The sequence below is a fragment of the Populus trichocarpa genome, chromosome 2, assembly GCF_000002775.5.
Source record: "Populus trichocarpa isolate Nisqually-1 chromosome 2, P.trichocarpa_v4.1, whole genome shotgun sequence".
In the NCBI taxonomy this organism is placed as follows: Eukaryota; Viridiplantae; Streptophyta; class Magnoliopsida; order Malpighiales; family Salicaceae; genus Populus; species Populus trichocarpa.
In genome coordinates this window covers 6,889,243-6,950,823 of record NC_037286.2, presented here as the reverse complement: position 1 = coordinate 6,950,823, position 61,581 = coordinate 6,889,243, and the positions used below count along the sequence as shown (strand labels likewise).

The 61,581-nt window shown below is 32.6% G+C and overlaps 4 protein-coding genes across 7 annotated transcripts; 1 reads left to right on the top strand and 3 right to left on the bottom strand.

The window, feature by feature from the left end:
- The first annotated feature begins 21,637 nt into the window (after positions 1 to 21,637).
- Positions 21,638 to 24,751, top strand: LOC7463211 (inactive TPR repeat-containing thioredoxin TTL3). The gene is made up of 5 exons (XM_024594332.2): positions 21,638 to 22,851; positions 22,962 to 23,157; positions 23,288 to 23,460; positions 24,046 to 24,379; positions 24,481 to 24,751. The coding sequence occupies exons 1-5, from the start codon at positions 21,911 to 21,913 to the stop codon at positions 24,637 to 24,639; spliced, it is 1,803 nt and encodes a 600-aa protein (XP_024450100.2). The 5' UTR covers positions 21,638 to 21,910; the 3' UTR covers positions 24,640 to 24,751.
- A 753-nt stretch (positions 24,752 to 25,504) lies between these two features.
- Positions 25,505 to 27,422, bottom strand: LOC18096230 (uncharacterized). The gene is made up of 2 exons (XM_024594333.2): positions 26,011 to 27,422; positions 25,505 to 25,880 (listed from the first exon to the last, which is right to left on the bottom strand). The coding sequence occupies exon 1, from the start codon at positions 27,091 to 27,093 to the stop codon at positions 26,062 to 26,064; it is 1,032 nt and encodes a 343-aa protein (XP_024450101.1). The 5' UTR covers positions 27,094 to 27,422; the 3' UTR covers positions 25,505 to 25,880; positions 26,011 to 26,061.
- A 6,341-nt stretch (positions 27,423 to 33,763) lies between these two features.
- Positions 33,764 to 35,047, bottom strand: LOC18096229 (F-box protein AUF2). Its single transcript, XM_006386340.3, has one exon. It carries the CDS (start codon positions 34,901 to 34,903, stop codon positions 33,932 to 33,934), a length of 972 nt encoding a protein of 323 aa, XP_006386402.2. The 5' UTR covers positions 34,904 to 35,047; the 3' UTR covers positions 33,764 to 33,931.
- Positions 35,048 to 47,813: 12,766 nt separating this feature from the next.
- On the bottom strand, positions 47,814 to 50,604 carry LOC7463210 (probable trehalose-phosphate phosphatase J). 4 transcript variants are annotated; one of them, XM_024595013.2, is made up of 13 exons: positions 50,412 to 50,602; positions 49,999 to 50,296; positions 49,730 to 49,870; positions 49,554 to 49,625; positions 49,331 to 49,426; positions 49,183 to 49,233; positions 48,985 to 49,086; positions 48,808 to 48,885; positions 48,619 to 48,688; positions 48,456 to 48,526; positions 48,245 to 48,337; positions 48,080 to 48,133; positions 47,814 to 48,018 (listed from the first exon to the last, which is right to left on the bottom strand). In XM_024595013.2, the coding sequence occupies exons 2-13, from the start codon at positions 50,272 to 50,274 to the stop codon at positions 48,013 to 48,015; spliced, it is 1,110 nt and encodes a 369-aa protein (XP_024450781.1). In that variant the 5' UTR covers positions 50,275 to 50,296; positions 50,412 to 50,602; the 3' UTR covers positions 47,814 to 48,012. The 4 variants fall into 4 exon arrangements, with proteins under 4 accessions (XP_024450781.1, XP_024450783.1, XP_024450782.1 ...); XM_024595015.2 differs by lacking the exon at positions 48,245 to 48,337 and having other exon boundaries at positions 50,412 to 50,604; XM_024595012.2 differs by having other exon boundaries at positions 47,931 to 48,133; positions 50,412 to 50,600.
- Positions 50,605 to 61,581: the final 10,977 nt, after the last annotated feature.

The following is a 61,581-nucleotide window of genomic DNA, read 5'->3' as shown; positions in this document are numbered from 1 at the left end:
GAGGCGAAATAGGGCTCCATAAAAGAAAGTGTTTTATGGGCAACTTACTGGGCTGATTATTACGAAGATTTACACAGATGAGATTAACCTTCTCCTCTTCAAAGTTATGTCAGTGATGGATCCTTCACCACTGAGGACAAAAACCTCAAAACGAATGCCACGTAAATAGATGGAAGTAGTAGCTAGCTTATATAAATAAGGAGATATATATATATATATATATATATATATATATATATATATATATATATATATATATATATATATAAGCGTGTATTGATTACCGGAGAACATACTTGTATCCAGAAAAAGAAATTGAGTAGCCACGTATTAAAAACTTGAGAATCTAAATCTAAGATATAATGATAAATTGAGATAATTTCCCCGTAAATAAAGAATGGGCCTAAGGCTAAAGGAGAAGGGGGAAGGGACCTACGCTTAATAGATGTCACGATCAAATCATATGATCTCCTTGGGGACTAGAGATGAAAAAAGAGAATATCATTTGCCTTCGTACAGCTTTTATGCAAACCACTTGGCCCGGTGGAGCCCGCATCACAATTAGCAGATCGAAATCAAATGGCCCACAACGGATTCCTATCAAATCCTACACGTGTGTCGTTATCCTAGATTCTCGCCTCTTGCGGGTCTCGGGAGCCCGTGTGACGCGTCTCTCTTCGGTTCTTCGTAGGCATGAGCTGGCGCTGACGTTGTCTTCTGCGTCAGTTCACTGTCAGAAAATGTCCCGTCACTTTATCCTTCAAAAATCTAGATTGGTGATTTGCCGGAGTTTTTTTTTCTTCCTGAAAATAGAACTGCACAGTTTTTCTTTTTTTTTACAAACTAGCACGTCTAATACACACACAAAGGTATAAAAGTTGCGGTGTTTTTTTTAAAAAAATATGTAAGTTGTGCTCTTAAAAACAGCACAACTTTCATATTGATTCATTTGTTCAAATGAATGTCCAAATCTTAACATTCATATTGTCAAGGTTGTGTTATATTCAACAACGCAATTTTTTCTTTTATATATATAAAAAATAAAAATAAAAATACATTTTGTGACCGATGATTTGATTTAAATTGAATTTAAAATTAAATCAACTCAATAATTAATCAAATTATATTTTATTAATGTTTGATAGACCTGATTAATTTAATTTAACTCAACCAAAACCTGATTGGTCAATTATAAGATATATAAATAAATATATAAGATAAATCAAAACAATTTTTTTTTTTTAAATGAAGTTTGCATTGATGGGACGACGCAACCATCATACGATGAATGTCCAAGTTCTCCACAATGCTATACCTTCATGTTTTTTTGCGTTCAGGAACAATGCCATTTAAAAAAATCGATATATATATATATATAGGGCATCCACTTTTTAAAAAACTAAAGAAGTACGAGTCCTCCTCTGCCTTCGAGTGCAGAAGAATGGGCGCCATTTAAATTTCTCCTTTCATGACAAGCACAATAATTATAAATGTTATGATTATTGGTAAAAGCAATTTGCAGGGATATAAAATTGCTTGAGTAGTTGACTGATTGCGCAATTAGAACTTTAGATGTTAATAGGTTATTGTTTTTACTTTTTTTAATATTGAAACGAATTTTACCTTCGGTCAAGTTAATTTGTAGAGCATCCACTTTCAGAATGAATACAATAATTATGTCCTCTGGTAAGTTTTTTTTTATTATTAACGTGGATATTCGAATCAGCTTACGCGCATCTCGACTAATCTTACGAGTTCTGAAGTTAACAACTATATAAGCCTCTAGTGGCCCTGAAGTTTATGGAACTTGAACTGGTGACCTCTAGAGAGCAAACTCAGAGTCTAACCAGTTAAGTTACACCTTTCAGGTTGTCCTCTGGTTAAGTTGTATTCATGAATAGGTGGAATGAATGTTGTCCATTCATTAAATATATAAAGCTAAATTCATTAAATATATAAAGCTAAATGATGTGGTGTTTTTACTCTACATGAATTTTCTGTTCATTCTTTCATATTTTATTATGGATTACAATAGTATAATTTTTAAAAAATTTCAATTTGATTATCGAATTTTTTTTAGCACAATTTAGTTATTTTGAGTCCAAATTAGAGTTTAATTATATTTTTTTTAAGGGTTTGATTAAACGACAAAGGATTAGAGTGCAAAATATAGATAACATGGTAGACGTGTGTAAATTTATTTGTAAAGTATATTTTTATAGTGCGGGACATGTGGGGTTGATGAAAATCACATAAGACCTGCCTAGGCAGACAATACAATGTCTCCATGTCTGCACGAACCACATGAATTTCTGTGCAATTTTAAGCACAGGGAGAGAGAGGGAGAGCAAGATCATCCTGGAAAAAATAGGAAAAGAAGCCCTCCTACCAAAATCTCCATGAAACAATGTTACGAGCGGAAAAACCCTTTAAAAATTTGTATTTCTATATATATATATATATATATATATATATATATATATATATATTTAAAGTGGTGTATAGTACAGTACCAATATATGAAAAAACGTACAGTATTAAAAAATATAATGGAGTATAATAGATATCTGATAAAGTTTTATTTTAGTTCTTGTGATTTTTTTTAAGACATTTTAGTTTCTATATTTTTATTTGCAAATTCATCTTCATTTAAAAATTCTTCGATCCTCATATTTATAAGAATTACATTTCAGCTCTTATAATTGTTTTTACAATTAGATCCTTATATGATTGCTTGTAATCATGTAATAGTTAATTACACAACTTTTTTTAATGTAATGTTTGCAATATGATGAGTCAATATAATTGTAATCATCTATCATATATTACAATTTTAAAAAATGCATAATCAAACATAAAAATATATTAAACCATTGCATTATATTCAAGGTACAGGACAATTAATTATATATTACATCACAAAACTTACCATAATAATAAATTATTTATTTAGAGTTAACGTCAAACAATCTACATAGTTACCACAGCCTTATTATTTTTTCTTATTTTTGTCACCTGTACAAGAAATTATGTCATATATTAAACGTTTAGATAAAACATAATAGCTAAAGTTTTTTTATTTTCATCTTCAAACAATTTTTTTTGCTATTGGAGCTTTCTATACCTAAATTAATAACCAATTTATTAAAATTTGTCAAGAAAAAGAAAAATCAACAACAAATGACAAAAATATAAAACAATTTTTTTTATGACCAATCTTAAATTTGCTAAAAAATATTTTGTTTAGTACATTTGTATTTTTTTTCCTTACTCTGAATTAATGGGGCAACGGTCTGCTCGCGTTCTGGTTCCCCATGTGGCTAACCGAGTCCAGTCTCCAAACAGAACAATTGTCAAAGGAGTCAGCAGCATTTATCATTAATTTTGAGGCCAAGGCCAAGGTCTAATATCGTAGCAGCAGAAGTCTGAGGCAAGAGTTCGGCACTAATTATTTTTATATTTTAAAAGTATTTTTAAAAAAATTTATTTTTTTTATTTAAATTAATATTTTTTTGATGTTTTTAGAATATTTTGATGCGCTATATCAAAAATAATTTTTAAAAAATAAAAAATTATTTTAATATATTTCCGTGTAAAAAACACTTTCAAAAGCAACCACAACCACACTTCCAAACAGGCTCGATGGTTCGAACCAACTATTCTTCAAAGTTACAAGATGATATTTTAATTTTATTTATTATTTTTTATCTTGATTTTTTTATAAATTTTATTTATTTTTAGTTTCATACTCGAATTTTAATTTATCAAATATTATATTCTTTAATATGATATTCATTCTTTGAATTTCTAATTTTTTTGTCTTGGCTATTTTGTAAAACTTTAATTGGTTTTTTTTATCTCATCCTTCAATTTAAATTGATAGTATTATATTTTTCAATTTGATCCTCATTGTTTTGATTTTTAATTTTTATATTGACCCTTTTGTAAAAATTATTGTTCTTTTTAATTTTAACATTTAATTACAATATTATTTTAATTCTTATGTCAATTTTGAGCCTTATTTTTTTTATTTTTTTTCTCCTTTTACTAAATTATTATTTTTTCAATATCACCTTTCAATCAATTATAAATTTATTTTGTATTTTAATTTTAATTCTCATTCTTTTAATTTCTACTTTTAAAAATTCTTTTGAGTAAGTAATTTTTGTTTTCTAATTGCATCCTTCAATATATAATTGATTGAGAATTGGATTTCATGATTTTTTCAAATTAGATGCTTCGAGTCTAATGACTTGGGTCATGAATTTGAAAAATTAACATGAGTTTTTTTATATAATTTTTTTTTTGCAATTCTTTTTATTTTTTTCATCAGATTATTTTAGTCATATAACCTGAATCACATGTTTGACAAGATATTTGAAGTTGACCTAGTCCTAATTAAAGTGATTATAAATTTATTATAATCAGTTTTTTTATATTATTTTTTACCTCATTTTAAATTTAAATATAATGTTTTACATTAAAAAAATAGCCTTGCCTCGCTAAGTAGCGCCCACACCTGAGGCCTTCGATCAAGTGATAAAGATGCCAATAATATATACCACGACTTGAAAAGGGATAATTAATTAAGAAACTGCTTATATTTGATCTTGTTGTCTTGATTCGCGAGAGTAATTAACTAGCTAGGCAGTATCATGTGATATTAAATGTATAATGAATATATTTATGTGATAGATAAATAAGATGAAAGTCTAAAAATAAAATTTAGATATATCAAATAAATTCTTTTAATACAAACTAGCATAATTTTTTATTTAATTATTGATCACCTATAATTTAATATAATTTAAATTTCAATTTTTAAAAGGATGTGAGAATATCCAGGTAAGAATCCAGAAAAAAATCATGTTTAATATATCTTATTTTATAACAAATTAGTTTATTTTAATTAGCTTAGGTGAGGAATATATTCATTCTACCTAGAATATGTTTTTTTTTTCATAATTATTTTTCTAGTTATTTTAGTATTTTTTTTCTTCAATCTATTTCGGTTTAACTTCTATTCAAACAATTTTTTGAGCCAGTTTATTTTTACATTTTAAAAGATTTTTTTAAAATAATATTTCCAAGCAAAAAACTAATAAATATGCTCCACTTGATTTATTTCAAAACATGTTTCATATTATTCGAAATTTACAAAACAGACATTTTCTCTGAGAAGTTAAGACAGAGAAACCAGCGTTACACAGAATGACAGATCTCTCTTTCCCACTACGCTTGCTTTTAACATTAATTTGGATTATTATGGGCTCCTAATTTAGTACGTTTTAATATCAAGGCTTGGCACGAGGTGAGATTTAATACACCACCAATTAATACATGCACACATAACATTCATGATCTATCGCAGATGCTCCATGAATGCATGCTCTCTCGCGGGGATGATAGAGATTAGAAAGAAAGGTTTCAAATTTCTGGGGATGGCTCGAAATTGAGAGAGTGAGAGAGTCTGCACTTGCACTAATTAACCTTTTCAGTTCAAAACGTAGAGATCAGTCTCTTTCACATGACCCTGAGGGAGACTGGGAGCTGAGGGAGGAGCGAGAGAGGTAGACGGATTAGAGAGAAACAATCATCATTGCTAAAAACCATATTATTCTCTGGCCTGGGCCACCATGATTCCGAAAGAGAAAATGTCACATGTCACCACTCCTCTCCAAAACATGTCCTCATCCTGCAAATTGCTTATTTATATCATAGCTAATCAAGTAACAGCTCTCTGCCAATTTGTTTCCCAAAAATTCTATCATAATTATGTTTCTGCACTGGTTTGATAATTTTCCATGCCTTTTGCTATTACTTTCCCTAATTCTTACGGTTAATCATCTCGTATGGCTATCAAAATGATTCACTATAGATTTTCTGTTCCTTCTTTCTTTCACCAAGATCTCTCTCTTCTCCCGCTTCTGTTTATGCCCATGTAATTAATTGTATAATCATACTTTTATTATTTCAGCTATAAACCCCCCCGTGGTCTCTTCCATGAAGACCTACAACTGATCAAGAAAATCCAGGAGATGTACCAAGAAAAAAGAGAAGGAAATCTAGGACAACCAATCAACAAAAGCAAGGACTGGAATTATCATTGACTTTAATGGCAGGAACCTCATCTTATTATTAAGTCATCGATTATACCACAAACTGCATCTATTTAATTACCACAGACTGCCATCAATTATACCACAAACTGCTTGCATAAGTAGAACCAGTGGCCGCATAAAAGTCGTAGATGTAGAGTTATATGAGATTTATACTGGAGCATCATCTAATCCTCCACGCCCCCACATGGCAATTCATATTCTTATTGTTTTTTTTTTTTAATTTCAAAAATCAATATGGAATGTATGAATCACGAGCCCACCATATTTTAATAATGACTTCGCCATATAACGTGGGTGCTGTCTGCATTTCCTATATCGTCACAAAACTTATGCAGCTACAGCTTACAAATGCTCATGCTTAATGCTTTCATGAATTCGCAGGGTTTTTTTGGGCTACGCCCTTATAGAAAAAGAAAGAACAAATTAAGAAGAGGGTTGTTTAAATCAGACTGATAATGAGATGGTCTCAAGCAGGGCGCCGAGCAAGAAAAGCCTTGTGTGCGCATGTTTCAAGCGAGTTGTTCCCAGATTTTAAAATTCAAAAAAAAAAAAAAAACTAACTTTTAACACGTCTTCAAATCCATTGAAGCTAGGTAAACTAGTTCGATCTCTTGGTTTCTTAATGGGCATCTATATCTATTAATAAGCACAAATGAATTAGAACTTTTTTTTTTAAGAATATAAATGAATTAGAACTTAAGAATCATAATATCAAGGATAAGGATGTAATGGGGATGGATTTTTTAACTTCTAGTTTATGATTGTGGCAGGTAAGGATTCCCCTAATCTTTGCCACCAATCACTCTATGTTGTATTATATTATCCCCTATAGTACCATATCCGAGAGTAAAATGAACTATTATCCTAGAAGATATATACCATGAATTATACGATGAACCATGTAAGAGATCATATCACAATATTAAATTGGAAAATCATACAAACACAAAGACAGTTAAAAAGGGCACTGCGTGTACAAAAATGGAGTTGTTGAAGAAGATAACAAGTAAAAAATGATAGGCTTGTTCGCATCCCATAATAAAAATTGTTGCTTTGTCCTGCACCTCAATGGTACTGGGACATCGCAGGATGTATGCTAACTAGTATTCAAGAAAAACAAGAATTGGACCACTCAATAGCAACAAATCTTTCTCAGCAGAGAAGATCTTCTTCATTAACGCGGCACCACCGACCTATTTATTTTCTTCCGGTGGATAATGTACGAGGAAGACAATTTTGTGTACTGTACTGTTATGGGACTACATGATGGTATCCAGTAAAGTACCAGATGAAGATTGAAAGTGTAAAGCAATCAACTAGAACTGGATTACTTCGAACTAGCTAGCTCGAAGAAGAAAAATAACAGTTGGAAAACCGAATCATGCATAGTAATATATATAATGACAAATATAAAGAAGGAACATATGAACATATCTACACATAATTTAAAGCGTAATATCTCGTAATTTGATACTCCTAAAATTATAATTATTTCTTGAAAAAGGAGAGGAAAAAAAAAGATATGATGCTGCAATCTAGCCAAAGTGTCGGGAACCGAGGTCAATAACAGAATTATATCGTCACAACCAAAATCACAGTCAACAGTACCACCACCATCTACACATGACAATCAGCTGCCTGCAGCAAACCTTCTTCATAATCTACTTTGTACTCCCTTAATTATGGAGCGAATCTTGATTAATGATCTCCTACTCTGAACTCTGAAGGACAGATCCATGAATCAACTGTACCCTCTGTACCTCTTGAAGAAACATTCTCTAAACCCTTTTCATGGTGAAAATCTGATGAAGCTGACGAGTAATTCAACTTACAGCTATTAACACGTTGCATATTACCATAATTCCCATTCAATGACCTCAAGTTATGATGACTCCCATCATTCGATAATCTCATCTCTTCTGTTGTTACATGACTTGTTAGCCCACTAAGGTTTGCATTAACATATCCATGGCCCATACCCAATTCCTCAAGGGAAGGTAGAGGCAAACTTGCTCTAGAATTTGCACCCAAACCAGGCACATTAGGTAATTGTTGAGGAGGAGGAGGAGGAGGGGGGTGTAGAAGGGGGTGAATTGAAAGCATTTGATTTTGCATGTTTAGCAGATTTCGAGTTTGTTTGTGTAGGCCTATATCATCAGGCAGTTGGTAGTTTAGTGAACTGGGATTGAAAGTACTAGTTGCGGCTGTGGAAATAGTATTGTTATTGTTAGCGGTAGTACTAGTACTAGCAATATTAGTGGTATGAACAATATTATTGTTGAGAAGTGAAGGAAAAGAAGAAGATAAAAATGGGGTTTGCTGATGATGAACCTTTTGAGCTGTGGGACGTAGAGGGTAGAGTGGTTCCAGATGACCAGACCTCAAACCCGAGCCAGGGCCAAAAAGATCGAGCCTTCGAGTAAACGGTGAGCCTGAAAATGGTGGTGCTGGGATCCCTGTGAACTCTTGCACCATTTGTCTGAAATTGGACGTGTCTGTCGTGAGAACTGTAGTGGGTGCCCTTCTTGATGCCCTTGTTCTCTTCTTGGGGTTTCTTGCTATCCCATGTGTCTGGTCATGAGACGGTGAAGAAGAGCGTCCTCCATCGTCATGAACCGATCGCAATTGCTTAGAGGAAGGTAGAGCTTGACTTGATCCTTGAACACCCAAAACCGCTGATTGACTTGATGATAATGAGTCTGGTAGGTTGATACCAAGATCAGTGCAATTCGGGTCAGATCTCAGGCCTCGTGACTGAACCATAATTGGGTTTGGTTGAGATTGAGAGAAAACGTGGAAAAGACTCGGTGTAGGATCAAACAAAGTGACCGGTTGTTGGTGAGAAAGCAGAGAAGGACCAAAGTTGTGGGTAGAAGGATTCAAGAAAGCTGGGAGTGACTCTGGCCTTGAGTCATACTCTTCATCACCACCACTAGACGATTGCATACTACCGCTATTACCAGAATCCATAACATACAAAAGTTGAAACAGCAGAAAGGAAAGAAGATAGTGATAGTTGCAAGATAGCAGAGGAGAAAAGGTAATCTAAAAAAGAAGTTATGAGGATTCTGCAAAAGAACCCATCAGGTAAATGAATATATATAAAATTCAGCCTTTGAGAAAGTTTCCGTATCTTTTAAAGCCTGATCTGAAATGGAGGCAATCTCTTCCTTGTCTTGAGCTAACAGCGAAAGTTTCCGTGAAAAGAAGAGAAAAATGCACACAGATCTTCTTAAATATGATGGCTAGAGAGGAAAGGAACAGAAAGAGAAACAGGAACGAAAGGGTCATGAAGAGTAAAGGCTAAAAGGCGGGACACATAATTGCTTCTTCTACTTCAGGGTATGTGTCGGGATTAGGGTTTTTGGAGAAGGAAAGGAGAAATGAAAGAAAGAAGAAGGTTATTTAAACTTTTTTACTCAAACAAAGAAAAAAAGACTTGCAAGACATTAATGTTTCCACTAAGAAGATCCTTTAGAGAGTGCAGGGTGGGGTCTCCATTGGAGTAGAGAAAGAGTTGCCGGTGGCTGGCGACGGGTCAAAATCAAAGTGAATGATAAAGAAAGAGGGAGGGACTAGGGAGGGTGGGTTAACAGGCAATGAATGTGAAAGCAAGAAAGTGATGTGAACACTGAATTAATAAAAGTTTGGAAATACAGTAGAAGATAAAAAGAAGAAAAGTAAGAGTATGAAAAGGGAACAAATACTTGGTTCTTTGCCTAGCTAAAATACATGAATAATTAAAGTGAGCAAAAATTCATTCCACCGCCCCGATTACTCACTATTTTTATGTTCACACTCTACATTAGCATATACTTGTGATATGAATTTGTTCTTTCCTGTCCAATACGAATTAACAGCACTACTTTTATTATAAGAAAAAAAAGGATATATATATATATATATATATATATATATATATATATATATAAAGGGTTTTAATATATTTCTTTCAGGGAAGAGATTCCCCCCTCCTTATTGTTGCTCGACCTATCACTAGCTAACATCTTTGGTCAGTAGAGAAAACTTCAGTTCGGGAAATAACATTCAATTTCAACCTCTGTAATTTGTGAAATTAATTCGTAAGCATGGTTTGATGATGATACACCAAGGACTTAAAACCAAATCTAGGTCAGCCTTTGACCAAGTCAGAGCTCAGGAACAAAATCCAAGTTATAATTGAGCAAGATCAGAGAATCTTTTGCCACCTTCGTCATCTGAAATTAGGATTCAAAGGATAATATTTTCCTTCACCTTGTAACTTTCAATTCTATTTTACTATTAATTTAAAACTTTTAAAAATAAAAACTTTGTTTCATGTAATATTCTTTCCCTTTCTTTAGTTGTGGAATTATGAATGATTGCTGATAAATACAAGTCTCGTTGCAATCTTCACTCAATCTTTGATACCCTTGTACACTATTTTTTTTGGAGGGTTGATGCTTAGTTTTATTCTTTCGAGACTTGGAATAATAAAAAGAAAGAAGAAACTTTTAGAGAGTATATGATTTAGCTTGGATACGTCGGTTCACCCACATCCAAGTTCGCTGCAACCATCAGAGCTAAAAGGTGATCAATTTCCACTTCCTTTTATACTACTATATACTTTAAACAAATGCCTTCATAATGCACTTTAATTTATGTATAAAACTGTGCTTAATACAAGGGGAAACGATTATAAAAGATCAGAAATACAATTATTTGAGGCAAATGTCTTTGTCAAATGCACGTGTACTATATCTTATTCTCTGTGGTGCTTATTGGCCTATATATGAGCTACATATAAGCCAAATTGATTTCTCTTCATGTCTTTCATGCCTTCACGGAACATAAATTTGATTGCGCTGCCTTTCACATCCACCCTTCCGCTGCTTTGCTTCGTGCTTCTGTCCAAAAAATGGCTTCCTAGGAGACAAGGGTTTCAAGCTGCTAGGTGAATATTAAGCTTATAGGTCAACTATCCATCGATGGAGTGTGTGTGTGTGTGTGTGTGTATGGGACGGAATATTACTTGAGAAAAATTCTGAACACCTCGAACAAGAAAAATTAAACTGCTTACTTATCAATGTTTTTTTCTCTTATCGAAATGTTGGGTTTTGAAAATTAATGTTTGGTAATTCTGTATAAGACGATATCCTCATTTATAAATGAATAAATAAATAAGACGCCATCTCTAGTTGGTTGCTGTAAGTTGTAACCATACCATATACAAATATCCCATCACATTAATACCCATATATATATATAACCTAACTGAGGATCTCGTACGTGCAGGCTAGGCAAACCTTTTTCAACAAAAAAATTAATTTTTGCTTTTTAGCTTTTCTAGCCTTTTATGATTCGAACCAAAATATGGTGCAACGCCCGTGCTTTCAAGTATATGGTGGTTCAACTAAATTCTTGAATTTTGTTATATGCAGGAATTGCTGCCCTACCTATGAATATGGGGAATTGAAGTCTGTTGATGAGAATATGGTGAATAGCTCACCTACAAATTCTAAGCCATCAATCGAATGAGATTTATAGGTGGGGGCTCATTAAGCCGACTATGTCTTATTGCATTTTACTAAGTAGAAACTTCTACGGATGTTAATACGACACAGAAACGTGAGAAATCTTCTTTGTTTATTCTGACCAAACATGTTACGATCTCCGAAGGAGGGAGAGACTACAGAAGGTTTCCCTTTTCCTTCTATTTTCGTTATGTTTGTTTATCATAAAGGATAATTTCTCATCTTTTCATTTAATTTAAGAATGAGAAGGGATTCGGAAAAGTTAAAGGAATTTTGAAAATTTTTGGTGTGGGTCATTAATTTTATTTTTCCATCAAAATTATGTCTCAAAAGGATGATCAAATTATGAAGGAACACACATTGATGAATGTAAGACCAAAAACCATCTCAAACCATATTTGGTGGTTTACTGTTGATATTTGAAATAAACACTTTCCAATGCTCTTTTATTGCCACCATAAAAATTGAGATGTGCCATTTCAAGTATACAATCTTAAGAGTCATGTTGTTACAAGGTTAAATTCTTCAGGGGAATGCTAACGAAAATACAGCTGGAAAAACACAATGGATAGTGATAGCCCTTGAGATAGTGTTAAAATCAACAACGTCAACAAAATAGTAGCGTTGACAAAATTAGCAACATTGATTAACAATGAGTTTGGACCTGGATGATGGACGGTCCAAGACATGTAGAGGCACATCAAAATTGATAGTGTGAGGATGAAAGTTAGACATTGAGTTTATGATAAAAAGTGATAGCAAAGTTATGAGAAATTTTGGTGGTTTTCAGACATTACTAGTTGAGTGAAAGATTGTTCAAATCATAAATAATGAGCTTTCAAACAAGAGGTATAATTGTGAATGCTTTATAAAGTCATCAAGTTCATAGAAACATGGGGGAGACTACCCAATACTTGTTGGAATAAAACCACTAAAGTTCATGATAAACATGAGGGAGAAACTGCTCCACTTTGTTATGAAAAATAAGGATCTAAGATTTGCTCTGTAATTTCCACAAAATTATCTATAAATAGGTTTGAAAGTTTTTGTTGTGTAGTATGCAAGCTTGATACAAGTTTTATGCATAACATATACAAATTTGTGTAATTCCTTTATTAAGAGAGTTAATAAGAGGTTATGAAAGAATTCCTATAAATCTTGTCGTGTACTTTACTTTTCTTACATTACTTTGCTTGTGTTAATTCCACTTATGCAATTGAAAGTGTGGGATCTTTTTTGAGTTAGTGAAATACATATAGTCGTAGGCAAACACGAGTGAAAAGACGAGGAAAAACTAAGTGTAATGGGACTAAACTGCCCTATAAAGGCTGAATTTTATGAGCGAAAATTTATCCTTGTGACATATTTTCTCTGAAATTTAAAGTTTAAAAGTCATGACATCACTAAAAATAGTTAATCTAGATAGGTGATTCATGCTACGCCACGGACCAACTTAATTTTTTTTCAATGTAAAAAAAACACTAGCATGAGGATAAATTTATCAAAATCAATTTGATAGATGATGTGTAAAAGACTATATGATTCCATATAAGAAGTTAGTTGATTTTTTTGGAAGGACAAAACAATTATTATATTATTCCAATCCGTAACAAAACAAGTCTAGGGCCACACCGATTTTCTAATTCTTTTTAGTTTTTTTATTGAATTAGTTCCTCAATTATAAAAAAGATTGTTTTTTTCTTAGAAAAAATATTGTTAAGAAAAAGAGAGAGAGCAAAACAACACATCATACCAAATTTAGAGCAATTATTCTCATATTCAAATTTATTTCGCTTTTTTTACATGTAAAAGCGGAATCTATTGGTAAATATTTATGATGGGATCCACCTCGAGAGAGAGAGAGAATCTAGTAATTTGGCCCAACTGAAATTGAGAATGAGTCCTCGCTTTCTCTTTAGGTCCAATGTTAGATGATCATTATAGGCTTAGTTTAGGAAAAACAAACCTCTTAGGCCCAGTAAGTGCAACTGAATTTCAGCACAGCTCCTTATCGGATGGAGTTTAGCTCTTTAGTTTCTTTCTTCAAACCGAGGCTCACCAGGAGGGGAAAAAAGAAAACTTGAGACGCGGATTCATGTTGGATTGCAGTGATCAAATGTTTTTTTTTTATAGAAATAGGAGTACTGTTTCTATTTTGCTATGAATATTTTTTTTTATGAGGAGAGATTCTGTTACTTAAGAAGTACGATTCGCGTTGCCCAAGGCATGTGCAAGAAACGAGAGATTGTTGCTTATATCGTGGTGTTCTTGAATAAGGTTTCAGGATAAATAATGGGTCCTTTGATTTTCTTTTCTTTCTTTCTTTTTTGAAACCTTCCTGGTGTTTTATTTTTGATGCGTAGGATGGAGAAACAAGCTCTATGCTTACAAGTAGTACTTGAATTTTTAGTTCTTAAGTTCCAAGGGTTCGTTGTTGTTTCTGAAAGAATTAGAATGAGTTAGGAAGAGTAGGTTGGTGAATTGATCGTATCTTTTCTAGTGAGTGGCAACGGGAAAGATTCTTTGGCATGAATTTTTATGTGAGGAAGACCAATGGCTTGAATGAGTATGATTTTTCAAAAAGAGATATGTTGCTTTGATGTCTTTTCAAATACTTTCTGACATGTAGATGCATAACACTACGGGTCTGTATTATTTATTTGTCGGTAAAATATTTGAATGTTGTAAGTATATTTTTTTAAAAAAACTAAAAATTTAATAATTTGGGTTATATTCCTGATTAACTAAATAAACTGATCTTATTTTAATCATATGGATAAATAAAAGCAACGATAGCAAACAAAAAAAGATAAAATTATTTAATTTTTAGCCAATGCGAGAGCACGATATACATGTAATCTATACATTAAAAAATAAGTTAGTCTCAATTAACTTGACAAACTCACGTTTTAGATTATAAGATTAAGATAATTTATTAAAAAAATACAATATCAAACAATAATATCATAAAAGAAAATAAGAAATTGATGTTTCTTTATTGTGATTTTATTTCAATTCAAAAGTGATTCACACTCAAATTCTAAAGCTTTCAAAGGGATATATCATTAATGCGGAACTTCCTTCAAATACAAAATTTCTTCCTAATCTCCATCTTTTTTCATCATTTTTATTTTTAATTGTACCTCTGTCTTGTTCGTGGAGGTCGATCCACTTTCATGTTATCTTTCACTTTCATGTCCCTTAAAAAGTGATGTCTGGCTATTGGACCTGCTCGAACGCAACAACAACACATGAGGCTGGATGGACTCAACGAAGGGTTCTGAAAACCTTTGTTTGGCATAGAAAAAGTGCTGTCTGGCTATTGGACCTGCTCGAACGCAAGAGTTTGATAGCCTGGGCCCACTACGAAGAAGAGTTCAATAAACAATGGCCCAGAAAACAGAGTGAGGTAGTTGAAAGAGGAGCAAGAGAGATGTGGCTTCATATGCACTCCATTTGGCTGCTCCTTCAAACTTTCTTACATAGATTATAACTATATTAAGAGGCAATTACCAAAGCACAGTTCACAGATATTTACTAAAATCATGAAACTCAAGGTATGTTAACCTAATTTTGAATGATAAAATTAAAAAAAATAATTTATAAAAAAACATAAAAAACCAAAGTTAACTTGATTAATATGTTATATATTCTCAATAAAATTTGTATATCATAACGTTACAAGTTTTGGATAATGTTAGTTATTTAATGGTGATTCTCAGTATCAATTAAATGCTGATTAATATGGTTTTTTTATGTTGATGAGGGAAGTTTACAGAGACTGGAGAAAATGACCCATAATGTCTAGCTGGGGTTGATCCCGAGGTGAAGCAAATCCGATGAGCCCAATCTGCTTTCTCCTGAAGCTTGGGTAAAGGGTAGTAGAGTGTGTTCTGTGTACGTTTCAAGAGCTTCAGATCATGTGACCGCTTGCTTTTCTTTACGCAAAATGCACTTGCAGCCCTTTCCACACTGTCCACGCATCTCTCCTGCTCTCTTTTAATCATTGAATCCCAAACCTTAGCCAATGCAATCACATGTGCCGACCTCCAACATTTTCCACAACCCCATCTAAGCATCAATTTTTAACTCTTCCATTCAAAGCTTAACACAAGGGCTATACCCTTACTTTTATTAAGATTCCACCGTGCATGAGAAGTTCCTTGGAAAATTACTGTAGATCAAAGGTTTATATATATATATATATATATATATATATACATATAACATCCGCACTTGGTTTGAGAGTTGTTAGAGTCTCGTGGGAGCAAGAATCCCTGCTGCAGGGAGATTGGTTACCCTTCTTTGTATTGAAGTCTCGTTAACCATGAAGAATGTTTTGGTGAAAGGTGTTCCATGAGAATGAACTGACTTTTTGTTTACTTTCCACAAACAACATTATTGATGAAATCATAAAAAAATAACTTTATATAAAAATTGGATTTTTTATGGTCTGCTGTGAAACTGGGACAAGATGTGTGAATTTGACTGAACTTGTGTATGAGAGTTCTTGAAAAAGTAAGTGTCTTGTTGGCGTGGATCGAGGAACTCTCCAATATTTAAGTTTGTAATTGTACATGGGAAAGATGATAATGTATAGAAAAAAAATGAGAGTATATAGTGTGTATCTAGCTCGGTGTGGCTCTAGAGAGTTCATGTGGTGAAAAGTTTATTTCCAAAGTCTGTCTTCACATGCTTGTGAGACTCGGTGTATTATTTACACATAGCTTAGACATTTCCTCATGGATGAAGAATTGTGTTATTGGCCAACCAAGATGGTTCATCAGTTAGCATGATGTTGTATCATGGATTCTATGTAATATATCCACATGATTAGAGAAGCTAATGTGCCATGTCTCTTGTGATTAAATACATTTATTTTTATTGGTGTTCATTTGTGTTGGTATTGGTGTTCATGTGGGTTGGTAAGCATAGAAAAAATATAGTTATTGACTATAGAAAAGGTGTATTTCTATAAAATGTTTATGCGTGCGAGACAAAAAAAAACAATTATGTGTATTACACATTAAAATTAAAAGAAAATTGAATTGGTTGTTGGCTAGGCACAACCGACTAATCAATCTGGTCGCCTTAAAGGGCAACCACACCTAATCGTGCTCTTTAGGCCACTACGAATTTTTATTTTTATTTCTATAAATTATACCTTATTACACACGACTAAAATAGAGAAAACCTGTATCATTATCAAGAAGAAATAAAATTTTGGACTTGTCAAGCTTATGCCATTCTATACTGATATATGAATCTTTAATGCTGAATTATCCTTAACGGCATTCAATCTCATCTTAGCCACTTTTAAATCATTAAGGGTGTGTTTGATTTTTTTTAAAATAATTTTTTTTTATGTTTTCAAATTATTTTGATGTGATGATGTCCAAAATAATTTTTAAAAATAAAAAAAACTTTATTTTCATGCATTTCTAAGCGAAAAACGCTTTGAACCGTCACCGCTACCACTATCCCAAACATGCTCTAAATCTCTAATTTTCCTCAACTAGATAAAAACACTTTGAACTATTACCGCTACCACTATCTCAAACAGGCTCTAAATCTCTAATTTTCCTCAACTAGATAAAAACACTTTGAACCATTACCGCTACCACTATCTCAAACAGACTCTAAATCTCCAATTTTGCTCAACTAGATAAAAGTTATGGTTTTTTGAGGAAAAAAAAAATTCTGTATCCTTTTTCTTAGCTCTATCACTTATACACTTAAGTTGATTATAACCCAACTAAAATAAACTAAACTTATAATAAAAAAAATCTTAATCTTCACTATTTCAACTACTAGTTGACTATAAAATTATGTATATTTAGAAAACCAAATCTAAAGCACAAAAAGAAGAAAAAATGAATCATGAACAAAATAAAAATTAAATATTAGGAAGATTTTAGAGAGTTAGGTATAACAAGTGTTAGAAATAGGAAGTGTCGCTGCGAGCTTCGCTTTGTCAGGTGTTTTTCTTCTTTTATGCCAACAACTTTCAGACAAGATTTGGGTCAACATAAAAAAAATAATTAAGAACAAATCAAATCAAATCAATAGATAATGGTGAAATAAGAAATTTACCGGGAATTCAAGATTGTTGTATCATTAGAACATGATATGATGATCTATTTTTCACCACTCCAACTCTTGAAGAAAACATAACAAAAACCCAAAACAAGAGCAGTCTGTAACTCTGGACAGACAATAGAAATAAACCCTTGTTTTTTTTTAAAAAAAAAAAAAACGTGTAGAAAATGACATAATTTTAGGTTTTTTAATTTGGACCGACATGATCTCAAAATCATAAGATAAGATTTTGCGATCTGAAAACCTTTTTGTGATAATCATGTAATTAACAAGCAATGACAAGCGTGGATATTTTGGCCATCGCCAATGAACATATAATCGGCACCACCAATTTTTGTTATCTTTTCCTCGAAGCTTTTAGCAAGAACAAGAGATTCGATTCTGTGGGGATTTTGTGCATCTGCCGCCCTCACCGGCTCCAGTCTCCTTCTATCTTTGCAGAGAAGGCAGAACGGAAGATTCAGAGAAATTTCTCTTTTCGTCTCCAAAAAAAAGTACAGTCTTTAACACCTCACAGGGGAATGATTTTGCTATTTCATCTAACACTTTTAATAGTTAGCTAAACGTCAAAATTGATACTTGCAATTATAATTCTTTGATCCCACTAAAAGGAATGAAGGTCCTTGTTTTGTTTGAACTAATTTGATGGATTGTGGTTGTTTTTAAAAGTGTTTTTTTATTTAGAAATATATTAAAATAATATTTTTTTTATTTTTTAAAAATTATTTTTGATATTAGTGTTTCAAAATGATTTGAAAACACCAAAAAATATTAATTTAAAAAAAAAATTAAAAAAAATTAAAATTTTTTAAAACCACTTTTAAAATGTAAAAATAAACAAAATCAAAGAATTAGCTAGAAGCCAGCACCAACTGGTTATGAGCAGAATCCATGTTGGTGGAGTAATGAACATATCAAACGGATTTGAAAATTTTGATTGTAAAATGTTTTTTATTTAAAAATATATTAAAATAATATTTTTTTAATTTTTTAAATATTATTTTTAAAATAATTTGAAAATAAAAAAAATATTAATTTAAAATAAAAAAATAAAATTTTAAAATACTTCTAAAATGCAAAATCAAAACAGCCATCGTCACTTCTCTTTAAACCTCGTTTGCGTGAAATTTAAACACCCCAGTTACTATGAGCACAAAACGACACCAAAAACCGCTGACAAAGAAAGTAGATACGATCAAAAGAAGAGAGAGGGGGTCAGCGCAAAGAAGAATTAAAGGCAAATAGACAGCTGGTCGTCATTAGTGCCTTGCTGGCCGTCTCTAGGAAGAATGCACGTGGCAGGCGTTTAAAGCGCAAGATACATGCATTAAACACCGTTTGCACTTTGCAATCACCGAATACCCTTTTTTTGGTTCCCGTAATTCCAAGATAACTATTAAAGCGGTTTTTTTAAATGTTTGTTTTTTAAAAAAAATATATTAAAAAAAATATTTTTTTATTTTTAAAATTTATTTTTAACATTAACATATCAAAACAATTTAAAAATATAAAAATAATAATTTATTTTAAACATTGCTCATAAAGGGCACCTAAATTTCGTTCAATTACGCCGGATATTGATATATTTTTCGTAATCAAGACCAAATCAGTGGATTTCTGTTCATGTATGAAGAAAGGACAGCTATTGCAGGCTAAGCAAAATCATGAAAAAACAAACGTGTGCTTTCGCTGTAATTAGAACAACTCCAGACAACCTCAGGGTATTTTCGGTCCAAAAAGTCCTGACCAATTGCCACTGAACTTGATTTGGGTTTTCTTCAAGAACAAAAAGAAGAAGAAAAGCACATATTTTCGAACCGAAAATCCCATGTGCTGAAGCTTGTACATCAGCCATGATAATTTCCTGATAAATGGACCGACCTTTGTGTTTCATTTAACATTCATGGGGCCACCGGGTTGCGTATTGGGAGGTCTTTATACATTTGCATTTTTAGCACTTTAATTTGAGTTGCAATTCTTTAACAAGAACCTTTCCTTTTTGTTTGTTTTGTGTCATTAAATGGGACTCTCTGTCTACCATCTTAAAAGAGTTTTCGGCAGAACATTTTTATGAAGAGAATAAAAATATATATAAAAAAAAAGGGGAAGAGAAGTTACTGTACCTCAAGTAATTAAACAATTGGTGGCAAGGTGGTCTTTTTATTATTCACAATCATCTTTTATAAATTATATAAGGTTAAATTGGGAATTTTGTTTTTTTTACCGCACAACAAAATTATTAATTTAACTCTATAATAAAAAAATAATGCCTATTACAAAGGGATGTTTTGGTGTTTTTATTTTTTTTTAAAATAGTGTAATTGCTCTTATGTCTTTAAAAATAAAATTAACATAACTCTTTCACAATGATTTTTTTATTATTTTATATTGGTTTTATTATAGATTTGAAAGTTGTTTGAAAGCTGCTAAGAATTTTTTTGTAATTGATATATATTAAATATTATTAAAAAAAAATAAGTTAGCGTGTCCCACGTGTGAACAACCCTCACATTGTTCGAGCGGTACGTGTGGAGCCATCTAGCCATAAAGCCCCGCTTTCCGCGGTGACGTTTAAAAGGTCTTGACATCTCCAACATGATAGAGTGACACGTGGACCAAACATGTCTCTAGTTTGGCGTTGACAACCGTTTTTTTCTCTCTCTTCCTCTCTCTTCACCTTGAATTTAGTGTCAGCCCCTTTAGATATTCAGGCTTGCCCTGCAATTTATCATTCCTTTGCATTTCGTCTCTGTCTTTTTAATTACTAGTTTCTAAATTTTCAGTAATCTATAAAATTAGGATATTTTATAGATTTCAACCACTATTATTTTTTAATCTATAAATAATCTATCAAATTACAAATATTTTTTAATTTCACCCCTTATGATTTTTAACTTTTCAAATTTTATCCATATTATTTTGATTGCTATTTGTTTTATTTGAAATCATTTTTGAAATTGTTTTTTTTAACAAGTTAATCCTCGATTTTTTTTTTATTAAATCTTACCCTCATTCTTTTTGTTGCTATTTTTTTTTGCTTTTGAAAGTTTTTTTTATTAATATTTTTTTTCACGATTTTATTCTTCAAAATTAAATTGGTTGGACTTGGGAATTAAGTTTCTTAATTGAACCCGGGTATAGAATTTCACGGGTTGCGAGTTTTAGAGATTAGACCAGGTTTAGGAGGTTCGCCCAAGTTTGTTTTTTTTTCTTTTTTTTTAATATGATGTTTTCTAATTTTTTATCCTTTTTTTTAGTTTTGCTTTGTTATTTTTTATGATTTGCCTTCAATGGAGTTAACCCTGGTCATAATCACCGGTATCAAAGGTTAACACGGGTTGACTTTTTTTATCCTTTTTTAAATTGATTTATTTTAATTTCATCTTTCAAATATTTTTCCTTACTTTTTTCTCTGTGAGATTATTCCTATCTTATATCCAAGATCGCGGAGTTCGTGAGTTCATCCGGTTTAACATGGCTTTTTATTGTTTTTCTTTTAATTTTTTTAACATTTTTATTCTTTAATATTGAGTTGTTTGATAATTCAGATGAGTTGAGATCTATTTTTTTTTATAATCTTTTTATGTTGTTATTTTTTTATAAAATTTTATTTTTTTATTGATATTATTTAAATTACTAATTAAACCAATAATTCAGTTCTAGAATTTTTTTACCCTGCAATTCTTTTTTTACATCTTGAAAAAAAAAAAGATCCTGCCTGTGGTGGATAGCAAGCACCGAATATACATGTACTTAATAAAACAAATGTTCCCCAACCTATACACAATTGTTTTTTTTTTTTTTTTTTCATTTTTAAGTCGAGGCCCCAGTTTCGATTCTGTATATCGATTAAGTTGATTTCTTGGAAGCCACCCTAGGAAAATAGGACTCAATAAATACATGTACTTCAAAGGAGGAGGCCTATTGCATTGAATCCTTCCTATTCAAGCCAAATATCTTCTTCTTCTTTCTCTTTTACAATTTCTTCCTCGTCAATTCTTTCATTTGATTCTGCCGAAAGAGTTTTAAACCTTCCTTTCCTACAAAATTTCCAACCCCGGAGAAATCATGCTTACGCTAGCATTTTTAACGGCCTTTTCTTTTGGTTGAGAAACACTTTGATTCCTTCGTCTATAACGTATTATCTCAAGAGGCAATATAAACCTGGGGTGAATCATGGCAGAAATCACAACATACTCGATGGAGCACGGATTAGGCTGTGGCCCAGAATGGAGAGCTTTCCTACGCCGGCATTTCTGGCCGAGAAAAACATCAGTGCATTCACTGCCTGCAGAAAGCACCAACAATATCCTCGGCCTGCCCAGTATTGCTAATAATTCAGAGAGACAGCGAAGCAAACCCCAGCCTGTCGTCCTTGATTCCTCCAATTTGCCCAAGTCTTCCCCACAAGTAGAAAAGAAACAGAAGAGTTTGCATCGTTCAAGGCCTTCGACTTTTCATCAAAACAAAGAAGGTTCAAGTTCGGGCGGGATCAAAGTGTCCCAAACCAATAAGACTAATCTAAGAAGGGACTCCAACAATGATTCCAGAGAGCTTGGCAGGATTGTCATAACTAATCATCAAAAGTCCAATGACAACAAGGTTCTTGTTCGAGCCACTTCTGGCAATGTAATGTTGCGAGGTCATCTGGGCAACCTAAGACAGTCAGGGAATGGGAATTTTATAGGGAATGATAGTCCTAATGCTACTGTTAGGACTGTGGATTACCTTCACAAGAACCTTCAAGAGGCAAATTTATCGTCTAGACCCAGAAATTGCTACAGTAAACTTGGCAGTAATAGTGTTATGGGGAACATTGTGAGGCAGCCTAGTGGTGAATTTCGGCAGGGACAAGGTCTGATAACCAGCATGGATCCTGAAGTTTTAAAGAATAAGGGAAATGAGAGGTACAGGCAGGGAAGATATGAACAGGCCTTGGTTTGGTATGATCGTGCAATTTCTCTTGATTCAAATAAGGCAACATATAGAAGTAATAGAAGTGCAGCTTTGATAGGATTAGGCCGTCTTACAGAAGCTGTTGTTGAGTGCAAAGAAGCTATCAGGCTCGATCCTTCTTATCAAAGAGCCCATTACCGTTTGGCAACATTATATTTCAGGTCCGCCTTATTTGATTGCCAAGAGAGTTCTGTGCACTAAACAGCTGACACATTGGAACTTGTGTGATCTTGCTGTTTTATTGTATAATAATGTGAATTTCATAATGCAGACTGGGAGAAACAGAGAAAGCTCTGTATCACTACAAACAGTCAGGCCCCAATACTGACTCCAAGGAAGTTGCTCAAGCTCAGGCACTTCAAATGCACCTGAACAGGTGCACTGAAGCTCGAAAACTAAAAGAATGGAATAGATTGCTGAAGGAGACTGGGCGCTCAATTTCCTCGGGTGCTGATTCAGCTCCACAGGTGAGCAATCTTGGACCTTTTTTCTTGGTATTACCATGGAAGAGGACAATGGCACTAGTAGAATTGTATCTACTGCCTGTAGTTGTGGAGCTTGTAATGCTTAAGCAGGTTACTTCTGTTTTACACTTAGGTTTATGCTATGCAAGCCGAGGCACTATTGAGGCTCCACAGGCATCAAGAAGCCTACACGGCCTACCAAAAGGGACCGAATTTTTCTGTTGACTTTTATACCAAGTTATTTGGTCTGACTGTAGCACCTTATATCTTAATGATCGGGGCACAGATTTACATGGCTGCGGGCAGGTTGGTAAAATCATTTGAGCTATTTTAGAAAAATAAATATTTTTTTAATTAATTTAATTAATTTTTTTATTATGATATTTTTTTAGAAAATAATATTTTTTTCTATTAATATTATTAGAATTTTATCTTGTAACAAACTTATGCGTGAATTAGGCTCTTGTATCCTGAATTCTTGATGTAGAATGTGTCTTGTCCAAGCAATTGTTAAACAAGAAAGAACAATTTGAAACCAGAATACTTCTAATTCTCAGGATTCCACCACTTAAAGAAGTTGATAAAGGAAAATGTTGTTCTTTTGAGCCTTTCCCTTTTCTTTTCGTAGGATTTTCAAAGAGATGCTAACAAAAGGGGATTGTTGTTCTCGTTTGCTTTTTCTTTGCAAGATGCTCTTTGGACTTTTATTTATTTAATTAAAATCACATTAACAAATTAGTTGCCAAATGACGGCATTCTGGTTTTCAAGTTAATTTTTGTAATAACAGCAAAATGATTGCATTTTTTAACTTATTCTGTAATGATTATGAATTTAATAGGTACTTGTCGTAAAATTGAGCAGTTTTAATAAACGTGTCTGTTGTTTAATAGGTTTGAAGACGCTATGGCTACAGCTCAGCAAGCAGCTCGACTCGATCTCAGGAACGGGGAGGTTAGCAATGTGGTAAAGAGTGTCAGAGCAGTAGCATCTGCTAGATTGAGTGGCAACTCGTTATTCAAGGCATCAAAATTCACCGAGGCATGTATCGCATATAGTGAAGGCCTAGAATACGACGCTTACAACTCAATTTTGCTCTGCAACCGAGCAGCCTGTAGGTCCAAGCTTGGCCAATATGAAAAGGCTGTAGAAGACTGCACTGTGGCTCTCAGTGTGCAGCCTAATTATAGCAAGGCCAGGCTAAGAAGGGCGCACTGCAATGCCGAGGTAAATTTTGAGTATCACAAATGACTTGAGGTTGTTGAAATTCGAGCCATCGTTCTAATTTCGGTTCAATTTATTTATTATTATTATTTTTTCATGATTAGCTGGGAAGATGGGAAGCTTCGATTCAAGATTTTGAGATGTTGATAAGAGAAAGTCCAGCCGATGAGGAGGTGGGCCGGGCCTTGCTTGACTCACAGGTTCAACTTAAGAAGCAACGTGGTGAAGACACCAAGGACCTCAAATATGGTTCTAAATTCTAATTTAGTGTTGGTTTCCAGTGATTAGACACTCTGTAACTTCACCTGAAATTTAAGCATTTGCTGGCGGGTGCCATGGACTTAACGAGAAATACGAGACGTTTTTATTTGACGAGGGAAATAAATTCTTATGAGTGAAATGGCAGCTTCAACTCAATACCCGCTTTACAACCCCTATCCCCTCTTTTTTTTTGGCATAGACCGAAATATGATCGCTATCCTTGAGCCAGGAGCAGGATCAGTAAATTTGACATGGCTGAGCCATGCACTCCTTCAGTTCCCCTGTCTAACTTTTGGACCTCTGGTGGAATTTTACTTAAGGTTCTTCTGTTTTCTGATGAAAATTTTGCAGAAGATTCGTATTCTCCACCAAAAATTAACTTGGACAAGCTCATTCTGTGACAAAACGAACATACAAGAGAGACAGGGAATCTGGATCAAATTGCATGTGACTCTTCGATTGTCTCTAGTCTACATGGATACATGCACGTGCAAGCACTATAGAATAACATAAACGATACGAAGCTGGTATATTCAACTATCGTCATCGTCTATGCAATTCAAAAAAGCCCTACGAAAGACACAAGATGATATTTAAAATAGTTAAATTAGTAATATGACTATTTAAATAGTATAAATATAATTTTTTATTTTTTTTATTTGTGTACTCCAATAAAAAAAATATATTTGGAAGAGTCAATTATATTTTAATATATTTAATACATAATTATTTTAATAATTTAATATGACCCGGTTGATTTAATAGGTTTAAAAACAAAATGATTCTCAATCAACTAAATATTAAAGGTTGAAATTGAATAAAAAAAAAAAAACTCAATTAAATAAAAGGAAAAAAAACTAGCCAACCTCAATAAATTTGCTAATCTCATAATAAAATTTACGTCATTAAACCACGATAATAATAATAAAAAAAGGAAACCAACATATATTTAAAAAAAATCAAAGGAAAAAAAGAAGGAATTGTTGCCTTTTGCTACTGCTGTTATTATACATTGAACAGAAAAGAAAATTTGACATCCTCTGTGCACCCGTTTCAGAAGAGGAAGAGAAATTTGTGTTGTGGCCGTCCTTTTATTTACAAAACAGGAATCGTCCCTTTTGACTTTGTGTTACTTGTTATTTCAGAAGAGGAAAACAAGCCCATGCATTGCTTTCACAAAACAGGAATTGTCCCCTTTAGCTTTAGCTTTGAATAGGAAGGAGAATTTAACTCCCCTGTGTGCCTGTTTCAGAAGAGGAAAAGAACTAGTAAACCGACCTTATTTTCATAGAACAGGATGTATTAATTCAACTTCAATAATTTTGAAAGGAATAGTAGAAAAAGTAATTATTGAACAGACGGGAAGTAATTACTTGGCAGGGCTAAGTAAAATGGAAAATGTAGCAGGATCACCAGGTTCATGATCATCTCTTCCAACTTCTACTTCTTGCTACTGTATCTTTCATTCCACCAACAACCCATGTTTCCTTAGCTATATCAGTTGAAAGTTTATAGAAATCTGTATCATAGCTCATCACTACCAAGTTCTCTTTTTTACTGTTTTTTCCCTCTTCCTCCATTAAGGCCTTCAAATTCTTTCCTTTCTTCTCTTCTTGCTTCCTGTCTTGCTCTTGCTCTTCTTCTTCTTCTTCTTCTTCTTCCTCTTCTTCCTGCCAACTCTTCGCCGGAGCAGACCTACACCTCATAAGCAGGAGAGCATTTGGTGGTGGAACAGAGGGCGCAGCTAGAGACTCATCATTGCAAGACCTCTCTTTCTGTTTAGCGTCTTCTTTGAAGAACCCAGTAGTGCTATTCTGATTCTCTTGCAGCATCATGAACCATTTAGAAAATATGGTTCTTGAATCCTCTTTGTCAATTCTTCCATCAGCTCCAACATGGTTTTCTTGATATTCCCCATACTCTTCATATTCTTCTTCATCATTACTAGTGATATCTGATTGAGCTGGAAAGGAACCAAAGCATCGAAAATCGAATCTTATGTTTCTTAAACATGTTAAGAATTGCATTATATCTTTCTTGAATCCCAGTGAGTCAAGCCAGGTTGATTTTTTGGTGCTTTTCTTGCTGATGTGAATCCTTTCAATCTCTTCCATGACTGATTGCCAGTTCTTGCACGAGCTTGCCTTGTGTCTGACTTTGATCTGCCCAGCGCATGTTACTTTTGGCGATGTTGGTTCTGATAACTCCGAGTCCATTTGCCTGGTTTTGGTCCATAAGAGAGGACTGGCTCGGCTTCCACCACCCCTAGGGCTGGATTTCTTCAAATGGTGGGGCCGTTGTTGTCGGTGGTGGTGGCGGTTCTGGTGGGGTTTGCTGGGTTCTAATGGCCTTGCAGGACTGCAAATGGGTTTGGGCATTAATGTTAGATGGGCTCTAGAAGGAAAACATACTAACAGATCTGCTGATGGAGCTCTCCTGCTTTCTCTTCCTTTCATTTTGATTTTTTTTCAGCTTAATATGAACTAATAACTCAGACCCTCTCGTTTTCTTGAGCTTGATGACCTATATGGTTTTTTGGGTTTTGATGGGTCTGTGTAGAAGGTTTTAAAAGAAAGGTGGGGAGAGAATTGGCAGCTTTCGAATTCTAGCCTCTCTTTTTTTGTTAGTGTCTCTCTTTACCATCAGTCTGTTCATTTTTTCCCAACACTCCTTTTTCTTGCCCTTTGCTTTTCTAATGCTGGCCAAACTTATTTAAAAATTTAGTAAAGAAAGATGGGTAAGAAAGTTGAAACCCACGAGCCCTGTTTCATGAACCAATCATACCCACAACTCGTGACTTTGGGAGCCATTGCCAGTTGTTACTCATGCTATCTTGGCTAGTGCCCTCGTAAACTCCAATGCCACCCCCCCTTCATATAAAACAGCTACCTTTATGCTTGTTAATTAGTATGTTACTGCCATATTATACCAAAAGCTCTCAACTTAATTAAACTGTACTAAATAAACCAAGGTAAAAGCATAGAAATTAAAAAAAATGTTATTTTAGAGGGAGGCAGGGGATGCTGGTTTTTTACCGGGAAAAAAAATATAAAAAGCGCAGCACCGAAAGTTTCATTAATGGTGAAAATTTGGATTAATTAATAAAGTGAGTAAGCCATGATGAAGGGGTGCAATGCACTTGAGAGCATGGGGGAGATGGCCCCCTCCAATCACCACACCTTGCGTTACGATTAGCCTTTCTTTGCTTTAGCTTTATTTTGATAATTTTATAAAAAGCTTCTTCTTTTTTTCAAATTGTTCACCTAGTTTTTGGCCATGTTAGTTATCTCTAGCTATCCTGTCTTTTTCTTTCTATATTTCTTGGTATAAATTTGATCACGATTTTAGGGATGACAATCAAGTAAGCAAGAGATGTAGTTTATTGAAATGATGAACTTGACAAGAAGAACGATGTTACTAGTAAATGATAGCCATGAAAAACTAGTAACCGAGTTTAAAAATTCCAACCGGATAGAATGATGCAGGAGTTAGAATTGTAGTATCTTTCATATAATTAAGGGTTTTCTTTTAATAGTTTAGTTACATAATATTTATTATAGTAGTTTGAATGGCTAATATTTATTTATTTTTAAGGGAAATGATTGATTTTACTTAGGCCGCAAATTTTTTTTAATATTGTTATAAGTTTATAAAAAGTTTGCTCTCTCTCTCTCCTTTTCTTGTCATTGATGGAATATTTAGGAGTGTAGTAACGGTTGCTTGTTAAAATATTTTTAACTTAAAAATACATCAAAATATTTTTTTTAAATTATTTTTTACATCAAAACGATATGAAAACATTAAAAAATAATTTAAAGTAAAGAAACAAATAAAAAAAATTTAATTTTTTTCAAAACACTTTTAAAAACAAAAAATCTAGAAAACCAACTTTTAATCAAGGGAGTTATCTTTAACTATCTTTTATCTTATTCTTTCAACATCAATTTATCATTGTTAATAATAACATGTAACCAAGTCATTTAATAATTAATTATTAATGAAATAAAAGATTTGTTGATTCTAATTATATTTCTTGAATTCATAGTTGTCTAACCTGATTTAGGACCCGAGCCAGATTCTAATTATATTTGGTGAGAGATCGACGGTTGAGAAGGAGGTTGTCACTGCTGGATTTTCTGGATTGCTTTTTTTTTTTTCTTTCTTGGGTTTTTGCTAGTTTATTTTTCAAAAATATCTTCCTTTCAATTTTTCTCTCTATACATGTTTTTTTTCTATTTATATTATTTGAGATCCTCGGTAAAATAAAAAAAACTAAACTGGTAAAATAATATTAGGCAATTATATTATATCCTTCTTGACCATGAATTTCTAATTAATTAATTTTTTTTTAAAGTGTAGGATCTCCTTCATTAATTTTTCAAATCTATTGATCCTCTCATTTATTTTTTTTCTTTTTTGCCTAATCTCCTATTATTATTTTCCCTTCGTTCTCCCTCTCTTTTATTTTACTCTCTAAACTCTTCTTTTATATATATATATATATATATATATATATATATATATAATCATCATAATTAAAAATTACATTAAATATTAAAAAATTAAATTGGATAAAAATATAATTTTTCAAAAAACGTAGAAAAATTAGAGTTAAAAAATAGGTAACGATAAAAACTATTTTTCTTTGCCGAGCAATTAAACCTCGTTGATTCATCTTGACCCTCCAAGCATGAAGCGATCGATGCTAAAAAATACAGGCTGTAATGAAGGTCCAATAAGCAAAGCTCCTTTTCAAGCAAAAATAGAAAAGAGGGGATCGTGCTACTTAGTTTATTGGTCTCTACTTTGTTGTAGAACCTCACGACTTTAAGAAAGGCGAAAAGAGAAAGCGGGCCAAGCAAGCTAAGCATGCTGATTTAGCAAACTAAAGTAGTATCTCATGATATGGCAGTTCCCTTTCTTTTGTCTGTTCATCATTGAGACATGTATGGTAGGGTTTGAAGGAGATGGTTAGAACTTAGAAGTGGAGAAGCTTAGTTTTAAAAACCGATATCTTCCCTAGCTATCCTACATTCCTACCTATCTTCATGAGTGGCAGCGTCTCTATCTTCTTAGCTTGTGGGTCTTTTCTTTTTCATGACCTAATTAATTTCATAGCACCAGTTTGTCAAAAAGAACTCGGTTTAGGTCATCATCAAATGCTCTTAACCAGTAGTTGGAATATAGCCTGAATTAGTTGAATTCTAACTGGTTGCTTTAAGAGGAGACAAATGATGGCATTTGAAGGATTGAACAGAAAGAATCTTGCTATGAAATGCATTCAAACACACTTGCTATCAAGTAGGATAGTTCCACACTCAATGCATTTATTATACGAGTAATTATGATCATGGGGATATATAATTAGGTGCGTGTGGATTAGACTCTGTAATATTCAATATTATTTATTAATTTACTGAAATTCATTTCATTAACCAATCGAATACTTTTGGCCCATGGGAATCCAATCCACCTGCTAATCGAGTAGCTTCAATATTAAGAGTACTGGGTCTTGTGTAAATGTAGCAGAAGGTTCTAGGAACAAAGCCACCAGAAGCTTTCAGGGAGGAGTTCATTTGAGAATCATTGGCGATCACTTTGATTAATATTTTCCGAGTTAAATAATGGTGATATATATGGAGTCCCATTTCGCAGGGTAAGGGTTCAATGGCTTTTCTTGTTCGCTAATCTTTGTTCCTGGTATTATGTGTTCTCACAGCAATGACAAGCATGGATGGTGCAAGGCCCTACGTACATATATAGTGCGATCCCATTGTTAAATCATGATCAATGAAATGAGAAGCAAAATCCAATCATCGACTCAAGAAAATCTGATGAATCATTGTTTCTCCCTCTGTTTAATGTAATGTGGAATGTTGCTGACATTTTACTTGCAACCTTCCGCGGACATGAGAATTGGTTCTGGACAGCAAATTAATGGGCTAATGGGCTGATGATCGGCATAGATCGGATGGCTTGAAGCCAGCCACGTGTTTATTCTCAAAATTCTTATTCTCAAAACACTCCTTTCACTACAGAACAAATGCCTAGTGAAGAACTGGAAAACTGATATCTTTAGTTGAGATAAAACATGAGCTGCTGAGCTTCTCTCTTAAGAATCCTAAAGTTGCACCCTTTTATATTATTTTGTTAAATTTGGATAAGATTGGTCAATTTGATCCAAAAAAACGCAGTGATTTTATTATATAATCGGTTCAGATTCATGGTAAAGAATTGAAGATTAGGTACGCAATGAATCTGAGTGATAACAGCTAGGCTTTGTGCACGTGGCTCCCGCAAGAAACAATAGGCTTTTGAAAACCAGTGCAAGCGTGAGCTGGGTCAAAAGTCATCCGGCTGTACTCGTCCACCGATAGCATTCAACTCAAAATCTAAAAAAGAGTCTACTTGAAAATAAGTAATCAATTCACCGTAGCCATTTATGAGCCTGAATGAAAATAAGCATGCAATCCATCATAGCCGTTTATATAAAGATTGATTGATTAGCTGTCCTACTGCCGAAGGCATCCTAGGATTTTTGGTTTTACGCCAAGGACATCCTCGGAATAGTTCTTTTGTCGCGACAAGGTTATATCATCCTCGGAATAGTTCTAAGCAACAGTCGCTTCTTACAGAAGGCCATGTTGCAATCAATTTACTGGTAATTGGATTAAGCTGTTTAGTTGTTTCTGTTTTTTTTTCAAAAAAAAAAAAAGTTTAAGGCAGAAAATCAACCTCATTCCTTCAACCAAATCTATTTCCACTGGAAAATGTACAGAAGTTATCACTTACAACCAGCCCAGATGATGACATGCACCCATAATAACAAAGAATTACAGTATCATTGATTAACAACCTCCAAGTTTGATAAACAGAGAATCGCTACTGATACTCCAACAAAAGGAATGAGATTAGAACTCAAAGCAAACCATTAACCACCACCAGTTTGAAGCAGCAAACAGATCAAATTCAATCTATATTAGAAAAGGAATAATTTTTCCTAATGGGCACCTGTGAAATCAATCCAATCAACCCCATCTACTTTCATCTTGAAGAACGCAAACCTAAATCGGTTCAAAATCAATTTGGCAACAGGAAACCATATGGGAATTCAAGAAACCCAAACTAGAATTTCTCTTCAAATTTATTCATAAAGGTGTTCTAGACGTCATTACAGAATGAAGAAGAACTACAATCAAGAAATCATATCCAGATTTCTCAAATCGAAGCTAATTACTCAAGTTGTTTGATGATGAGGGTTTACAAATAAATAATTTATGTGAGCAAGTAGATGCGTGTGAAAAAATAAACAGTGAAAGTTGTTTGGGTGGATATCTAAAAGAGAGAGAAATATGGGAGGAGCCACTCCAGGCATTGATGTTCTTTGCTTTCTTTTCTGCTGGTAAGAATTATGATTTACTAATGAATGAAAATAATAATAATAATAATAATTTTTTCATCAACACCATCTACCTTTTCTAGAACAACATTACTCTAAAAACAAATATGATAGATAAATCTTGGGTGCTAAAACAAAAGAGATGGTGTTTTTGTTGGTGAACGAACACTAAATTTGATGGGGTATGGGAATTCCTTGAGAAAACTAACCCTCTCAATTTTGATCATATTAGTTTTTAATGAAAACTGTTTTTTTTATTGATTTCTTGTTTTAACTCTTAACTTTTTTACTGTTTTTACTTTTTATTTCTTTTGCGTGATATTGATTGAGATATTCCATAGCCTTTAGAGTGGAACTATAATGGACGGAAATGGATAAAAGGGGAGACTCGACTCTAATAAAAATTGAGGGGGCTGATTCATACAAAACATACATCAGGAGGCAAATTAAAATTTACCTTCCTGGAAAGGGGTTGATATAAATTACATAATTGATTAATGGAGTCTTGCAGGCAGACACCATACTTGTCATCTGCTAGAATTGGTAAATTGCCGATACCCTCTCTCGCTGGAATTAATGTCTGCCAAACAAGCACATGCATTCTGGGACTAACAAACAAACTGCGTAGGGCAGTAGAATTGAGTTTTTTTTTCTCGCAATACCACAATCAACAAAAGAAATCTGGAAACGATAAGTATCTTTTACTATTCTAACACAATCACAATTTGATAAAGTTCTTGAGAAAATGACATGTTCAGAAAAGTATTGAATAAACCCAACGGTTATTTCAAAACTATGTCTCATTTGTATTAATTAATAGATATAAAAATCAACCTAAAATCTAATAAAGATATGATAACTCTATAGATAAGATTCAAGATTCAACAAAAAAAAGAAAGAGATAAACTAAAATGATAGAAGAGAGGACGAGAAACAAAAGAATAGATCACTAAAAACACACCAAGATGATTCTATCCACACCTTAAAAGATTATCAAACAAGATCTTAATTTGTTAGGGGTTAATTTAAAGTTAATCATGACCTTGTTTGATGGTCTTTCAAGATGTAGTGAGAATCGTATTGTTGAGATCTTTCAAACAATACTAAATGGGTTGAAAACAGAGCTCCGATGTGTCCCCGATTACCCATTTTTTATTTCTCATTTCTCTATCTGGTCATATCAGCTTATCTTCTCTTTTTCATGGTTATTGTATCTTGAATCTCTATCTTTTGTTCATTGAATTTTTATAAATCTTAGGTTGACTTTTATTCAAGTTAATTAATTTGTATAATATATGCATTTTAATTTTCACTAAACAACCGCAATTGAGAATAGTTATTATATACAAAATTGATATTCAGAAATATAATTGTGTTTACACTATACTATTTTCAAAATACTTTTCCAACATGTATCATTCTTCCAAAACTTTGACCAAACTCTCATTTTTCAAAACAAATTCCTATAATAGTAGGAGAAGAAAATGAGAGAAATAGCACAGTTGCGCCGCTGCACCAATGACACAACAAAAATACTAACACGACTTTTTTACTATACGTGTTGCTGGTATACTTGCTATACCTGCAACACGGTTGTGGAAGTAGAGTGGAACAACCACCTCTTTTTTTTTTTTTTTTCCGCCACCTCAAAGTAGCCGGCACAAGCAACCAATCCTAAAAGTTTTGAATTAAAAGTAAATTAAACCAAGTGAAAACAGCCATTCAAATAAAATATCAAACAAGAGATACAGATTCAATCGATCTGCAAAAATCTTCATTAACTATAGTTTTTTTTTAATCTAAAAAATATATATACATAAATATAACCTCAATTATAAAATTCTAAACTCAAAACAAAAAAACCAACAGCAATTGTTTCTGTAAAAAAAAAAACATTAGAAGGAATTCATTTCCAATAAATAACTCTCATTCTTAAGGAGTACCTGTACAGCTTCTCCATAAATCCCACCACCAAACGCACCTAATGCCAGCTCAGCATCCTCCACATCACCACCACCGTTACAAGGCCTTACCACCACCAGAGTCACACCTTCCACCCAAACTCCATCCTTCAACTGCACTCTTTGCTCGTGCCTCATCCTCATCCTCACACTTGGCACCACCGTCCGCCTCCCCTCCTCCTGCCTATCTACTCCACGCGCCGCCACCCCACTCTCCTCCCTACACTCCCTCAACCCTTCCTTCTCCATCGCCACCGTTCCTTCCCCTTCTCTGTCCACCAGCACCAACCTCTCCATCTCCCGATGCTCCTTAACGACGTCGTTCAACAGATAATGCCTCGCCGATGCCGCAATCAAAGCACTTATTGTCCACACAACCCTTGTTTTTAAACCTCCCGCGAAATCAATATCCAACTCAGCATTATTTCCCTCGGAATTTGCTACGCGGCGAAACCCGAGAACAACGCAGCTTTTCAACGACTTACCGAATTCAGCTCTCCATTTGATAACGGCCCCTTTCTCTAATTTCAAGTCGCCAGCTGGCAGTTCGATTTGTAGGTCACGGATCCGGTCGAACTGGTTGAGGATACGAGCCGGTGAGTTTTGGGTTTGGTTTCGGGTTGTGGGTTTCGTGTCGGGTTTGAGGAGATCGTGGATGGATTTGAGGAGATATTTAAGGAGAGTGAAGAAGGAGCCGGAGTCCGACTCGGGTGAGATGACGCAGTCGACTTTGAGAGAGAGGGATTCAGTTTGGGGGACGAGTGAATTGAAACGTTTCGAAACGGAACGGCAACAGATGAGGGTCTTGATGTCGGAAATCGAGTTGAAGATGAGGAGGATTAAGGAGTCCGGGAGTCGATCAAAGCCGTTCATTGCTTCGACCATTTGATTCTTAATGATGATCATTCGATTTGGATTTAGGATTAGATTGGATTTGTTCTGCGTGGTGTCGTTGCCCAGCTTTCGCTTTTTTTTTTCTTTTTTTATGGAAAGAAGACTTGAGAAGAAGAGAGAGTGGGGTTTTTTAGATGGAACTATTAAAAAATATCTAAATGGTATTGTTTCTCACCACCTAAATTATTAGATTATAACAGTAATTCATAATTATTTTTATTTTTTTTTAATTTCTTTTTTTCAAAATTTTTTTTTTATCAAAATTACTTTTTTTTTTCAACTTTTCTAATTTTTCTTTTTTTTATTATTTTTTTTTGTTTTTTTAAAATTATTTTTGTTGATTTTACTTTTTAAATATTGACCTGGTTAAAATTTTTGCTTTGTAATTTTTTTCTTGAAAATACGGTGGATTGCTGCAATGTTTTTCTACATAGTTTTTCTATTTTATTTCTTTATTTTTCAAAATTATATTTTTTGATTTTTTTTAATATGGAGCTGATTGAAAATTTAGTTTTGTAATTTTTTTTCTTTAAAATATTGTTTATTGCTACAGTGTTTCTCCGCAAGGTTTTTTTTTATGATTTTCTCTGAAATTATCTTTTTTATTTTATTTTTTAATATTAAGCTGGTAAAAAATTACAGTTACAATATGTGAGGAAAGCACTTTAACTTTCCTCGAAAATTATTGTTGGTTGCTACAGTATTTTTTCCCACATGGTTTTTTTTTCTGTTTTGGTTACGTTTTTTCTTAAAATTATCTTTGTCAATTTTATTTTTTAAATATTAAGCTGGTTAAGAATTGTATACAAGTTTTTCCTCAAAAAACACTATGGATTGATACAATTTTTCCTCACATGGTTTTTTTCCAGTTTCTTTTGTGTTTTCTTTTTTTGTAATATTTTTTTTCAAAATCATTTTCGTCGATTTTATTTTTTAAAATATTGAGTTGGTTAAAATTTAACTTTGTAATAAAGCTTAATTATGTGGGGAAAGTATTGTAGTTTTGCTCATAAAACATTGTGGATTGCTACAGTATCTCTCCGCATAGTTTTTTTCTGTTATAATTTTTTTCAAATTATCTTTTTTAATTTTATTTTTTTAATATTGAGTTGTTTGTGAATTATAATTATAAGTCATTACAAATAAGGCTAAATCATGTGGGGAAACACTGTAGCTTTCATTACAAAACACTATGAATTGCTACAGTGTTTCCAACATGATTTTTCCCCCTTTTTTTGGTGTTTGTTTTGTTATTTTTTTTTCTAAAATTATCTCTATTGATTTTTTTTTAATATTGAGCCGATTAAGAATTTATTTTTGTTATTTTTTTCTTTAAAACACTGTGAATTGTTGCAGTGTTTTCCCATGTGATTTTTTAATGATTTTTTCCAAAATTATCTTTGTCGATTTTTTTTTTAATATTGAGTTGGTTAAGAATTATAATTACAATAAAGCTAAATTATATGAGGAAAGCGTTGTAGTTTTTCTCACAAAATACTGTGGTTGCTACAATATTTCTCTAAATAGTTTTTTAGTTTATTTTATTGGGAAAAACGCTATAGTTTTCCTCACAAAACATTGTCAATTGCTGCAATATTTTTTCTCATGGGTTTTTTTCCTTCCAAAATTATCTTTGTTGGTTTTTTTTTAATATTAAGTTGGTAGAGAATTTAGCTTTGTATTTTTTTTTGCTTTTTATTAACTAAAAAGCTAAATCATGTGACGAAAGCACTGTATCTTTTATCACAAAACATTGTAGAGTGCTACAAATCATTTTGTTCAGTCTCTAAGTTTTTGATCACCAACACAACTTTTTTTTTCCGTCATGAAATATTTGCTCCATCATACCTTTAATTTCTATTACTTATCTAGCGCTGGTTCACAATTATAACACTATCAAGTGCATTTGTTTTATAAGCCCGCGGCAGCGCGCGGGCAAGTCATCTCGTGGTAACAAAAGCGTGCTTTGAGGATGGTTGTACGATTGACATGGATAAGTAAAAAAACAAAAAAATTGATTAAATTAAGAAAATTAAAAAAATCCAACCGTAAAAAAAAACCAATTAAACTGTTAAAATTTAAAAAAAACTTATTGGTTCAGTTCGGTTTCGGTTTTATAAATCTGAAATAAAAAAACCCGAGTCAAACCAAAAAAATCGAGTCAAACTAGAAAAAACCGAGCCAGACTAGTTTGAACCAGTTTTTATTCAAAAAAAAACTAAATCAAATCAAATTAAAATCAATCAGTTTGAACCGATTACGATTCTTTATTTTTTAATATTTCAGTCTAGCTATTTTTTTGTTTTATAAAAACAAATCATCTCTACCCTTTTTACTTTTTACTGTTGATGGATTGTGGGACCCACTTCACTATTTGTTTTCCAGGAAAAAATGTACGACGGTTTTGGAATTTAAAAGCTCGGTGCTGGCTGAATAATTTAATTATTATTTTGAGCACTGTACATTATCAACGTTTTAGCTAGTTGGGATCTACCACATGGAAGCTACGTGGCGCTAATCCTAGGCCCACAGCCAACTGTGATACAGTGATACTGGGTATGGTGCACCCTTAGCAACAACTAGATTTTATATGGCTTTTATAGTGGGCTTTTTAAAAGTGTAGTGCTGGCAGGTAAGAAAATAACAACCATTAGCATAGCATGTATGTTTTTATTGTTTTAAAAAAATTTTGAAATTTTTTTATTTTTTTTTATTTTTAGAGTTTTTTTTAATTATTTTAATGTATTAATATAAAAAATAAATTTTAAAAAATAAAAAATATTATATCAACATAATTTTAAACAAAAAATATTTTTTAAAATAATTTTTAACATCAACTCAACCAACACTAAATTTATCTGTGTGTTTGATTTAGCTGAATGGTTTGCGACATTCTTAATACGACAGGGACAAAAGAATAAGGATTTTTTTTTATTTTTATTGAACGAAATTATGAAATCATTAGTTAATTTTATCTGCCCCGAGAATATCATTCGATTTGTTTATGTTAGAGACACAATTGTCAATAATCATTGATTTGAGACACTGGTTTTTTTTATTATTATTAACATGAGTATTCGGGCCAGCTTGCGTGCACCTCGACTAATTCCACGGGCCCTGAAGTTAACGACCATGTAAATCTCCAGTGGCTATCATATTAGCAATCACAGGGCTCGAACCTGAAACCACATGAGAAACAAATCTCTTAATTTCAAACTCTTACCACTAGACCACGTACTAGATGGTTGAGCCACTAGCTTTTTCATGTAACAAGTGGTTACTCTTGTAAGGAGAATTATTTAGAATCATAATCATTGTTTAATTAAATGTGGAAGTCTTGAAGCATAACAATTAATTAGATGTTATTATGTTTGTTTTTGTGATTTAATTCATGTTTTATGATTTTTAAATTTGTTTTATTTATTTAAAATTATTATTTTTTAGTGTTTTTAGATTGTTTTTTTATATTAAAAAATATTTTTTTCATGTATTTTAAAAATAAAAAAACTTTAAAAGACAATAATTACCCACAATCCACACACCTTCAATAACAACTCCACCACTTCGTAATTCCCCCCCCCCCTACCGTTCGTGTATAAAAAATCCCACAATCCAGACACCTTCAATAACAACTCCACCACTAATAGTATTCTCTACGATAGATTGATTGGGAAAAGAAGAAGAAGAAACCACCATCAAGCTGGAGCATCTTCCCCAGTGGAGCGAAGCCCAGTCAGGGAGGGAGAGAGAGATTTTGAGAAATCATTGGAATAATTATATGTTCTAAAACAAATGGTTTTACCGGAAAACATATGGCCCAGATAAATCGTTGGGCTTTGGTTTCATATCAGCAAAATGAAAGCCCAATATCCAGAGCAGCCAACTCTCGAGCACCTCTAGAAATTATTAAAGCCTAGTCCAGCCCAAGAAACGTCTAGAAGCATCCCTGAAACATTGAATCCCTGGCTGCCATTGGAGGTCGAGAAAATGCCGCGCCCAAACTTACCATATAGCAAATACAAAATTACCTGATACATCTCAAAGAATCGGAAATAGCGAAGTCCATCGTACCTTTTCATTTATAAATTAAAGGTGATTTTATCTTTTTAATACTCAGTGTCATATTTTCACTTGATCATATAGAATTAAGGTAACTGAAAATTATTTACTGTCAAAAAGATAATATATTCAATCAATACAGGAATATTTCTATCTCGCATTAATTTTAAGGGGACACATTAATTTCTTGCCTACCTTTTAAACTCAAAGAGCATCTATAGAAATGACATAGGTAAGGATAAGACTAACATCCCACAGTATTTTAGCTTGTTGATTTCGATCTAGCTGACCTCGAGAAGAAGTGGACGTCGATGGGAACGTATAATTGTGAAATTAAAGGATAAGTTAAACTTTTAAGGGAAATATCTTGTCTTATCAGTATAAAGAAAATTAAACTACTTTTGAAAAGGAACAAATATTAGACGCGCGGCTTAGGTTAGGTTTAACACCATTGCCAAATTAAGGACAAATTAATTAGAGATTAACGACAGTAAATTATAGTTGTTAAATCATGAGTAGTACTATTGTCATTGGCACCTCCTTTCAAGGATCCAAAGTTCGTCCTTGTATGATGGTGGGTTTGGTGGAAAGAAAGCAAATTTTGCTGCCATTGATGATGTTGTTACCCCTGGCATCTCTCCCTGTGATTCCCTTTGTTGCTCTTGCTCACTTGTTTCTTTTATTCTCCGCCATCGCTATGGAGGTTTTAGACCGAAAACATTCCACTCCAAAGCTTCCTCCTACTTTATTTCCAAGAACTCGAGGTAAATTGCAATGCAAAGGGGAAGGGTTTGCTGGGTATAGATTTAACCTCCTTTTTACTCCGGGGATTGAATTGAAGGCTTGAATTGTTTGGTGTAGGGTCAAATAGAGTTAAAAAGGAATTTTGATGGCGAGTGGAAATGCCTAGCAACAACCCATGCGGATAAAGTTGATTGTGATTTTTGGGCTTGAAGATTCATATACAAGAAACCATTTCTTAATTCTTTGAATAAACTACATATGTTTCTCTGAAAGAAGAGGACAACGTATGAACATGTACGAAAGCAGTGATGTATATATACTATATAGTAGTGCTGTCTCTCACGTATTCGAAAATAATCGGGTAGTTGTGTGGATTCCGTGTTATTTTTTGCAGAAATAATATGAAGGGTACGATTGAAGCAGCAACCCTAATATATAAACACATTATTCATTTGTCCCCTGTGACATGGTCATATGGCAAATGCAACGGTGCTCCCGTTGGATGGAGGATAAACAATCTAAGCCCTTGGATCAACCAAAAAGATTTATTAGAAGCCATGAGATTTTGGACGGCTTCCAATTTTTTGGTTTGATCCAAGGGCTGAAAAATCTCGAGAAGCAGTGCTCCCACTTATTTTCGGGGAGCTCGGTAGCATGCCCCGAGGTCATACGGGTCCCTGGGAAACGAATTAAACAATGCTGAAAAACAGCCTCCCATTGCCTGACACCGTACATTTTAACTTTGAGTATTCTTGGGGAACCTCCGCCAACTTCCCCCCCTCAGCTCGGCCCTCGAAACGGGGACCGTTTTTCCTAGGGAGAACACTTACGTTTGAATCCACCTGTTATTCAGTATAGATCTCCAGGACAACATTAAGCTTGCCCTTGGCCCACTCTTTGAAGAGACCGAATAAGATCAAAATCAGAAAGTCTCGATACCGTAACTATTGTTTAATGTTTGGTATTAATAAATTATCACTACTAATGAATTTTTTTTGTTAGTATTTATATTTACAGTTTATTAACATGAATTTTACCGTTGACTCACGAATAAAAATAATTTATTAGAAAAACTCTTATAAGTGATTTATAGTATTTTCATTAAAATTTACCACTGAATTTATTAACGGAAAAGACACGCCAAAATAAATTTGACTTACTTCATTCCGACGGTATTTCCATCAATAAATATAACATATCATCGATAGAAAAATTATATGTCATTTCATCAGTGTTTTTTTTATCCGTCGGTATTTTCTTCGATAAATTTGACATATACAATCAAACAGACCATCTATTATTTCATTGGTGAGTAAACAGTAGTAGTGACATTTGCAGTAATATTTTTTCCAACTCTCTGAAATATACCGACGAATGAAGTCCGTTGGTAACCCCGTTAGTAATAATTTAAAAATATTTTTAAAAAAAAATCTATTAAACAAAAATAGAAAATAATTAAATTAAATCAATATAAAAACCAAGCATATATTAAAAATTTAAACATTTATAAGTTCAAATATAATTAATATAGAATAGAGGCGCTGAAGGAGGAGGCGGGTCTTCGACGAGACGGTGAGGAGAATAAGAGGGAGCACATGTACCACTTATTTGAGATCTCATTTCCATTACCAATCAGCAGAGTTCAACCGTCTCAACAGTGAATCGTTCATAATTAACAGCAAGATGGGTTGCCCGAGCTTGAACCGATTTATCTAAAATCACCTCGAACTCCGGAGTTTGAGTGCTTGGAATCGATTGCGAGCATCCAATGGTTGAACCATTACTACAGGTCGTCTGCAAGTCTTTAATCATAGTGTTAGAGAGACTGTTTAGCCAATTTTTATCGAGTCCACCAGACAATAACACCAATTATGTGTATAATAATAAAATCACATAAAATAAATGTTTCACTATGATTTAATAATAAATAAACGTCATTGTCATGACATTAAACTTAATTTCGTCCAGGAATATTACATTATAGTTTTATGGCATTACACATTCATGTTGTGCAAATTAATCAGAATTGTCTTCTTCTTTAATTTCATCATCATCATCATATCCATTTCAATCTTCTACGTTGATTTCATCGCTGTTATCATCTTTATTGTTGTCATCATTTTTAATTATGTCGCCACCAGCCTCACTTAACCCATGATCTGACTTGATGGTGAACATCTATGCAATAATTGATAATTTACTGTGATTTGTGCACCCATATCATAATGGTTAGTCGGAGTCTTTCAAAAGTTTTAAAAACCAAGTCGCGTCTGCATTAAGCTCTTCATCTACTATTGGATATTGATTGACATAATCTTGATTCATTCTTATCGCACCCATAACCATATTCGTATAAGGATTACAATTGTTATTTATAATTTCAAGCACACTGCTAAAGCTAGAAGTTGAACCAAATATCCTTTCTACCATGGTCTCGTGAGGAACACATGGTTCTCCGTTTGTAAACCAACACAAGATTCTCTCCATGAACCCTTTTTGTAGAAGATGCATTGTTACAACATCTAGATTGAGAAACGTTTTATTCTTACACCTCTTACATGAACATCTAAAATCACCTCCAGTAATATTTCTCGGATTAGATAGTGTGTAATTAATAAAATGCTAAACCATATTATAATAATTCATCCTACGCAATCTTTTTGGTGAATCTCGATACATCCATGAACGATCATCTATTATTTATGTCGAACATATATAGAATATTGATGATAACATGTATTAATTAATTATATAAACTAAATAAATAATAGAACAATTGTTTAACTCAAACTATTTTAATAGTACAACTAATTCATTATCAATTATCTATATAAATTCAAATTTCTATAAATTTACTAAAAATTTCAACTCAACAATAAAATTGACAAAATATAAAATGAACCTATTAAATAAACCATTATTTATTTCATCACAAAACATCTAAGTCACAAATTTAAATTAAAGTTCATCAATTTACAAACAAATACAATTTTACAAAATCTCAAATTAACCCTAACATGTACAAATCATAAATTCATATAACAAATTTCTATGGAAAAAAGGAATAAAATTAAACAATAAAAACTAATGACATTTTAAAATTGAGTTCAAATAAAAAATGGGTAGTTTTACTTATTTGAAGTGGAGAATCCTCAATAAAGTTTGAATCAGAACAAGGATGCTGACAAACAAAGTGTTGGGGTGGTTGAATTTGTAGTGGGAGGTTGATTTGTGATAAAATTAGAGGGGGGTGTGGTGTTTGTTGTAGAGAAAAATGAAGGAAATAAGAAGAAGAAGAAGAAGAAGAAGAAGAAGAAGAAGAAGAAGACATAGAGGAGGGAGAGAGGAGGGTCATTCATAAAGTCATAATTAAATATTTCAAACATATTTACTGTTGAATTTAAATATATCGGTAATTCTGTCTGTAAAAATAACACATCATCCTATTTTTTTGGCTTTTTTTCATTTCTTATCTCTAACATCAAGTATGAGACTTATATTCAAAATATAAATGCTCCAGTTTAATGCTTAAGACTAATATGATTTTAGTAGGCCACTCATTGTCAAAAAAACTTCTCATCATATCCATAATAATGTGGTTCTTCCTTTCACGAATACCATTTTTTTAAGGTGTATAAGTTGAGATAAGTTGCTTCTTGAATCTACGGGTTTCACAAAAATTTGCAAATTCATGTGAGTTCTGCTATCCACCATGATTTGTTCCAAGAGCTTTTATTGGTTTGTTTGGCTTTAGATTTTTGTAAAAATACACCTAAATTTTTAAACTATAATCACCAATAAATGTGATTATAAATATTTTATCTTCATTGTAAAGGGGAGTTATTGGCCCACAAATATCAAAATGAACAAGCTCTAATGGCATTTTTGCTCTCCATGGTTTTTCTTGTAGAAATCAATTTCAATATTATTTGCTAACAACGGGTTGTAAGTTGAGGAAAACCTGTCACCATATTCTTTTGATGTAGAATTTCTAATCTATCAAAATTAAGATGTTCGTAGCAAAAATGCCATAGTCATGCTTCCTTTTTTAATCTCGTACAAAAACATGAACGAGTAATATTTTAAAAATATAGAGGAAATAATCAATTCACTATCATGTTAATTTTAGAAATTAAGGCCAATTTTTCATCTTCAATTCTACATACATGGTTTTTTTTATATAAACTCCATACCTTTTTTCTTGAAGTTGACTTTGTTTTTAGTTTTGGAACAATGAAAACATCAGACGGTATGAACAATATTTTTTGTTTTTTAAATCGCTACCACTCCTTTTTTTATAATGGAAACTTTAGACTCATCACTAGTCTTCATAAAATCTATCTAAATAAAAAAAAAAAAAACTGACTTATCTCCACTCAAAATTGATTAGTCAATCGATTCGAAAAAATAACTCGTTGACTTGAAATCTTTCAATCATTGCCCCTTTATATTTATTTTTTACATATATGTTATTATTGATCTAGATGGTAGTTCAATTATTCAATGAGAAGTAGGTTCTCAATACTCATTTAATCTTAAGAAATTCTTCATTAACATGCTCCAATGATCATAATAACCATTAAAGTGTGGAATGTAGTTGAGAGAAGTTATCAAAAGCCATGATTAGAGAATATTTTATATCGCTATTAGAGGATGATTTTTATTGTGTTTTAAGGATCTTTTTTCCTTTGAAGGTCCCTATTGCTGCTGCGATTTTTCTAATTTTGGGCTCTCTTTTCTACCATTAAAGTATGCTAAAGTTGTTGCGTTTTGGAGCTGTTATTGCTTCATCTTAAAGCTATGTTCGGAACTTGTTGTTGTTGAAGATTTTATAGCTGCTCATTTCTATTGCTCCAATTGTGTTTCTATTGCGTGATGCTAGTGCGAAGAAGTTTTTGTTGCTATTATAGGTCGTCGTTACATCAGGTTGCTACCAAGAACATTGTTGCGTTTACTACTATCAAATGGAGAAAGGCTAATGTTTTTTGATCTCCCAATCAACCTATGCTCCGGTACCAATTATAAAAAAATACTAATTCCAAGCTACTATACTAATGGTTGAAAATATTAAACACTCAAACATTTAAATCATTCAAGCTTTTATTCAATGATATTCAACTCATACATTTAAATTCTGCATACAAGACCCCTATATTCTTAGAAAGATTACAGGCAGAAACTATCATAATTAATCTAATAAATATTCTAGTGAATGTTTTTAATGATAATGATAATATTATTAATATCATGTTATCCATTTAAAAAATAAAAATTCTAATTAATTAGTTAAATAAGAATCTCGAACACATATTATTTATTATCTCAACAGCAAGTGACTCTTTCGCATCAATAATTAGAGCTTTCTAGTACTTTAGTTTAGTTAAGTTTAAGGCATCCAATGATGAATTGAATCTAGTGGAACCTTTTCTTTACAGGTTTGATATCGAGGCAGAGAGGTATTTTCTATTGTTTGGAAGCATGTTCGATGTCCCCATATAAAATTTATGTCCTCTTCAAATCAAGATCTTTAAGTGGATTCCAACTCCTCTTCAACAATGGATTCCCCTCTCACCTTATTAGTGGTTTTCCCTTTCACTACCTAACCCTTGAAATTATAACCATTAAACTAGAAATTCGATCTATCAAAAAATATCTACTTTCAGATTTCTTTAATCTAAACTGAATGTGGGCTCTCGCAAATCTAAGCGCCCAATGGTTTAGTTTGACATTTCTCTTTGTGAGCAATCGCCTTGTTTCTACTGATTCAGGTCTACATCTTGAAACCTGCATAGTTTTGTTGTCTTTTCCTATCAAGGGTTAAGACTTAAGAGGAACATATGTTAAAATAACCTTTCAGTTAAAAAAACATGAATAATAACGAATAATGAAGAAAACAAAACCATCTCTATACTTTTAATTAATTAACTGTCTTTATTAAATATCTGCTCAAGATGCATGATTTAAGTTCTATTAATTATTGTGTCCCTCGTGGCCTATACGCGATGACAACTCTTTCCTTCTCCAGCTTATTAAATTTAGCTGTTTTTGTCACTTAGTAATACTTTTGTTGCCTTGAAACCATGTTGAACGCATATTTTGTGCTTGAAATAGGCAGCTGTTGCAGGATAGGATTATGAGTTACGACTTTAATTAGGATGAGAATATTGACTGGAAAGACATCAAACAGTTTAAAATGTTATCATTGTGCTATAAAGGGATGGTGATAAATAATGGACATGTGTGGATAAGATGTTTAATTACAATTCTTACTCGATATATCTAAGGAAAATGTTGCTCCAGATACTGATCTTCGGTAAGGACAATACAGGATGACAAGTTAGCGTGCATTGAAGAATGGGATCATTATCGACCATGATATATCAAGGTTCTTTGGAAATTGTCATTACTGAATAATTAAAGGGAGATAAGGATGGTCTTTCTTGTGCGATAGTTAGGTGACAATATTCGGAAGCGCTACTCCTAGTTCAATAATGGATCGAATGAGCAAACACAACTAGTAGTCGAAAATGAAAATTAATCAAAGGAAATGGGATTACTTTCTTTCAGTTTCAATGAGTCACATCATGTTTTTATTTGTAAATCTTTTACAGTTGCCATCGTCTTCGATGGGAGGGCCATGCATAATTTGGGTTTTTTTTTTCCATTTCGAAGTAAGAATTATTAGGCAGCTCAAAGATGTACAATTTGCAACATATGGCTGGTTTATATGCACGATACAATCTCGCTAAAAGTTGGTTACATGTGAATATGAATTTGCTATAAAGACTCTGAACTTTTACACTCATAATTGATGCAATCCTGCCATGTATACGAGGAAGGCTCTCCGTTTTTTTAGAATTACGTATCCACTTGGATATAAGTGATTGAAATAAAGTGTTTGCACTACATACATATGTTTGAGAGGAAGGAGTGTAGGTATATTGTAAAGGCTATAGAGGGGGGGTGGTCCCTGTTTTATAAAATATATATAACCAAACCTTAATTGGAAGCCATGTTTCGGTTTCTGAGCATTTATATATAAACATAATTTCAATTTAAATCTAAAATTAAACTAACTTTTAGCGAGATAAAATCTCCGGTTTGTTCTATTTTTAAACAGAAATAAGATATACCAGTCATTCTAGACAAAACTAAACAGAATTGGCAACTTTGTTAAAACCTTTGTCCAAGAAAATTATGCCTCTTTAATGTCTAAAGAGTGCCACGATTCTGACTCGCTTGATATCTGACTCGCTTGATATCTGACTCGCTTGATATCTTTACAACTTTTATAGATGCTCTCCATTATTGAGTTCTCAACACAAAGTGTGTTGGTGTGGACACCACGGTGGCGAGACACTAAGTTCAAGAACTAGAATCATATTGCGTTTGACTGCCAATAATTCCATCTGCCATTTTCTTGGTGTCGAGGAAATAAACAAAACATGAGACCACAGATCTCCAAGAGAACATGGTAACAGTTACTTTCATACTATAGTATTATAAATCTCACCTTATACATGAGGGATTGCTAAATTATTAGAGCACGAGGCACATGCCATTCAGGGTGATATCACGTACTGGTAAATAACTTGACTTGATTAGTATGGACTCGAACGATGCAGTACAGTTGTCAAGAAATTAACTCCATGTTTTGCGTTGCACGATCGAGTCCTTTGATAGCCAAATGAAAGCTAGCCTGTTTAAGCCAGTTCAGGAAAGTGTTCCATTAAACAAATATTTGTAACCCACCTAATATCTGACAATCGCTATTCTCTCAGACGCTTGAAATTGAAGAAATATTGCACACGGTAAGGAATGGTTAATTTTTTATTAAGTCGGTGATAGAATGTTGTTTGTGGTTAATAATTATTTTCGTATATTCAGACTAATTTTCTCACTTCTTCAAATAGTTTTGTCGCTTTTGAAAGGAAAAAGGAAGCTGAAATAAGATCACTTGTGCCTTTCTTCCATGTTCTATCGCTTTTCTTAGGACTATGTGTTGCTTTGTCTAAGAAATAAAAGCTGGCTGTTAATTGATGCCTTGAGCTGGGTTCCCCCCCCTGTTATACTGAGCTACTTGTGTTGCAAACCAAACGAATATTGCCAGCCACGCCTCTTCTTTTAATTAATTACTTAGTATATATCTTGAATTGATGTAGCATCATTAGACAACTCCCAGACAACAGTGGGCATGCACGAGAGAGAGAGAGAGAGAGAGAGAGAGAGAGAGAGATCCTACATTATGGAATCTCTTGGACTCCATTTTTCCCCATCCATTTATAATGTCTCGATAAACAAGAAAGATTACATAATATTCAAGGCCACCCTCGACCAACGTTTAGGCAAGGGTCTTGATCTAATATATTTTTACGCTCTACGTTGTCCTTGTAACGAAGATCGCTTCCACTCCACCAATCGCCGTAAGAAGTCTTTAACCTGTTAAGATATTTATGATTTATTAGTCCAACTTGCAAAACTGAAAATTTAACAATAATTATTACCACAAATAAAAGTATAACAACTTGCTTGTTACATTAAAGAACTTGCCTCTTTTGGTTCCTGTAGAGAATAAGAGGCATTTGTTTCCTTGGGAACTTTAGAAACAAGAATCCCAAGCCCTTGCCCCCTGTTTCTTAGAACCTGTTAATTTAGCATTCACATACGTACCAAATTGTTCAGAATAATTGAGATTTGGAGATAATATAGAGTTGTTAGTAAGAGAAACGAAAACAATTGAAGAATATAAGATTATATATACCTTGAATGCGTCCTCATCAGTTCGATCATCTCCAATATAGACCGGAAAAACGTCAGTAGAATTGGCATATCCTGAGGAAGAAACAATCAAACCATTACGAATCTACGTTGCATGAGATATTAGGCGGAATGTAATTAATGAATTGAGAAAATTATATATTCACCTAATGACTCTAACAAGAATTCAAGAGCTTTGCCCTTGTCCCATTTAATGGTGGGTCGGATCTCTAAAACCTGTTTTAATTAATAAAAGATGGTCAGGCACATTGATTACATAGTATAATTAATTAATTAGTTCTTATGACAATAAAATAAGCAGGTTCTTCTAATTTAGAAAATGAGTGAATATATACCTTCCTCCCTTGAGTTAATCTAAGCTTGGGATAATCATTGAGAACTGATCGGACTTGCTCTACTAATATAGCCCACATCTGTCCGGGAGAAAGAAAAAATCAAGGCACTATGTATTAATAATCATTCACACCACCCATCAAAGTAAACGAAGGTGAAGAGAAAATAGGAAAATGTACCTTTTCCTCAACACATCGAAAGTGTACGGATACGCAAAATTTGTTGTTTTCTACTTTAGCTCCTGGGATAGATTTTGTTCTCTCCAACAAGACATTGTACACCTGAAAATAAAATAAAAAAACTTCACAGATTTACTTTCTTTCCCGAATCAAATTCGTTCTTGCTTGTTTTTTTACAGAAGGTAAAAGGAAACAAACCTCATCAATCATGGGTAAAAATTCACTGGCAGGTTGAAAGAGTACACCACCCTGAAACATCCATGAATTAATTAAATATAAAATTGTTTAATGAATAAATACAATTAAAACTAAAAGCAATGGGTAGAGAAGTAATATTGGTGCTCACTTTTTCGTATTTGCAATTATTTTTGGATGGTCCCTTGATGTCCATGCCATGGCTACCAGCATAATAAAGCCCTGCCAATCTTACAAAGCTATACACCTGCAAGATTTATACAAGAAGAAGAAAACAATATTATTCATTTCAGTACTGCAAGAAAAACTCCATGAACACCAACTACAAATTTTATTACTTTCAAAATAACAACAGCAGCAGCCGCAAGAGATACCTTTTTTCTACACCTTCCCGTCACTATAGCCGTGGGAAAGTATCTAGCAACGTCCCTGACAGCTTCTCTCATCTACAGATTTGGAGGGAAAAAAAGGAAAACAACATTTAGTATAGATGGAGGGGGATTCATGAAAATAAAAAATTATATTCTACATATATAAAAGCAGTGCTAACCTCATTGGTCATGAATGCTCTGTCAGGATCTTCAACAATGGGTGACAGTGTACCATCATAATCAAGGAACATCACAATCTGCTTTCCCTTTGAGCCTTTCACTATTTGCTCAAACATGTTCAGAGCAGAAGGATGGTTTACCTGTTTGATATTTAATTAAATTCACAAAGAAATAGAACTATTAGTAAAGTTAAAAGGGAGAAAATTAAAGACCGATTTGAAAGAACGATATAAGAGTACAGGTAGTAACTTGGTCTTTGAACACTTACAATCCAAGAATTTTTCTCTTCAGTTTCTGATAAAGAAGTGGTGGATTTGACACGGGTAGGTGAAGAATCCCTCATAGAATCAACCCAGGAACTGATTTTGCCTCCAGTTTCTGTCTTCTTCGAGAACCTCTTTCGGGTTATTGTGAAATACCCACCAGGAGCGGCAGGCAATGGCTTTGGCACAACAGGTGAAAACAGAGACTTGGGCAGCACCATTGCGATGGTGATATCAATACCCTGTTTGGCATCAGGCACAACCACATTCTGGTTTGTCATCTCCGCTTGTGTAAACTAAACTCTGCATATGCATATATACATTAACATAAAAAGAACCGAAAATGAATTTAGAAAGAAAAGAAGAGGCAAGAAACATAGAAAGAATCTAAAAGGAAGTTGATAGATGTGAAGAGCACCTGAAGGTTTGAGAAGAGTGGAAGGAACAGGGGAAGTGAAGAGAAAATAAACGGGCGAGTAAACAAAGACAAGTAATGAATGAAAGTTGTTTTGGTCTTAGGATTCAATGGAAAGGGATACAGAAGAAGAGGTTAATAAAGGCCTCAAAAAGGTAAAAATTATACGCACTACGCTCACTCGCAAACAAACGCAGACACAAATACAACTGGGGTTGTGTGTTGTCAAATTATAAACTTGGTTTTCACGGCACTAGCTGACTAAACAAACAAAACCCACACTCCCTCTTTAACCCCTTTCTTCCCTCTGTGCACTTTTTTGGCCACAAATATACTAAAACCTTGAATGGACTCTTCAGGACCACTGAGATCCTACTTTACACATTATTAATCAATTTCTTACTCCTATTGAAAACGATATATATATATATATATATATATGCAACACAATATGTTAAATCAAAATTGCCATCTTATGTGACTTATATTCTCAATTTCTCTACTACATATATTAATTTTTTGTTTAGGAATTCCATGATTCTAACTGGCTTGGTTTTTTCTGTTTTTTTCAATTTAAAGAAGAACCTTCCTTTTACAAAAGAATTTAGAAGCAAAGGTTAAATGGAGGAATATTATTTGGTGTTTCTATAGTTAACAAGATCATTGCCACGTGATTCTGAGCATTTAAATATGGGTCTACCAAATATAATACGTGAATAAACTAGCAGATATATTTATGGACAAGAAAAACAGGTTTACGTTCAAGATGAGGTTTGGTCGTGCTAGACCAGAATAACAGCTCAAAAAGTCATAGCTTTTGTTTTGAGTTTCGACTGTTGGATTGTATTCAAATTTTTAAGGGAAGTTTCTAGAGGCCGTTTTCCATATAGTAGCTAGTGTGTCGCTACACAAACTATCGAATTTTTACATATTAAAAATCTCATTGAGGCCCTCTAATTTTGGTAGTTTTTTGTGATTTTTCTTATTATTTTCAGATTTCCTACTTATTTTGGATTTTATGCTTCTTTGCTTTGTAAGTTCAAGTTTTTGTTTCCTAGTTAAGGTAAGGTTTCTAGTCTATTAAGGCTTTGCAAACCTTCTAAGAAGGAGACATCATTGTTATCATTTTAGATAAATTAAACTTGTGAATTTGAAGTTCACAGCTGCAATCCTTTCTTTCATCAAAAAATTCTATATTCTGTTTTTAGTTATTTTTAGCTTCCACTTGCATCACAAAATGGATGGGATAGTTAAGGTTGAATGAGGATGATCATGTTTGATTTAGATTTTATACTCTGTTTGGTGATGCGGTTCAACTCACTTTTCAAATTATTTTCACTTGAAAATGAATCAAATTGATACTTTTTTAAAATGATTTTTTTATGATTTTGATATGCTAATGTCAAAAATAAATAAATAAAATCTAAAATAAATATCATTTTAATATATTTTTAATTGAAAAGCATTTCTGCAAAAGTATCATACATTCCATTACAAAACATATACTTAGTGTCAAATTGCATTTCTTACTTTTTATGATGGAATTTAGGCCAAATTTTGTAAACTAAGTATGCTTTGTATTTTTCACATTTTGCTAATGCCAAAAGAATCTCAAGAACAATGTTAGATGTTTTTTGTTTGGTTGAATGGGATAATAAATAAATATTATTGATGTCTCTTTTTGTTTATTTTTATTTATCCCTGTATAACTACGGGCTTTGTTGATAATTTAATTATCACAAATTTTTTCCTTCTTCTATTGAAAGTTAGACTTCGGATTATGCAATGGACACAACTCTTTTTCCCATCTCTAATTTTTCAATTTTTTCATAATTTGAAATTGAAACCTTTCGGTAAAAATCATTTGATAGGACATGGTAAAAATCTTAAGTCTTAATCATAGAACATTCTCTTCTTAAACACAATTATTAATCATTTTAATTATATATTGGAGATAATGTTGAAAACTACTTGTAAAGGTTAATTAATGAAAGGAGGTAGCACTTAAACTTTGTGGATGCTGATTTTGTGAAATAGAAGTGTGAGGGTTTTTTATACAAAATTACATTGTTGTATGTGTGCGGCGTCATGGTGACCCTTTCCAAATGATGTATGGAAGGTCTTTTGATTGGTTGGGGACATAAACTGAACAAAAAAATCTAGTTTGACCCGAAAACAATCTAAAAACAATACCAAAGTCAAAAAATAGATTAAACACCCAAAAAAACTTGAACAAAATGGATCAAACGTCAAAACAATAAAGAGCACCGAGAACATTAAAGAGCACCAAAATAAACCAAGCAACATGGAACCTAAAATAGACCAGATTTAGTCAAAACAAAGGCACTTACATGTTGGAAATCATAGAAGGATAAATAATCTAATATCAATTCACTTCGATTATCACTTAAACATCATGATTTGTCAAGATGAGTTTCTGTTCAAAATCAAAACCCTAGGATTAAAAACCATCTAAACACATTATTGATACGAATAAACACTAGATTATTGGTTAATCATGCATAAGAAAGGGTTATGCGCAAAGAAATGAATCGAAATTGGTCTAAACATAAAGGCTAAGGCAATGTTCTTCCAAAAAACACGAAGAACATTGTCTAAAAACCCAAAAAAAATGCTCTGCCAAGGCAGCCACTGCCAAGCCCAGAAATGGTCTTTTTTTTTTGTTTCTAAAACATATTTCAGCCCTTTCATTCACGTGTTTTTTTCATTTTGATCCTTGATTTTGGATTTATTCAATTAAGTACGGCTTAATTGCTCGTCAAATTTCAATATTTATCCAATTAAGCTCCTAATTTGATCAAATTAACTTTTAAAAATTGCAATTCAACCCCTAAACTTTAATTTTTTCCAATTAAAACCTAAATTGACTTTGAAAATCATTTTTTCTTAAAATTAAGCCCTCGAATAAATTCAGTTAGACCTTGAAAAATTTCAATTGAGTTCTTGAACATCTAATTTTAATTTTTCTTTCTCAAATTGAATTTTTCTTTGTTATTAGGGCTTTCATCAGTAAAAAATATACTGTTAAATTTTTTTAATCTTTTATATTTTGATCTTCCTCAACCAGTCTCCGACAATTTCCTAGATGTTCTGGTATATTTTTTTTATTGATATATTTTTTTAATTTTTAATATATTTTTTTGTTTATATGGGGTCCAAAATAAAAAATAACACTCATCATGCACTAAAACTATATATGCGGTCAATTCCTGGAACATTTGAATTGATAAGAAAAGGACCCGCATGAGCTATGTCCCGAAGCACTAAAATGTGGCATGTCGAAGACCACCTTAACTCACATGCATCATCCCCCGCCTCTAAAATTCTTTTGAGGTTTATGGAAATCACGAGGGAAAAAAACGAAATACTGAGAATCGGCACGGTATCTTTTGCTCCAATTTGTGGGTTTCCCCTCCAACAGTTACAGGTCCTATCAGAGAAAATTAAAAGCAAATAGGACAAATGAATTACAGTGTCTTTGAAAAAACCCTAATCCTAACATTACTGTTTGCTTATAATTCCTACCGAAATCCGGAGCTAGCTAGAAGAACTCGTAATTTAGTCAATTGTTTATTCAATCGATAATAGTTTTAGAATCACTCTAGTTTTGATCTATCAATTGAGTAACTATTTCAGAAAATGCCACAAATATTTTGAACAATTCCAAAAAAAAAGAGCTTTAATTAAAAATGCATGCGGTCCTAAATTAATAATAACAATAATTTTAATTTTACGGGAAAAAAATAGTCTGTTTACCAGTTCATTGTGTCATTATTAATTTATGATGTCAAGTCATTTCGTAGCAAGGCAAGAAAGTGAAATACGTAAAACCCTATTGTTATAACTTGTAAGAATAGTTTGTTTTGAATCATTGAAATTAACGTATTGTTAGACTTTGGTTTCGATCCGCAGGTGTTAAATTTTAGCTATCTATAAGTAACGGACACATCACCTCTCCACAGAACTGTGTCATGTGCAAAACAATTAAAATCTTCAGTCACCCAAATCAATCATGACTGTACATTACATTTTAATTATTTTTCCTTCTTATGACACATTAATGATGGATGATATATATCATTATGCAATTGGGTAGGTAAAATGTGAGATGGAAATCTACTTAACATTAGCTAAAGATTCAAGGAAGACTGGTAGCAGAACGAATATTGGTAATATTAGTAATATGGCATTCGGTAAAGATTGGTGGAGAGAGTCAAAAAAGACTGTGAGGCTATCATTGACACCAAATAAGATTCAAATCAACAACTCTTTTTCCCAATATAAGCTTGTAGTACTAATTTCTTGTGGCGGAAATGCAGTACAATTATTTTCAAACTTAAATCGTAATATTCTAGTCATCGAATAGTACAAGCTTCACACGGCGCGCCCCTTGTAATGGAAGGTGAAACTGGATGCTAAAATGCGTAGTTTGCATGAAAACCAGCAGCGTCAAATGTTCTTGGTTTGTCTCTTATTTTTGATGTTATGAGCATTTGATTCTAGGTGTACTCTGTATTGTGCAAGTTAATAAATCAGCCTAATGCGCATGCATGAGTGTGTAGCTTTGCCGTTTCCACACACGGGTCGGCAATAAAATCAGTTGATTATGAATTAGTCCATTTAATTAATAATAAATTTACGGGGTGCTGTCTAAAATGCAAAAAGTTGAGAGGAGAAATTGCCCGAATGATTGTTAAAGGGTCGACATTGTTGAATTTATAATTAAGCTTCTGAAAAGTTTGAGAGGGCATTCCTATTTGAAAAGTTCATAATCACGACTTATGTTTGTCTACACTCTCTTTTAACGTATAATCTATCTGCCGCTGGCAATATTCTGGGAACAAAGAAACATGGTCGAAGTTTCGCAGCTATATCAGTGCGAATTTCTTTGCTTTTCACTTGGCGGTCAATTTAAAAAATCGTTTTTAGTCGGTCTGCATAGTATAGTGGGTGTAGACTCTTAACAAATTAATAATAATAGACTTTTTCTGCGACCTACACAGATTAAGGAACGTATTTCCCGAAATATACTTGCCATCACCAATGTTGATTTTTTGTAAAACCGTATAAGCACTTCATCTGTGAACTCCAACAATAGAAAGAGATAGTCACTTTGACACTTGTCCTTGGTGACCTTGTAATTATGACAAGATTTAGAGGGGAAAGAGAAGAGTGGTTGAGAAAACCAAAGAATTTAAGCACCGACTGAGAATACATGGGAGATTTTCTGGAATCTACGTTTAATTATGTGCCTTGACTGAACATATTTTGCCGCCTTTAAGAAAGAATAAGCACGAGATACGTCGGTTGTCCATTTCAACCCTAATATAAAATCAAAACAAATGCATGCTTGAACTTGTTTAATTCTAATGGCATAAAAAGGATTCCAGTTCAGTTCATTTCTTTCTACTAACTCTTGTACATATGCTATGAATGGTCAAAACCGGAGACCATGGGGAGATGCTTCGAAGCTATACCCATGTGCACAGAGGTTCAGTTTCAAAATTCAGGTTGTTAGATGTATTCAAAAGGGAAGAGTTAGGCAAAACAAAAGGTAGACCGAACGGGACGAAATCTTTTCTTTATTTCAGGCCTTGGAAAAACAAGATGGAATAACTTTCCGATGAAGAAACTTCCCTCCTTTCTCATTTTTTACATAAAACCCTTCTTTGTCCGCATTATAAAACCAGTTTCCTGGTATCTCATGAAACAATCGGCTCTAATTTTTTTTTTTATAATAATTGATTGATTTATTAATGAAACAGTTATTTAGATAATGACACGGAAAAATATAATAAATCTAAAAAAAATAAAAAAAATAATTAAAAACAAGTTTAATATCAGTAACATTAAAATCTAAGTTTCATTTCTTACACGTATCCTGCTAGTCTAATTGAGTAGTCGCCATGCGCATTCAATGGTTTATATTCTAGTCCAACAATTTAGATTTGCATTGTATAAATTCTATGCCCCCCCCCCCTCCCCCTCTTTTCTTTCTTTCTTTCTGTTTTTTATTTTTTTGGTGGTCATAAGGTATAAATTCTAGTAAAAAAGATGATCATATATGGACCCATTAGCCTAGTCTCTACGTGGAAATTAAATAAGAATCTTGTTAATTAAGAAATTAAATAAAATTCGCATAATGCCATAAGCCCCTAATATAGACACAATTGGAATCTTTGAATACTCTAAGAATTTCAGCTTTATATGCATATTAAGTTGCTCAAGAATGAGGAGGCGAGATATTCCCATCTTATTCATGCTGGCATATTCTGGTTGCTATTCCTTCGGCTTAATTATGCTTTAGACGTGCATTATATTTTAATTATTTTTAGTTTCCATAATATTTTAATTATTTTTAATGTGCAGTTTTTTTAATTATTTATAAATTGAAGTCCTGAAGATTTATAAAATGCTTTATTTCTAAATGTAAATATTTTATATAAATTTATGATTTATAAATAAATTATACAATGATCAAACCAAAAATTATTGATTAAAATATAAATATGATGTGATGAAAACTACTTTCCTCATATGATAGAACACAGGGTATTGATAATTTTGTAAATGTAAGTAATAGTGAACCTTCTAGAGTTGATTTTTCCGATCAAGTCCATGCAGTAGTTATGGCATGGGAATCTTATATGACACCACCACGTAAGCGTGTTGCAATAATCCATAGCAGGCAAATAAGCACTCTGGCAGCAGAGTAGAAGAAATTTGGGGCATGGCCTTTGATTTTTGGCTTCTTGTTAGTTTTAGCGTGTGCGTATTGATTTTCTTGGAAACTACTTGACGCAGAGAAGGGAAAGTGGAGATTTTTGAGGCTTTTACGGGGACACCGTGACACGAGGTGGGGCTTCCAAGAAGTTGTGTTCATACAAGGGAAAGGGCCACGTACCCTGGTCTTAAAAACCACAAGATTTTACTCTGGCGATTCCTTTTTCTCAATGGCGTTGTCGAGGGGAGGAATTAGCCGAACTTTCTACCCTAAACAATAAAACAACTAAGAGCAGGCGACGACTTTATTAGTATTCCTTTCTTGCTCAGAACTCTCACCAATGGCAGTTTTCTCGCGTGAACCTTTTATAGTACAAATCAATTATTTTTCTTTTACTTGGAATCTGAAGTTGAATTGAAGCTGTAAGCATGGCTTCGCAGAAGGTCAAAATCTCAAAGATTGTGACTCATTTTGACGTTGTGTTTGGTAGAGATGCGCTTTCGGTTTTCTTTTTCCGCCTTTTGTTGTCTTTTGTGAAACAATCATCCCCCCTGGATATTTAAGGAGGTAATGGAAGATATTTGGTATAATTTATATTATTTTTAATATATCTTTTCAGTAAAAGTTCATTCAGTTTTATATATATACTCACACTATTTTATATTTAATTTTTATTAAATAAATAAAAATAATAAAATTTGAATTCATAACTACTTAATTATTATTATCTTAATACCATATCAAAAAACCTTCTCAATTTACAAGCTTAAACTTTAATATCTTTAAATAGGAAAAGCCTTCGCACTTGAAATTATTATTTTTAATAGATAGCAGGTCACTTGTTTGGAATTCAAAATGCACTTGTTTGTCATTGTGGTAGTTTTTGTTCTTCAAAGTATTTTTTAAATTGTTTTTTCTATAAAAATACATTAAATTGATATATTTTAAGTGTTTTTAATGATTTTAATATGTTGATATAAAAATATATTATTTTAATATATTTTTAATTAAAAAATATTTTGCAATACATTACCAAATACACAGAGATGATGAAAAATCTTTGTTGAAGTAGCAGCTGGGTAATATTTATGCAGGATAAGAGAAAGGAACTAGTGTGGTATGTTTTACAAAAAAGTATTTTTGGATGTAAATAGTGAGTTATTGCTTGGTTTGCATGGGTTTTGGCACAACATGAATGCAATTACTTTGTCTCAATTTATCTCATAAACTGTGTTGTGAATCTTCTGTTACATGTTCCTGCGTTACCATAACTTTGAGTTTTACATAACAAAATTAATGAAAAGAGACGGCTTGGTAACTTAATTATATCTTTTTTAACCACATAAAAGAAATTGTATAGCCAGTCAAATAGTTTTTATTTTTTACACTGATGTCGTATAATTATATTTTAAATATTTGTTTTGTAAAAATTAAAATAATATATTTTTTATTTATCTATGAAGACATATTTTTCATTTATTTTGCATGTAAAAGTCTATCTCACAACAGTTTTAAATAAAAATATTTTTTAAATTTTATTTTTTAAAACCATAATTAAAAATGTTTGTTTTAATTTATTTTTTTAAAATCACAACTAGAAAAGCTGTCATAATACTAATTAAACACACACTTAAGAAAAATCAATTTTCATCTTTGATTGGTGGAAGACAAAATGAAAAATATTGATAATAAATTATAAGGGTGGTTTAAATTACTACTTTACGTTTAAGTTTTATTTAACCGGAGAAAATGAAATGTTTAAATTCAAACTCCTTATTATCTTGTCACTAAAATTTTGATATTATATTAATAAAAAAAAATTGTTTCCATTCAAAAGTTCCAAGAAATAAATGTGGTTCTTGGAAAGGTTTTATCTTAATTCTATGATAATTTTAAATAATGAAAAAAATAAGAGGAAATGTTTTTGAAGAATTAAATTAGTTTATGTGACTTTTTTGTTTGAAAATAACACGTTGCCTGTTATCAATATTACAAGTTTTCTAATCTTAAGCGATTTGAACAAGGACAGTAAAAGTTTCAAAATCATCCTGGTTTTGAAAAAAATTAGTACAAATAAGATGAAAAAATATTATGTATGTTCACTCCCTCGTTAAAAATATTAGGGATATTTATTAATGTAGGCTTTAAAAGAATTTATTTTTTTTCATTATTCTCTCCTCCCGCAATTTTTAAAAATCAACTACTTGAAATTATGGATCAACCAATCATAAAAGATATAGCATTTTATTTAACCATAGAAAGATATGTCCTCTCTTTCGGTTAGTCCATAATCTCAAATTATCCTTTTCCATTCTTTCATTTTAGCAAATTTGTACAAACAAATTTCCAGTATTTCTTTGAGAAACGTTCAATTTATCATTTTTGTTAGCTTTCATGTAAAAAAAGCCGTTAGCTATAATTTGCAAGTCATGAGATTCAAAAAATAAAAATAAAAATAAAAAATCATAAAAAAATTCCAAAACAACAGGTGATGTGAAGATTTAACTTGGGTTATCGTGATTTAAAAAAAAAAAATATACAAAACTTGCACATTAATATTAGTAGAAAAAATTGAACGATAACGTCACTAAGAAGTGTCATCCGAAGAAAAAGAACTTCGGGGGAGGTCTATCGAACTAACTTATATTACAAGAGGCCGTATCATTGCAAATTAAGATCCTATTTGGACCTCGCTATGGTTATTATATTGGATGATTGTATTACAAAATTAAACATATTAAAATATTTGATGATGAATTGTTATATTGAATTAATTGTGAATAAAACACTTAATTTGAATTTCTAAAACGTCTTTATTTTATAAATTCACATAGAGTTTTGATAGTTTCTAAAACGTCTTTATTAAACATAAAGTTACAACCCTTATCCACATAGAGTTTTGATAGTTTCTAAAACGTCTTTATTTTATAAATTCTTTTTGAAAAATAGCCTACAATGTTATAAAGCTTCCTAATTAGTAAAATACATCCTAATCTAAATTGGAAAAAAATCTAAAAAACAAGAAAAAAAATCTGAAATATTAGCTTTCAAGCCTAATTTGAATTTAAAAACTGAAGCAAATAACAAGTTAGATGAAATGATAAAATTTTAATTTAATCCAATAATTGAATCTATAGTTATATTAATTTTCATCTCCCCGTTGTAAGAATTCATCCATATCTAAAAAATCTTAACAATTAAAAAAGTAATACAATAAAAATAATTCTATCAAGAACAACAAATAAAGTGTCCCATGCCGTCTCCCCCATCTAGCAATTGACTTGTGGAATATTAATCTTGACCCACGGGGCATCAAATGGTTGCTATAATTTATTCTTACAAGAGGCACACAAAATCCCTCGGATGATTCGGGGAATGCATGATATTCCAACGATCATGAAAGCGAATGTCGGTAGGGGAAAATCTGAGAATCATCAATCAAGTGACTCTACAAGTGCAGCTAGGGTTTCTAATCTTGTTTATCTCCCCTAGGTACATGGTCCACATATCCATGGAAAAACAAATGTGCAACACGGGCAGATCTTCTATTTTCAGCCAAGATACGGAATAAGGAATTAAAAGAAAATCTTTTATCTAATATTTTCTGATCATTCTTCATTTCATCACATCCTGAGTTTATATATATTCTTCTTAAATTCGAAGAAGATAATATAGCATTCAAAACCCTTTCGCTGATACTGTTCTCGTCGAAGCGAACAAAACTTGGCCAGGGCATTGCTATTCTGAATTATTAAGTTTCACGGGAGTTCACTAGCATACAAAAATCACTTGGCATTTGATACGCACCGGGTAATCAGAGATAGAATTACGAACAAGCGAATATGGAATGCCGATGACTGCCACTCGCTCATTCTATCATTCATAGCTAAATGGGATTATATATAATTAAGAAGAAAGCTTGAAAGTTAAGCTAGTTGCATTGAAATGTTACGGGTTAATTCTGAAATTAACGCGGCTGTAACAAGTAATCGGACATCCTTCAAAAACAAAATCTAGAACGTGTTAAGAATTACCTATTAAGCATTTTAAGAATTACAGTAAACTTATTTTTCACCTCAAAATATTATTTAATTGGTCAAAAATTCTTTAATTAAATCAAATAAAATAAAATCTTCTTCAACCCTGATTTTTATTTTGCAACAAGATTAAAATTTCAAATCACCTTAATGACACTTTTCTCGTTAAGATAAATTTATTAAAATCAAAATCAAGGTTTTTGTTGTTGAATTGTAGCAAATCAACCTCTCTTTTTTTTTTTAATTTAAAAACTGAAATGTTAAACAAATAAAGTTTAGGACTAAAATATATATAAATTATGAAATCAAAGGGATCAAAAATTTATAAACTAAATCTTTATTGACCAAAATGAATTTTTTTATGCGAAAATGAAAAGGACTTATTTGTTTA

Bases quoted from the DNA above. Each gene is read 5' to 3' on its own strand.
- LOC7463211 (XM_024594332.2), top strand. From the start codon at position 21,911: ATGGCAGAAATCACAACATACTCGATGGAGCACGGATTAGGCTGTGGC. The intron at 22,852-22,961 runs GTCCGCCTTATT...TTCATAATGCAG, and splicing joins TTGGCAACATTATATTTCAG to ACTGGGAGAAACAGAGAAAG. The intron at 24,380-24,480 runs GTAAATTTTGAG...TTTCATGATTAG, and splicing joins GGGCGCACTGCAATGCCGAG to CTGGGAAGATGGGAAGCTTC.
- LOC18096230 (XM_024594333.2), bottom strand. From the start codon at position 27,093: ATGAAAGGAAGAGAAAGCAGGAGAGCTCCATCAGCAGATCTGTTAGTA.
- LOC18096229 (XM_006386340.3), bottom strand. From the start codon at position 34,903: ATGATCATCATTAAGAATCAAATGGTCGAAGCAATGAACGGCTTTGAT.
- LOC7463210 (XM_024595012.2), bottom strand. From the start codon at position 50,274: ATGACAAACCAGAATGTGGTTGTGCCTGATGCCAAACAGGGTATTGAT. The intron at 49,087-49,182 runs GTTTGTTTCCTT...TTTTATTTTCAG, and splicing joins TTTTACCCATGATTGATGAG to GTGTACAATGTCTTGTTGGA. The intron at 48,527-48,618 runs GTGAATATATAA...TTTCTTCCTCAG, and splicing joins ATTCTTGTTAGAGTCATTAG to GATATGCCAATTCTACTGAC.